General features: G+C 41.9%; 3 protein-coding genes across 7 annotated transcripts in view; 1 reads left to right on the top strand and 2 right to left on the bottom strand.

Annotated features, from left to right (window-relative positions):
• slc1a9 (solute carrier family 1 member 9) overlaps positions 1-16,179 on the bottom strand; it is a 21,908-nt gene extending 5,729 nt beyond the window's left edge. Inside the window, exons 1-8 of one of the 2 annotated variants that reach the window (XM_085272066.1) lie at positions 16,056-16,179; positions 9,199-9,354; positions 8,210-8,362; positions 6,129-6,385; positions 4,247-4,352; positions 4,010-4,136; positions 1,876-2,109; positions 922-1,116 (exon numbers count right to left, since the gene is read on the bottom strand). In XM_085272066.1, coding sequence (XP_085128192.1) covers positions 922-1,116; positions 1,876-2,109; positions 4,010-4,136; positions 4,247-4,352; positions 6,129-6,385; positions 8,210-8,362; positions 9,199-9,349 — 1,223 coding nt within the window. In that variant the 5' untranslated portion in view covers positions 9,350-9,354; positions 16,056-16,179. Of the gene's footprint in view, positions 1-921; positions 1,117-1,875; positions 2,110-4,009; positions 4,137-4,246; positions 4,353-6,128; positions 6,386-8,209; positions 8,363-9,198; positions 9,355-11,147; positions 11,518-16,055 lie in introns of those variants that run through there. The other variant, XM_085272067.1, reaches the window with a different exon arrangement.
• Positions 16,180-24,422: 8,243 nt separating this feature from the next.
• Positions 24,423-32,648, top strand: ntf4 (neurotrophin 4). 2 transcript variants are annotated; one of them, XM_085272065.1, is made up of 3 exons: positions 24,423-24,642; positions 24,803-24,877; positions 30,378-32,648. In XM_085272065.1, exon 3 carries the CDS (start codon positions 30,397-30,399, stop codon positions 31,852-31,854), a length of 1,458 nt encoding a protein of 485 aa, XP_085128191.1. In that variant the 5' UTR covers positions 24,423-24,642; positions 24,803-24,877; positions 30,378-30,396; the 3' UTR covers positions 31,855-32,648. The 2 variants fall into 2 exon arrangements, with proteins under 2 accessions (XP_085128191.1, XP_085128190.1); XM_085272064.1 differs by having other exon boundaries at positions 24,423-24,877.
• A 4,317-nt stretch (positions 32,649-36,965) lies between these two features.
• On the bottom strand, positions 36,966-70,758 carry ppfia3 (PTPRF interacting protein alpha 3). 3 transcript variants are annotated; one of them, XM_085272061.1, is made up of 31 exons: positions 70,628-70,758; positions 68,844-69,622; positions 61,254-61,355; positions 60,850-61,089; positions 60,688-60,747; positions 58,801-58,929; positions 58,579-58,671; positions 58,060-58,112; positions 57,361-57,454; positions 57,014-57,148; positions 56,124-56,207; positions 55,718-55,849; positions 54,393-54,455; positions 54,225-54,304; positions 53,804-53,969; positions 53,239-53,429; positions 51,051-51,288; positions 49,400-49,533; positions 49,160-49,314; positions 48,903-49,002; positions 48,731-48,812; positions 48,458-48,658; positions 46,516-46,581; positions 46,030-46,056; positions 45,697-45,872; positions 45,298-45,395; positions 42,919-43,094; positions 41,482-41,550; positions 41,236-41,398; positions 40,047-40,108; positions 36,966-39,796 (listed from the first exon to the last, which is right to left on the bottom strand). In XM_085272061.1, exons 2-30 carry the CDS (start codon positions 69,189-69,191, stop codon positions 40,056-40,058), a joined length of 3,708 nt encoding a protein of 1,235 aa, XP_085128187.1. In that variant the 5' UTR covers positions 69,192-69,622; positions 70,628-70,758; the 3' UTR covers positions 36,966-39,796; positions 40,047-40,055. The 3 variants fall into 3 exon arrangements, with proteins under 3 accessions (XP_085128187.1, XP_085128188.1, XP_085128189.1); XM_085272062.1 differs by having other exon boundaries at positions 68,844-69,199; XM_085272063.1 differs by lacking the exons at positions 36,966-39,796; positions 40,047-40,108; positions 41,236-41,398; ... (1 more) ...; positions 42,919-43,094; positions 45,298-45,395 and having other exon boundaries at positions 45,752-45,872; positions 46,030-46,325.
• Positions 70,759-71,661: the final 903 nt, after the last annotated feature.

Below are 71,661 nucleotides of genomic sequence, written 5' to 3'. Positions count from 1 at the left end.
AGCTTGTCACAAGGGCCTCAAAGGTGCTCCAACATCCATGCTTAAGCATTATGAAGCGTTTCACGTCAATATCAGCACAAATTTAAATGTATATGTAGAATCAGAATATATGCATAAAGTTTTATTATTTATTGCCATCTCATGTTGCGTCACTTCTGATTTTGTTGGTAACTAAAACATTCTGTGTGTTGAAATAATCAATGCAAATGTTTGTATACTGGACACTTTCTACAAAAGTCAGTCCATCCTCTTTATAAACTGCACGCCTAGCTAGCGTTGCAGGGTAGCTCAAGCTTCTCCCAGATGACACTGAGCGAGGGATGTTGGTTCCTGCAAAGGTCATCGGTTCATCACAGCGCTGCAAACCAGATAGACAAGACAACCATTCTTGCTCATATCCACACCCTGAGCCCATTCTGAGAGACCAATCAACCTAAAATGCAAGCCTTTGCACAGTGGAAGGAAGTTGGAGCACTCGGAGAAAACCCACGCAGGCACAGGGAAAACATGCAAACTCCACACGGGAAGGCCCCAGCTGACCTCGAGGTGCAGATCCAGAACTTTCTTGTGTGCAACTACATTGCTAACCACTGTACCGCTGTGTGGACTGGTTAAGGTCCAGTGTATAGATATTAAAACCACTTTGGTTTGTTCTGTTTCTTTTATGAAAAATGTAAATAGAAGAAAAAGCAGTGCTTGGAATCTGAGTAGGTTAAGTAGAAGATAAATGTTTTTTGCTCTTGGTTTTGGAAACGAATAGCTGGCTGGCAAAGATGCTGTAAGGCATCTTCAGAAGCAGCCAAGTAAGGAAACTATTAAAGGCTTATAGTTGATGTGGGAGAAAGAGCAGCGGCGCCTCAGCGGTGCTGCTTTCTGATAATGAAACCTGAGTCATGAGAGTCAAGTCACCATGTGGTTTACCTGACAGTAACGATCTGCCCAGAGTCCAGGGTGATGTCATTCATTTGGGCAATAAAGATGGCGGCCACGGCTTCGTACAAGGCAGTGCCGTCCATGTTAATGGTGGCACCTATGGGAAGTACGAAGCGAGTCACACGCTTATCAATCTTCAGATTTTCCTCAAGGCAGCGAAAGGTGACCGGCAATGTCCCCGCGCTGAAAGAAGAAGGCCACACAAGAAGGCGAGTTAGAGGGAAAAAAGGTGCAGATGTACTCGGAGCAGGCGCAAAGTGTCTGCTGAGGGATATAAAATAGGCAGACAGGTGGTGAAAGGCATAAGTGCAGAGGTGAGGGCGAAGGGAAGAGACAACAATTAAAAAAGGCAGGAGAAATTTGAGTCGGCCGACAGCCTCGTCCTAACAGCTGGGGTAGGCCACTGTTTCAATCCTCCAACATGTGAATTAAAGGAATTTGATTCCCGGCCCCGCTGAGGTCGGGTCATAATATAATTAGAGAAAACGTTGATAGGATTACCCATATTCACTAAAGCCTCAGTAATGTGCCAAAATAACAGTTGGTTTCAGCAGCAATGCTGAATCCCAGGCAGGCTGGGCCAAGCCAAGCCGGGCAGGATACAGCGGGGCCAGTTTGGCTGGTGGCAACTAATCCGAAGGCTTAGATACTTACAACACAGAATCTGTCCGACATGGACTCGTCTATGATAGCCTGCGCTTTGGCTCTGCTGTCCTGATTTGTCAGTGTAGCTGCATAAATACAGATTTTTGCCTTCAGGCCTTTCAGATTTAACCCAAATAGCTGAAAGCGAGTAGCAGGCTACGCCGATCAATCACGGTAACTACAACAGCTGTCCAAGCAATACGTGTTGTAAAAGAAATATGTGACACACATGTGTGAACACATGCCCAAACAGACGACTTCCAAACATACATATGCACTTCCTGCAAGCTGTCATACCTGCTAGCAGTGCCCAAGGCTGTGATCCATGCCTGGAAGATCCCAGAGTAGAAAGCAAAGGGGCTTTTTCTGGTGATTGCAAAGAATATAGCGGGTAGGATCAAGCCCCCATGGATCATCAGACCCACAATGACAGTCACCATGTACATGCCCAGCTGCCTGGCTACCATCTCCAGGTCCCCGATAGCTGCGATCTTTCCCGCAATCAGAGAGGCAATGCCGACAGGAGAGTACCTGGACAAAGACATCACAGCAGAAATTATTTGATTGGGACTGATTGTGGTTCATGTTCCATTAAACTCCATTTAGTATACACTATATATGTGTATGTACATGAATATTTCTTTCTGCTTTTTTAAACTGTCCAATAAGCAACAAAGCCATTTGAAGGCAGAAATTGTTTGATTTGATTGACTGAATTTAATCTAATAATTATGGATGAATTACAACAAAGGACAAGGTGTCCACAGGTCTTTTGAAGGCTACCTACTCTTTCTACTTTACTATTCTTTAAAATAATATTTAAGATCAAACCTGTAATGAAAAATACAAACTTTATATATATAGTCAAGCACAAAAGTTCACACAAAAATAAAAAGACAAAAAATGGCTTTGTTTAGGAACACAAGTGTGTGTTAATGTGAAAACAACATAATCATTGTCACCGTCCCAAACATTAAAAAAAATGTTTCACATGCAGTGTTATTGTCCTATTAAATATTTCTATGAACTGGCTTCAACCACTAAGAGTTATTGGTGGTTACCACCATAGCTGTTTGTCAGTGAACTCACCATGTCTGCATGTTACTGCCAGGATCACATTTCAGTATTTTAAGATGTTTTCTGACACAACAACCATTAAATAAGTCAATAATTAGCCTATAAGCGTCCTGTTGCCATTAACTATATTTACACATATAAAACACATTTAAAAGGGATAGCAGAACAATAAACAATGCCGCAGAAATGGTGGCACTGTGTTCTAGTAATCCATGTGGTGACATGACTATAAATTTTACAAAGCCTTTTATAAATTGATATGAATTTAAGATATTTTAAGAATATTTAAGGAGCTGTAGCCACCCTGTTACTTTTTTTTAATGTCAGGCCAACGTTTTCGCCACCTCATAAATCTTTAGTCACTGTCAAAGAAGCACGTTTCTCTGCAAGGGGACAGGACACATGCTTGGATCTCTGGTTTCCAGCTCTGGAGAGCAGTTGTCCCTGTTCATGAATACAGACTGCAGTTATTGGGACACTTGAATTAAAGCGACTCCTTGTCCCATCATGAGACGGTGCATTCTCCCAGGTCAGCTGGCATCCAGTGACAGTTGTTTGGTGCGGTATGCCATGTATATGATTTGATAGATATGCCCCTTGTATGATGCGTGCTTTTTGTATACACTGGATTCTGTGTTTGGCTCGCACCATAAGCCCGTGAGTAATCTGTTTACACTGAGTGAGTGATACAGACAATGATACAGTTCCTTTGGTGTCCAGCTGCACATGTAGAGGAGGCTTAGAGGAGCTGCGAGACAAGCATCCTGCTGTTTCTCGTCCAACCGCCTACTCTACTCCTCCTTTCCTTTCCCATCCCCGCTCCGAGTACCGCTACACTTTCTCTGCGCCACTTGCCTGGGCTCTGTGAAGCCTCAAGACGTGCACGGCTCTCACACACATCTTTTTACGTCCCTCCTGCCCGCATCTACTTTCTGCTCTGCCATCAAGTAGCTCCTCTGTCATCGATGGATCCATTACATTCTGGAGATCTTCCACCACGGCTCCCCTGGGAGCCCACAACGCCGTTCCGGGCCCCGGCTCCTGCTACTCCCCAGCATACCACAGACTCCAGCATGTCCCAGGGAAACCCTCTCCCTCTTTCCATCTGTCTGTGTCCTTCACTGACACACTTTCTCCCTCTTCCTCTTTGTTTTTTGTTTTTTCTATCTGACCTTGCTGCTTGTTCCCACAATTTGCCTCAAGCTCACAGTCTTCGCCTTATCCATCACTGTCTCCGACCGTTGTATGTGGTATCGCCAAAATGTCAAACGTTGGCCACCAAGAGGAAAAACAGAGGCACGCACTTTTTAAACACAGACACACAAATACGAATGAAGGAATACAAGACACCGACCACATGATCATGGACACCATCGTCATGATAATTTCATTGAGGATGTTGAAGAAGTCACACATGACCTTCCCACGCTCGCCCATCCGGCCCATGCAGATCCCAAAGGTGATGAAGAAGCCAATTAAACCTTGACGAAAACACAAAGCAAGCGAGTAAGTGGAAAAATGAGAACAAATAACCAAAAAGAGACCTGGAAAACGCAAGCGTCTCGCAATACGAACTCTGTTATCAACTCACCGAGGACGTTCATGCCCCATTTGTATTCCAGTTTTTTTCTGTTCACTAATATGGGCTCAGTTTGGTTTGCTGCTGCGACCGGCACCTTTTTCAGCACCGTCTGAACCTGAAGGAAACACGGGGCGACATTCAGATTATTCTGTGGTTTGTGCTGGGGTGCTTAGATTTTGTAACTCCCATTGTGTGTGAACAAACAAAGTTTTGGCAGCGGCACGACGTGCTCTGATTTCTGTTTAAAGAAAAGGCAAAAGAGAAACATAAATACAACAAAGGGAAAGAAAAAGGAGACGAAAAGGCTGAAAGGGGGAGGACAATTCCCTGCTGCTAAAGCGGTGACTTACATGAATTTACTGAATTCCTGATGAATATGAACAAAGACGCAGTTTAAAATAAAGATGCAGACAGAAATAAAGCTCTCGGTTCACCAGCAGATGCCTTACTGCACTAAATAAGTATGTGGCTTTGCAGCTGTAAAGAGATTAGCGGTAGCTGCAGGACGGCTGACCATCGCCCAGTCAAACACAGACAACTACTTCTAATCATTCAGACGAACACGCATGACAGAAAAAACAGGATTGGACAGAAGAAGGCAACTGCAGCATCACAAAAACACAAGCCGCTTCCTGAATTGTCCCTCTTCGACGGCACCATTAGCACTAACTCACAATACATTACAAAGAATGGAAAAAAGCAACCCTAGATCTATTTTATAAATGACTTGATGAATTGCAATGGCACTGATTTATCGTCTTTTAGTATGTAAGACATGTTTTCAGTGGTTCAGTTGATAAGCTCTATATTAGTATTTGTTTTAAACTAGATTATCACACTCTGGGCCCTGGGTGGGCAACAAACTGTCCCAGAACTGTTGTGGAGATCTGCACCAATGATCTGAACTCATTTCTGTTTAATATTAATTTAATTTTATAAGTGTATTACTGCAGCAATCCACACCAGTCCCAGTTTTTCATGTTGCCCCTTTAGAAAATGAGTTGCCCACCCCTGTTGGGGATGGGTTTGGCTTTGACTCCTGTGATCTTTCTGTGTGGAGTTTGCATACTCTCCCCACACCTGCGTGAGGTCTCCCGTGAGTACCCTGGCTTCCTCCAACAGTCCAAAGAGTTGCGTGGCCTCTTAGCCTCTTTCTAGCCAAATGAAGCCTTTGAATCAGTCCAGACAGCATATGTAAAAATTGTTACGTATGAAGTTTGGAGAACAGCTAACCTCTCTGGAGAACCATAAGTTTTTAAGAACTCTGTCCGAGTCCTTCATTCTCTCAAACTGCTCAGTAATCCCTTATCCAGAAAAGTTCATCTCCTCAAATGTGGCCTGGGGCACAAGCAAGACTTTCCAATATGATACACTTTGGATAATAATTATTAGCAATAATAATTGTTGACAATCGCTGACAAAACAATCACAATTCAGGATCCAAGTGGTAGCTGTTTTGGAAACTTAAATCTGTAGTTTGCAATGGTTTTTCTAGTAAACTATTAACATGAAGCACATGAAGCGATGTCTGTGAACATTCATTCAAATTAAAGAGGAAATTTATCTTGAAAAACAAAAATACAATTTTAATAAACTTCAGATATTATTTATTTACCAATTTCTTTCTCTATTCAGTGTAGTTTGATTATCATCACCTTAAAGCTGAATGATGCAAATTTCATATAAGGAATGTAGAGCCTTACCAAAAGCTTTGATGCTGAAAGTCCCAGCAAAGCAATACTGGGAAACACTCGCGTTTTATTAAAAGGAAACGTATTAGTCAAGAATCTTTCTTTGCTATGTTTATATTAACATTTTCAGTTTGCGTGAAAGCTTATGGTTCAAGATGAGCCAAGATAATGAAGCAGTAGATGGTTAATGTAGAGGGTACCTGCTGGAAGCAGGCTTGCACCAGGTTTTCTGGGAAGAGGTTTCGAATCAGGTCAAGGAAAGCGTCCAGGCTGCTGACTTCCTGGTTTTTCGTGGATGTGGATGATGAGTTGCCTCCCCTCAGTTTAGGGTTCCCTGGGTGGATCCCCAACACCAGGATGACCCCGAGGACGGCAGCGATTACAGTGGTGGACATGTAGTACACCATGGCTCGGCTACCCATCCTTCCACTGGAGCGCGCGTCTAGACCAGCAAGCCCTACAAGAGACAGACAACAGATGTAAAACAACGTGTGTCCAAGTCCACAGAGTCAATAACAGCGTCTTTACCTCGAAGCTCGAGTTTCCCAGTACTTTAAAGTGCAAATACTTCCTGTAGAGTGTTTAAAGTTTGATACATGTTTTTTGGATAAACCGCTGGCTTTTTAGTTTTTAGCTTTTCACATGCTAATTCATGAATCAACTCAGGTGGCTCTAGCTGGCTAGCTACCTGCTAGGTTTTCTAATTTCAGTCACTAAACTGGTTGTGAGTTTGATGATTTCTGGAGTATTTTTATCCAATTACAAGAGAAATATTAGAGCATACATAACTGATATTATACGTCTGTTTTCCTCCTTAATTCGAGCATTTAAAATGCATGTTACTTACTTAAATCCTTAACACGTGCAGGAGCTGTTCAGCCATGGAAACCCATACCGTGAAGCTCCCAGCATACATATTTTGTGCTGATGTTAATGCTGGACGAGGTTTGGAACGCTGCAGATATTAAGACTTTTGCACTTGTTGACCCTGTTTCTGTTACTTTATAGGTCTGCGGCGTCATGACTGAGCTGCTGTGATTACTGAATGTTTTCACTTTGCAATAATACCACTTATAGATGCTTGTGGAATATCTACGATGCAAGAAATTTCACAAACCAACTTGTTGCAAAGGTGGAATCTTGTTTAAGGAGAACAAGCAGATTCAGGGAGCTTTTTAGAAAAACCGATTTTTTCACAAGTGTTTGCAAAGGCAGACTGCATGGGTAGGTCCTTGATTTTATACACCTGTGACGATGGGACTGAAAACACTTGAATTCAAAAATTAATGCAGCATTGCTTTTGCCTTGGAGGCTGGATGCTGGAGCTATCAGTCCTGAATTCACTGTGTTCCAGTGGCAAAGTCAGAAAAGCTATGAAATACTGGATTTCTTTTTGCTTCTTAGCAAGGTAGAGTCATTCATATATCACTAGCAATGCAGTGGAATGGTTCTTTATTTTTTTGTGCTTATAAACATGCAGCATATTCACAAATAGAGTCTAGCTGAAGAGATTGCAATTAATTTCCAAAGGGTCCACCTTCAAAACTGGGACTCTTTTAAGGAGAGATTTTACGGCGGATTTTAAGCAGAACTGGGCACTTCTTATTGTAGATTGCAGATTTTTATTAACTGTGTATTTGTGACCTATTTATCAACACAACAGTGGCAGTGCAGTGGCAGAGTACGAGTTTTACAGTTTCATTAATATTTACATGGGCTGCCACCAAGTCAAGGTTGGTGGGGTTGTTTTCTGATTTGGAAGTCCGACTTGAGGGGAATGTTCCAGTTGAAAAATCCAACTACGAAATTCCAATTTCCAGCTTCAGATGGAACACACCATAAGAGGAGTGGCTCAATACTTTTACCTACATTGTGTATGTTTGTGTGACGCTCCCATACAGTCTTAGATGCACCTTCCTAACCAAACTTGGTAGAATTAATTTGCTTGAGTTAGCTTATAACAGAAATCCACCCTTTTGTCCAAATATGGTAACTTCTGACTAATAAGTACACGTAGTCCTGTAGACTACATGTACATGCAATAGTCCATTAGTTCTACTAATGTCAGAATTAAAATTTTTCTACAGTTAACATGTTTAGTTTAGTTTATTATGGTTAAAGTTCAGGAGTATGAGGTTGTAGTTGGTTAGTAATCACTGGGGACAATGAGTGTGCCCTAAATTATGCACACACTGGACAATCACCCGTTACAGTGTTAACACAGTATTGGTTACTTTTTAACTTATTAAAACCAGCATGATGCTGTCTATAATGGCCACACCTGTGATAAGGCTGGAGATGATAAGAGGCAGGATGAGCATCTTCAGCATCCTCATAAGGATTTCTCCAGGAAAGGAAACCATTGTGAGGGCGGCGCTGTCTGTCACCTGCATGTACCGCAGCATCATCCCAAAAACGGCTCCCATGACGACGCCTGAGGAGCGGAAAAAAATAAGCTAATTACAGAGTTTTGTTTTTGTGCAGCAGTTGTTTAGCCAATCATGTCTGCATTCATTTCCCAAACCATTAAAAAGGCATACTATGTTTCCATGCCTCAAAAAGTCCCATAATAGCACAGGCTATTGTTTTAGTTTCCAGACAATTCGAAACGCATGCCTAAACACTACCTTATGTGCACATTTAAAAATCTAATGAATATTGGTTTAAAAAATGAGTTCCAAATGTCACAAATATGTAAAACTCAGTAGTAATATTAACCGTGTCAGAAATCACCCTCAGTTTATAACCTTTCGGCGGACTCATTAGCCTTTTTTGTGAGGGCCCCTAACACTGTGTTTAACGTTGGAGATGCAAGAGATCGCTGACTAATGAGAGCCATCTACTGAAATGTAAACAAGTTCATATCAAGGTTTAAATCTATGTGACAAATTGCAGACAAAAATAACACACTCCTTGACTCTGCAGGCTTTTTTTGACAAAACACACAGCTGTGGAGAAACATACCAAAGTGTTTACAGTGGCAGAGCAAAGACAACAACAAGCCTAAGACATCTCATGGGAAAATGATCTCGGAGTATTTACATCAAGGTTTGCGTGTGGTAATTTTTGCTGCAGCATAAATTGGTCCTTTTCTTTTTTTTAACAATAAAACTAACCTCAGTTGTAATTCTAGTCATTCAGTAAAACATGTGGGAATTTGGAGTGTTAAACTATGTGCATAAAAGCAAAACAAAGGCTTGTTTTGCTCCAGTATTTCTTCAACTTGTGCCCTCATCATGGCATCGCCTGAGTGCTTCTTTTCATATGTACCCATAACCGTGAGTCCCAGCAGCAGGTTGTGTGTGTTGCGGCTACAATGGCCAGCATCTTTATACGCAATCTCTGTGTTGTCATCTCGCTGGTTTTCTTTCTCCTTCTCCTTGTTTGCGTTGGACTGGTTGGCTGTCGGCTGGTTTGTCATCCTGTCTGTGAGGACAGTGGAAAAGGTGGGTTTTAGTGCTGAATGACGACGTGCTTTGGAAAGCAAACTGCAGCATCTCATAGCAATGCTGATTAGCTTAGACTATAAATGTTTAACATAGCAAGGGTAGACTAGCAAGGCTTCACACTTTACCGCTGGGGGTGGTCGAGCCTATTTTTCAAAGGGGATTAGTGAAAACCAGAAGCACCTAAGGCTCACACAACAGGAATGTCCTGTGAGGATTTGGTTTAGGTTCTAAATGGAGGTAAATGTGCATAACTGAAGGCAATCCAAACACAGCAGGCAAGGCCTAAACAGGACATGATGTAATCTGTTCATCATCCTTTAAATGGAAAATGATGAAACTGCCAGACTCCAAATACAGCACAATATGGAGGTGATAGAAGATAGAGGAACAAATTTAGCTGATTAGTGAGGTAAAGTGAGGTAAAAAATGACCCCCTAGAAGCAATAGGATGTGAACCCTGGATGTGTTACACGCTCTGAATGAAGTCCTGTGTACAGTGAAAGCATTTGTTCAGGTGTTTTTGATGTTTATCACCTACATTTCTCTTAAAACAGAAAGATAAGACAAATTCATCTATAACTTTGCTTAATGTGCACCATCTTTTCTGATGGATTTATTAAACTGAAAAGATTCTGTACAAACTAATCAAAGGAGCTTGCAAAGAAAAGCGTCTGGACTTCTTTAAGTTACTTGAAGACGTTTCACCTCTCATCCGAGAAGCTTCTTCAGTTCTAAGGTCAAATGGTGGAGAGTCCCAGATATAAACCTAGTGGGAGTAACCCCCCACAGAGGGACAAAAGGACCCCCTGATGATCCTCTAATCGCCTGAGCCAAGGTGTGAAATTGGGTGTGGGTCCCAATCAGCCAGAGTTAGGGGTTGTCAAAGATGATGACTCACAACTCAGAGGGTCAATATTAATGCTCTGGGCACCATTTGATATCTGAGTGAAAATTAATGGCAATACATCAAATACTTGTTGAGTTACTTCATAGAAAGCTGTCACGGTCAGGAGCCTGCTAAATGAAACGTCTAGGGATTAACAGAGTCCTTCAAAAACTGTGAATGTCTGCATCCATCCAATAGATATTTAACCTGGACCGAAGTGCAGGAATGATGTCAGCATTACCACATGGACAGCATTACTGAAAAGAGTAATTTGATAATAATGAAATCCAAGTGTGCTGTCTCTATAAATCCAAATCACACCTACAATAATTCAAATCTATCTATCTATCTATCTATCTATCTATCTATCTATCTATCTATCTATCTATCTATCTATCTATATAGATAGATAGATAGATAGATAGATAGATAGATAGATAGATAGATAGATAGATAGATAGATAGATATAGATATAGATATAGATATAGATATAGATAGATATAGATAGATATAGATAGATAGATATAGATATAAAGCAGAGTTATTTCCATCAAAACAATGAGTCATGGAGGAAGAATGTGTTTGCTGTCCAATAACACGACACGTTTCCAGTCTACCAAGAAAATTTCAGAGACCCCACCGCTACCATCTCTCAACATTAATTGTACATAAACACATCTGGAGAGCAGCGCGGTCGTGCCAAATCCCTGTCACAAGTATGAGCGTCACATTTACAAACTGTCTGACTCAATGAGAGTCTGACTCAATGAGATAGCTGCAATCAGACATCATTATAATCCATCAATTTGAGCAGATGGCATACAGTCGTATACATTAACCAAAAGAACAATACACAAGGGAGGATGTGTAAAAAGATACCTACTGCTTTATGTGCTCACTTCCACGCTCTCACCTCCTGCTCCCTCTGGCCATATCTCTGCCCCTTTCTAGTATGTGACTGTGTCCAGTCCAAGCACCAATTTGGATTTCCAGAGTTATCCCAAACTGGTGCGTATCAGGGCCGGAGAACGCCCAGCCAAGTTTCAATTGCAGAGATATAATCCTCGGTGAATGGAGTACCAAGGAGAGGAGGGGGAGGGTGTTCCTCTTAATAGTCTTCACAAATCCTCTTTTCAATCCTTATGCCATTCTTAGCATGAACATTGTTTGGTAATGTCAGCTGACCACATGCAATTTGCTTGCGTATGCGAATGAGAATAAGAGAAAGACGTCTCTCACCTTTTCATCAGTGTTTACGACAACTGTCCGCTCCTTGTGTGGATTTAAATGACCACAGTAGGCGGAAAAAATTGAGCCCAAAAAAGTAAAAGTTTCAAACTGAGATGTGACCAGCCTACAAAAGGGGCTACTGCGAAGATAATGAAAGAGTAAAGTTTACTTTTTAAACAGACAAGAAAAACCAAAAATCCTGCTGAATGTGAAAAAGACTAATACTATGAGAATAACAATATCTCTCATCCTCTCCTTTCCTGATAAGAGACCTTGAAAAAACTAATCAACAGCATGTATCCTGAGATGAGAGCAGCAGTGATGAGTGTAAGCTGCAAAGACATCCTCAAGGACCTGATGCGGTGCTGCAAATCTGTCTTCCTTCCCCAACAGAGAGATTTCCTGCTCCAGGAAATGTCAGCGCTGCCTCAAGACAAAATGTATCTGGCCTCTAGGAAGCAACTCTTGTTGGGCTGACCTGCTGCTTTTCAACAGAGGAAAACTGAGACCATTTACAGTTTGGGAAGATTAAATTTGACTCCTTAACTTTCTAAAGTCTTGCCTGAAAAGCCCTAAACAGAATACAGAGCAAAGGCCATGCACCACATGGAATTTCTGTTACATCACGAATAAAATGCAAGAATTCAAGTCAGTGAATTCAGTTTGGTCAGCCAGCTTACAGTAATCCAGGATTTCAGAGCAACATGACACAGGTATTACCAGTCTGCCAGGTAGGCTGCAGACACAGGCGCATATTCCTTTGAAGAGAGAACAACTTTAAATCTTTGCAAGAGCTCTGGAAACACATGTTAGTGATAAGTGCTGAAACAGCGGTAAAGGAAGAGTGAAGCCAGAGCAGAAATAAAAAAATAAAAGAAGCACTAAACCCTGCTGGTACAGTAGTGATAGCATTGCTGTTTACATGCCCTCTTTGCGAAATACAGACACCAGACAGAAAACCTCCCACAGTGACTTTCAGAGTAATGGCGACTGGATAAACATGAGTTCCCTCAGCGTAAACACTGCGGTCATCCATCTGATGTGTGATGATGACCTGTGCAGCGCGTGACAACCATCACAATCGGTCTTCACATGCGGTCATGCACTTACGACACATCTTCTTAATCGTCATGGCTTCCAGGGCGACGGGTCACCACGCCAGAATGAGTTAATCTCCCCAAAGAGCGAGCTCTGATTACTGTAAATGAGCCCAAGCAGCTGTAGATAAAAAGGTGCGCGTACAGCTCGAGAGAAATACCTCAGTTTCTGTCGCAGGCTCGTCAACCCCCCTCCTCATTTCCACCCATAGTCTTCCACATAAATAATCCGACCGTTCGATCACAGACGTTGATCCAAGAGATCAAACAAATGCAGCTCTAACTCTCCGAGCTTAACGTTCACCGCGTACAAGCTTTTTGATTTCTTCTAAAAATCAGCATACAAACATGGCTGCCACTAGATATACACAACAAAAATGTACATTTTAAAATCTGAAGCGAGCAACAAAGGACCGTGAATAATCAATTTGGCCATTTGACATGATAAAGTTGTTGTAGTCACGCAAACTATTGTTGTAAAGTGAACTTCTCTTGGTTTTTAAGTGAGTAAATGTGAGAATGTCACCTTCGCTTCTACGCAACTTTGATATATAAACTGTAGGAGAGGCTCATCTTTTTAATGCAACGAACATGAACTATAAGAGAACTTCTGCATCCAGATGGGATCACTGTGTGACGGCATGTAAACCGATCAAAGGTACGCGTCTCCCGCTAAATCACCTGATTCACTGGTGCTTTCTACACAGACTAAATTCCCATCAATAATTATTTTGTTCTTTCAATCAAGGTTCGCATTCAAATTTACAAACATTCGCATTCAAATAGTGTATCCATGTAAAGATTTTCTGTGTGTGGATGTTACAAATATACGCTGTATTTTATTTTAAGGAACCATCTGTGCGTGCATGTGTGTGTATGTGTGTGTAACTCCGGGTGTGTACGGGTGTGTCAGAGGATTATGTCCAATGGTTGATTGTTTGGTGTGAGCCTTGCAAACGGATCGAGATATAATCCCCATCCCGCCCCTCCACCACCCTTGTTCAGCAGAGGGAGATGAGGATGGCCACTGCAGCAAACACAATAAACTACACAACACACAACTGCCATCGCATATCTAATAAATGAAAAGATCTGGGTGTGTTATCCTGTTAGCACCATTATGCAATATCACAAAAATGAATGTGTTGTACTGTTGTAGCTGGCGAATGTTTTTGGGTTTTTTGCATTAATCAATGATCGTCTGACAGAAAATCAACCAAATAACATGAAGTCTTCCTGCTACATAAATGGAAAAAAACAGCAAAGTCACAGATTTGAGAAGATGACATCATCTTACAATCTGTCTCTCACTTAAAATGACTATAAAGGTTCAAATTTGTTTTAAGCTCATAAATAATTAACTCATCATTTCACCTCTGGGTCATCAGGATAAATGGAAACTGCTGATTACTTTTCAACATTCCTAAACATACATTTTAGCTCAAAGTTTCAAAGACCTTTTCAAATCTTCTTTCTCCTTTGAGTTTGTGACCATGATGGCGTTCCACGACAGAAAATCACCAGAACTGTATTAAAAATACACTCAGCATTTTTCTTTTAAGTTGGGTTACATTTATTTGAGCATAAAATACATTTTTGTTCATTAAACAGACAGAAAAAATAGGAAAATGCACAGATATATCTAAGTATTGTCTTAACTATATAAACTTTGAGACTGTTTCAATTGACTACAATTTAATTTGTTATAACAGCAGTTTATAACAACTGTAGTCTTTTATGTTGAAAGGTTCAAAGATGAGACACACTCCCTTGAACAACACTTGGCAATGCTGTCGAGGAAGGCTGCCCTTTTAATAGTAAGAAACTTGAGGCAGAACCAGATTCGGCCATCTGCCAAAGGCCAATTTTGAGCCTTAAAAACCTTGAAAGTCATTTAACAAAACATCAGGTGGTCATTTGTATTGCAAAGATCTAATTTTACCTTGCAAAACATGAACTGAGCTGTAATTCACATTTGATTGCTGCTTTCAAACATTAACCGTGGTGGGATAAGATTGCCTGCTTCTGCTGCTAACACATAATTGTAAAGCTGCACAATAACAGTTACACTCAAAGACAAGAGATAACGCGCACATGCTGCACCGCAAAAACGCCGTAACGGCCTTCTCTCCCTACAGACACCCATATTCTAGATATCAGCGATGACAGATACACAGCACGAGTGTCCGTGCACTTCAAAGCAGAGCGCTGCCAAACTCCTTCAACATATGCACAACTGCCTTCAAACACATGCCTGGTGTATGAGTTTACCAGATCGCAAAAGCAGCGGGGTTACAGTCAGTGAAGGTCAGTGTCGACCACATCAGGTCTGTACACACACACACACGTGAGCGCACATGGGTCTAGATGCTGCCTCTTGACTGTTTGACAGTGAATAACAGGAAACTTTTGATACTAGATAATCAGATTCAGCACCGAATTTGGATTTGATAAATGCTGTCTAATCCAATGGCTTCTAGTGCACAAAGATATCTCACTTGCATTTCCTGTCAGTTCACACAAGTTGAAGATCACCAGTAGAATGAAATTAGGCATGTCAAGAGCAGGCTCTGGATAATATTTCAGAAGTGTCCTGAGGTTAATTCAAAGGAAGTCAAGGATGTGACAAGCTGACATCAACAACTAACACTTTATGTCTCAGGCCTATCTGTTGGACAGCGTTACATATACAATAACAAGAAGAAAATCCCAACGTCTCAAAAGATACAAACAATAAATGTGGCAGCTTTATTTTGCTAAGATGTGAGAATAGGTAGAGTGAAAATGAGAGAAAAGACTTGAGTTCTTGTGTGTGTGGTGTTGTCTGCATGTGCGTGTGCGAACACATGTCAACACACAGACACGCACCCCCTCCCCTCCTCTCTCACGGACGATAATCTGAGTGCATTAATCTGTTGTTTGAACTCCTTAAGCACAGGCTGTCTATCACATCTGCTCTCTTCACCCCAGTAAAGCTCTGCAGTTTATAAACTCCCTTTTTCTCCTCTCGCTCTCCTTCCTTCTCCTGTCTTTTCCTTTTTTGATCTGTTGCCGCAATTTCTCTATCGCCTCCAGCAGGACTACATTTAACACAGCTCATTCCCTTCATACAGTAAATCCATCTTCTCATTTGGCCACCAGACCTTTTTGGAAACTTCTTATTCCAGCTTTGATCCCTCTCTGATCCCTCTCTGATCTTTCTTCCTCTTACTCACATCTGATAAAACATGACAGGGCCCACATGTTGAAAAACTGAAAAATCACCCAAGCCAATGTCTTTAATGAAATAAAAGCCCAAAACATTCACAATCTTTGCACAAAAAAAGATGAAACAAACCATTAATGTGTCTGGAATTAAACACTGAATAGTCACAAATGATACAAATTTAGCGCATGTGCGCGAGGCGTGAATGATTGGAGAGGAGAATATAAAAAAATGACAACAAGGAGACGGACGAGCTTACCTGCTGTCTGTCGCTGTCTCGCTTCCGACAAGAGCGAGGCATCGGGAGAGACACGCAGAGCAGGGACGTGGAGATGATGAAGACGAAGAGGGGATGGGAGGCGAAGTCACAGTCTTTGCGTCATCTGAGGAAATTTGCAGATTAATACAACAGCTTGATGCTCTGAGCCCCTCTCCTCCCCCACCTCACCCCACTGCATCTCACCCTCACTCCCATCTCCTCCCCTCCCTCCTTTCTCTCAGCCTTCATGACTGTGTCTATCACAAGCCTCTTTTATATCACTTTGGTTACACTTTTGGGGAATGCACGGGACAGGCGAGAATTACCAGTGACAACGATCACACGGAAGGTGGAAGATAGATGCAAGAAACAACTTTAAAATGATTATGGAAATTCTGCAAGTTAGGAGTTTGGGGAGTTTGGGGGGGGCATCATTATCCTCCCTTCCACAGGAGGGTGCTATGACTCTTCACTGAATGGAAGAAACCTGCTCAGCAGCTTCCCCCTGAGGCATACATTGACAGATATCAGTGTCAGTCGGTGAGGCCTCAAAGTGCATGGGGGCTCAAGGGTGGAGCTGCTACATACTGCACATACAAGGGTCAGGCTTTTTCCATGAACCGTGACACTTTATCAATACACGGAGTTAGAAATAAAGTGATAAAGACGATGAGAAGTTTCAGGTTTGTCATTCCAGAGCGCTGCGTCGTAAAGACTGGAGGCCCGAGGCTTTATGGGGAGGGGTGGAAGGGGGGTGGGGGGGTGGGGGGTGATTTATGAGTGTAGCATCTCAACTGTCATACATGATGTTGTATAACAACGTGACTTTGCAGACTTTAATAAGGAAGCATTCTTCGGTATAGTACGAAACCCGCACAGCCGTTTCCTTGCTGGCTTGGCAGACAGACGAAAACTAGAGTAAAATAAAATTACCTCAAAACTATAGCACTAATATAAAGGTGATTTTATAAATTGATGCACATTCAGTTACCTTCTGTGGTATCTCTAAAAGGATCGCTCATTACAAACAAACAAACAAACAAACAAAAAACTACCAAAATAAAAAAAAAACAGAAATTCTGATCTGGAATCTGGACTGCCGAGCAGATGTCACTTGTTGCTGAGTCCATTCTAATTTTAGCTTAAGGATACACAAAAACACATTCAGCAAATATTTAGGTCAGTAAGATATTTTTTAGAGTTGAACTTTAAGTGTCAATTTAAGCAAATACGAGAAGAATATTAATATAATAACAAGACTGTACAGATGCTTTATATTACAATGTCACTTTATCCAAAAGCTAAACAAACATAACATTTGTTTTTATTCCACAAATTGCACGAAAACGATGGATGCAACCACCGTGACGTCATGGTTTCCCGACTATGTATTTGAAACCTCAGCATTAGCGTTTTAGTGAGAAGCAACCCAGAGAGCAGAACAGAGGGTAGAGTGCAAAGTTATCAGTTAACACTAAAAAGCTTTGGCTAGCAAGCAGCATGCATGAGCTGCACAGGTGCAATCTGCTAATTAGTGACAGACTAATAACATATTAGAATTTCACTCACCACAATTGGAGCACAAGATTCTCAGACAGGCTGCACTGCACAGCATTTGTAGTATAATTCTGTTAACAAATATCTAAAAGCCAAAGAGAGACATTTGACTGGTTGGATTTAGGGAACTGAATTAGTGCAGGTAAGGTTAATCAATGTTAATCAAAGCAGCCACATCCATAAATCTACACCTTACGAGAGAAACTATAACCAGAGATCAAACAGTGTTTGCAACACACTGTTGCAAACAGTTTTAATGCTTCAAAGCTGAACATCTTAATGTGGACGTCTGTGAGAACTGGCTCGCTAATGGAGTCAACCTCAATTGCTTTTTAGACAAATTGCATTGGCTTCATTTTTCTGCCTCACAGGTTTCCACTTTTCATGTAGAGTATTTGTTATCTTTCCTTTATAAGGGCATATCTTTGATTATTACACAAATTATACATTAACAAACACTAGTTTCTACTCATAACAACACCACAGTTATAAGTCAGATCTTAGTGCATTGTATACTGTATTCTTAAAGTCTTGGCATCTACTGAGTTTGATTTTTTTTTATCCGGTGCCAGCAACAACAAATTTACACTCGCACACATGAAACTGTGCAACCGACAAGAATTTCAAACATACCCTTCCATGCACACCCACCACTCACACACAGTCCCACAGGAGGACAGATGGAGAGGGGCAGAATGGGAACAGGGGCTTGTACAACTGGGCCGGTGTTTCCATTGTGCAGTAGGTGAGCCGTAAGTCTATCCTCTACTAATTGCCAGACCAGTTCAAACACAAAGTCTGCCACTGAAATCCAATCCTACGGGTGTTGTACAGTGAGTAAAGTTTACAATGTGTAACATTTTTCCCCTGTTGGCAAAAAATAGGGCACATGGAAGAGGAGGTGAGGGGATGGAGAGGAACGGCGAGGGCAAAGAAGGGGGGAACCAAGGAAGTTGTGGACTGTGCCGTCGTCGGCGACACGGAGGATGTAACTGTAAATAGATCACTCACTATTTAGGCTGCATGTCTAATCTAGGGGATCCAGACTGAATGAAAGTGTAGCCGCTGTAGGTGGACTGGGTCCTGTAACGGGACACTGAGGAGGCACTGATAAGGAGACGAGGAGGAGTGACTGAGAGGTGATCCGCGGGAGAGAGAGGGGTGCTGTAAGGGGAGAGGTGACAGCGATGCAGATGATGTAAACAAGACGCGCAGAGTGTGTGCATGCGTTGCGTGAAGCCGTTTCGTAAACTGACAACGACCCAGCTACATCGCACATCACACAAAATCCAAACTGAGAGAGACGTGGAACGAGGCAGACTGCTAGGCAATGCAACACAGCGCCAGTCTGCATTTTGCACCCATTTGAACCTGTTTCTAATTAGGCATTAAACTGAATTACCAAACCCCGTTCTCCTAATGAGGGCTTTGGAGCTTTGATGCTCATATTCCCTCTCCCTCCCAAACTGTTTTCCCGAAGGTGAACATTCCATACGCTAATTTCAGTTTCATGCAGGAAAGACTTGTAGCCGCATGTGCTGTTTGTTTGTCAGAGCGGCAGTGTATCGGTATGGGCGTGTGTGCGTGTGTGTGCGTGCATTCTTTGCTTCGGTGTACATGTGCGCTGTTTGCATGTTTATGTGTGGTCTGGCTCCAGACCCTGTCACTCATCCTCTTTGACCTTTAGTAAGCTGTGAAATTCAATTTCAGGCTTGGCTTGCTTTTTGCGCTCAAACCTCCACCTGTGCTAAATATGTTCATGGGGAAACTGGACAGCAGCTGAAGTGGCGCACACAGGGATGTCAAAGACAGACAGGCAGGCAGAAGTGATGCATTCATCAATTCGAACTCCCCCATGAATGACCTCACCTTTGACCTTTACCTCTTTGCCACCGTGTCTGGCGACTGGGGCATTTCCAGCAGGCTCTGGCTAATTGGGTCAGATTGCGGAGAACGGAGCATTACGCCTGAAATTAGAAACACATGCAGCTATACCTCAGTGTGTACGTGTGTGGTAGCAATAGCAGTGCAGTTTTCATTAGAGAAGGTTTTTTTAGGGGTGGAATGCGGCGGGTGTGAGGCGAGTGATGGAAGAAACACGGAAAAGGATTGAAAATGTCAGGAAATCAGGTGAAGACACTAAAATAACGTTCAAAGTGAGTGAAGATGGAAGAGGAGATGATGGAGGACTGACACCAGGTACCTTGGGGAGGCTGAGGATGTGTAATTGAGGCCTGACTTGGTGGCTCTGTTATGGACAGACAGACTGAGAGCCTCGCCCTGACAGCTCGGCTCAGCTATTTGCAATAATTGCTATAATAGCTACCTTCCAATTTCGTTCGGATCTGAGTTTCAAATGCAGGAGGATGTCCAGTGCAGAGGCAACAAGCTGATGCCTGATGGCGCTGCCTGTGGGAAAGATTCATCACAGGGGCCGATGGGAGTAAGAGCGACATCTGGAAACTTCAAAATTAGAACCAGTTGAAGATGTTGGGATCCAAAAGGTGGATCACGTGTGGAGTCGAATTCAATCGCTCCTCTGAAGGGAGAGACTCTGTACAAGGCAGCGCTGTGCTATAAAAGAAATCTGTTTGTTTTTTGTTTTTTACAGGGCTTTAATAAAAGACCGGAAACCTGTTTCAGTCATGATAATGTTGTTTGCTGAAAATAGAAAACCACTGTACAGCATTGAATTTGCCTGCTAAATAGTGCAGCTTAACTTTAAAGAGTTTTGATGACTTAAGGATTAAGGAAAGCTTTTAATGTGACGTGTTAGAGCGGTAGTATGAAGCAAAACTTGTTCTGTGAATGAATGCCTGAGATAAACCTCTGGGTCTCCTCGGCTGTGAAACGGTCACAGTTACATATGCACGCGAAAGCCCGAGAAAAACGCATCCCTGCCTTTTCAGTCATCGCCTTTGTCTGAAGGTGATTCCCATCCACACCGAGCTAACAACTTTCTCTTGCTCTGTTTCTCTCAACCACTCAAACTCTCATTGATGCACCCCGAGGTGGAAATATCTAAGTGCACGCAGGGCAAGTTCAGACAGGGAAGGAGATAGAGAGAATGGTGGGAGGGTTGAACGGATTTCGAGCGACTGACAGTAAATGCCAAGGGGTAGGAATGCCGCAAAGGAGACATTAGGGAGTGTGTATGTATGTGCGCGCAAGTGTTTGTGTTTGATTGGCAAAGACGATCCCGAAAATTCTCAGAAGGTTCTCTGCTTCTACTGTACGCTGGATGTGGATAAGACAAACAAAGCGTGTGCACGTGAAGTCATGTGCGCTTGTGCAATCACTCAGTGAGTACAAGTATATCAACGCCGCCTTCCATCTGATGGTCCTGTGTTAAATGTCTCCGACTCAGAGTGAAGACTGCACTTTAGTCTGCCTCTCTATACAAGAGTGACCCGTTTTAGCGGCCTGAAAACCCTCTTTTCACGATCCCCCCTTCTCTTTCTGTGTCTCCTCTCCAGGTCCCTATCTCTCCCATCCCCGAACTCTTTCATGAGCAGTCTCTCAGGGGCAGGGTTGTAACACAAGCCTGCGCTCTTTTGTCTCCATTCTTTTCCTTATCCTTTCATCTTTTTAAACATTCAGGGGAAAAGGGGTTTGGTGAGATGGAAACCACTACTTGGTAAAGGAAAGAAAGAGATAGCATGTGAGAGAGCAAGAGAGAGTGGGAGGTGGGATGAAGAGGGGAGGCAGAGTAGACCCCCCCCCCCCCATTCCTCTCACTGCTCATCCGCCAATTTATGGCTCTCCTTTTCAACAAGGCCATTCAAGGTGGGGAGGCTCAGTGGACGCGCTGTTCTCGCAGGTCAATAGCAATGAACCCTCGTCTGGTCTGTATAGGGGTGACTTATCTGCGCCGAGGACCCACTGAACTGTCTGTCAGCCTGTGCGTCCTCTATAGACCTCCATTGTGACTCCTACAGGCCTTGGCTGACTTTCCCCCCGAAGACCTGTGAGCGGACAGAGTGGCCAGTCAACAACTCTTATTTTCATCTTTCCAGCTTTAACAGTACATCCAAACTACCTGCATTGCAGCATTAGCGAAGATCAAAGCAGCAAATATCTGCACGACTGAATGGAAGTCAAAACCATGTGAAAACATGAACTAGATCTGGATCAAATAACACATAATAACACACTTAATGAGAAATATGCAAATTAATACAGAGTATGCCAAAACTACGTCACATTGAAATATAAATTACATCCTTTGGATGCGCTCCAAAAAACAGACACCTGCTACTTTGCCTGTAGCGTCAATAAATATTTTCACTATTTCTAAGCAAGTATCTTTCAAATGCACTTTACGGTTAGTAATAAAGGTATCACTGTTGAAAACCTGCAACCATACAGAAGAACATCCTGCAAAAAACTTGTTTTCAGCCAGTGTAACATTTCTTATCAAATAAATGGAGATTAGCTGCATGTTCTTTTTCATTTGTGCAAACAAGTGGGGATAAATTGAGGGAAAAGAATTTGAAAGATTTTGGGGGGTTTTGATGCAACCTTCACAAAGATAAGGCTGGTGAAGATAAGCTGATGAAATTTAAATGAGAATTATTTCTCCTTTCGTGCATGGTAATAAGAGGAGGGAAAACAAACAAGAAATATAGACAAGGTGCAAGCAGTTACACAAAACTGATCAATTTATTTGATGTCCTGAAGAAGTGAAGCACATGCAGGAAATGCAGCAATGTTTTTAATGGGTTGTGGCACATGGACTTGTCCACTATGTGTGCATTAATGGTTTTAGTCTCTATGTTGTGCAGCTGGAAGGCAGCTCCATAAATCACTTCAACCTAAGAAAAAAAGTGTAAAAAAGTGCGATGCCTTGATTGTGATGTCATGCAATCGTCACTGAATTCTTGTTATGAAGGCTCAAACTGAGTGATTTAGCAGTCCCCATGCTGGTGTTTTGAAACAAGACTTGAAAAGCAAGTGATGGACTGACTGTAAAAGTAGTAGTAGTACACTGCATGCTCATTGGCTGATCATTTGTGATTGACAGGTCATTAGCTAATGACAATATGATGGATTATCACCCCTTCTAATAATGACTATAATTCACAAAAACAGCTTTAGTATTACCTGGAACTAATGATGGAGCCCTGAAGACTATCAGGAATTTGGAACATATGACATCATGCACACATTGCTTGGATGTGATACAACCACTATTGGTAAGCGAAAAATATATAGGGCTTCTGAACATCACTAGGTGAAGTGGATTACACCAGAAACCTCAATGTAAGTGCTTTGGTCACTAGCAGATTGTCTCAATCGCCCGAAGTTTGCACTTCAAAATGAGAACCAGTTGAAGATGTTGGGATCCAAAAGGTGGATCACATGTGGAGTCAAATTCAATTGCTCCTCTGAAGGGAGGAAGTTTGCATGGAACGCACCATCTTCTCTGCAAACACTCGCTAACTATTAGCTGAATGGCAGTAAAACTTGAAAAAAAAATGGAAATGGATGATGTACTGCTTCAAAGCTGCATCAATTTGCTAGCAACAACAAGGAGGTTTTCGGTGCAGCACCCTGCAACCCTCAGTTGGTGAAAACCTTATTGCAAATGCAACTGCGCAAACTGGTTGGGGAGTACACATTTTTGCCTAGTGGGTTCCACGTCCACGGAGACCTTCCCCATACAACGTCACACCTCCAAAATCTGGTTAGAGGTCACGTGACTGCAAAAAAATAGATAACCTTTTTGCACCTCATAAGTTTCCCATGAAAAATTGAAGCCAAGTTTAAGTCACTTCGGTGCCTTAAACCTTTCAGACAGAAGCCATGGCCTTCCTAGACACAAGGCTAGTTTGCCAGAGTAATTCAAGGGTCCCCATACTAATCACCACCTAAAGTCCTCAGATAAGGAGGCCCAACAATCTAAACATGAACATGATGAATTATAGCCTCAGTGCACAGTATTTTCTTAATCATCTTGTCAGAGTATACAGTATCTTCCTGTTGTAATTTAGGCCTATTTACTCTTTCCTAGGATTTGATGTGCATGCCAACATCGAAATTAACCTGTAAGCACTCACATCTCTACGTGTCTTGCAAACATGCCTAAAAATCTGGCACAAGCATAGAGGAAGCAATCTGAGAGCAGACTTGGATTTGGCATTAAAACACAGAGTTACATCTTCAGGTTTGATTGTGCCAAACGGGGTTATGTTGCAGCCTCACACACTTGCAAACGACAACCGTGCAGCTACGGCTGGTTGTAATAATTTACAGTTGATGCCCCATAATGAACTCACCGAACTTGGATCTGTGCCCGTATTACTGGCATTACTTGGCATTACTGGCTGTTTTCCTGTGAAGTGTGAGGCGGGGATCAAAAACAGGAGGGGTGACGGTTAAGATCATCTCATGGCCATGTTAATTCCAAGCTAGCAAAGATATGTGACTTTGTTTTGGGGCTAATTATTGTTTTCTCTTTTAGGTGTCTGTTTAGGAGCGGTTGTTTCATACATCTGCTTTGACAGATGTTAGTCGCTGAATGCCCCAGAACTCTTATCCATATTCTACTAAAGGATCCTGAGGGGGGGGGGGAGTTCGCCCAGTCTTTGCGCTTCCACCAAGAAACTAATCTCAACTGAGTCGAGCTAGCAGTAAGCCAATAACAGGGCCATTCTGAAGAGACTGCGTGCTTCTTTAAAATAAAAGCCCTGCCTTTCCGTCACGTTCGATGGAAATTCAAATTCCTCAATTCATGTTTTATTTTGAAAATGTTAACCGGAAGTTTTGATTGTAGTTAATGCTAGCTTTGTTGAACGCGTTTCAGGCGGAGTTCGGAGTTCTTAAAACGTTTGGGTAGCTTCTTCAGCGCTCCACTTCGTCGCTCACTTATTTGAACTGACATAATTTTTCTCTGGGGCTCCTTGGAGCAGTAACAAGTTATGGAATATCCACATTTTCAGGCGGGTCAACATTTGTAATAGTTTTGTGGGTTTATTGCATACAGTATTTCTCTTGAGTGGAAGCGCTCCCGGGACAGGAGAGTTTTCTGGTGTGTAACTACTTTCCTTTCCTTTTTTTTCTCTCCCCTCATTGGATTTTTGGTGCACTCGTGCGATGTCACGGACTATTAAAAAAGGAGAAAGACATGTTTGTGAATAGCGTTTGTGGTTAGCGTGTAAAAGTGATTTGGGGTTTCTTTTTTAAACCAGTTGAGCAACAGCGACAGGACTATAATCAATGTGGTGTCAGCTGGAAGGACGCGGGGTCCGGATCTCACCTAAACGGTATGCCACACACGTACACTCAAAATAATGTTTAAATATTCTGCAGCGCAGCTCAATCGAAATACAGACACGTTTCTTCATTTATTTATGCAATCAGTCAGTTACAGATACAGGGGCGGTTCCATGATTTTGTAAATTGAGTGGCATAGTGGGGACCAAGGCAGTGGGGCCCCGCTGGAAAACATATTATATTATAATGTTTAATGAGAAATAAATACAAAGTAGAAAACTGGTGCAGAAAACACGGATTTCCAAGCTCAAGTGCCCTCATACAGATGTAGTAGACAAGTGTGAATGTGAATAACATTTTTGCAAAGTGAAGAAACAAGTTAAAAAGTCATAACCCTGCTTAAATATTAGTAAAAAAAACTTGTAGGTTCAACATATGCTGAAAGTACTTACAGTAAAAGAACGTGCAGAATTATGCAGAATCAAAATATATGCATTATACAATACATTATACTAGATCATGCATCATAACTGAATCTATATAGCTATAATAATTAATATTTATTAATATGGTTATATTTTGCAATATATAACAAAAAAATGTAAGCTTTAAAATTATTATAAAGCACATTATTTTGCATACAAATTATAGTGGAGTAAAATCAGAAAGTTTCTATTAATACTTATTTAGTAACGTACTTGAGTAAGTAGACTTGCTAAGTTAGATTAGAAGATGGAAGCTTATCAGTGCCCTGGTTCAAAGGCACTGGTGAGGTCCTATCACTTTGAGGATAACAACCAGAAAGTTATATAAGTCAGGCTACTATAAGTTTAATAATTTTATATTTATTTATTTTCCCGAGCTCTCTTTTTAATTACATTCATGTATAAACAGGCACGAATTGATCATTATAATTTAATTTTTTTATTTGATTCATACTTTCTTTTTTAAAGCTCAGCATTTCTCACTTGATTGAGAAGATCAAGACGCTCTACGTGTTTTCCTTGGCAGCCCGACACTTGTAGGGTTTTTCACATGTTGTTTTCCTTGGCAGTCACTCAGGTGAGGTGAATGCTACCCAGTCACAACACAAACCTGCTGGTAGATCACACAAGTTGCCATTTTAACATACCTGCAGCTGATCTCTTAACTCCGCGCTGTCAACAGATAAGGGGCTGAATAGGCTTCGTGGGTGGTTTTTGCAGGTGAAAGTGCAAGTTTGAGTGTAATATAAATTATTTCATTACAGTTTTTAAGGTTTTTTTTACGCTTTTAAACAGAAGAAGACGCATGGCTTGCTTGCACCTCATTAGAAGTGTTTCCCAGTGTGAACCAGAGAGATCTACAAGTCATTTGAGAGAGGTGTCACTGACAGAGCCAAGGTTAGAGAGGAGGGGGCTCAATCCTGCAGGGTGAGCATGGTACGAAACAATCACAGAGCTGGAATTAATGGGCTGTTTGCACAGCGGGACCGCAAGGCACTGTAAATGGATGTAAAGGCTTTTATTTTTAACCTCGAAAGAGGGGACGAAGCAGAGGGAGGACAAACATTTACCTGCATGTTTTTTCCATCTCACATAGTGTCACAGCCACTCCTGCTGTCAGTGTTTCTAATAGATGCTTTTGAGACCGTTTAGTCAGACCCAACCTGTGATTAAAATGTGGTGAAAGATGCAATCTGACGTGTAAACTGTTTTCAGGGGGAAGCTTCCCTCTGAGATCTTCCACCCCCATCGAGGGGGAGTTACAGAACTTCAGGCAGGATTAGTTTAGGAGAGAATGCAGTCCTAACACTGAATGCATTTTCCCGCTGTCAGATGGATGTGCCTGACATTAGCCACACATGTGGAACTTGTAAACAGACTAAATAGCACAGTAGCCATTGCCAGGTGTGGATCTGCTTTATGGCATGTGTTTCCTGGGGTGGGTCTCAAGAGAGAGCCAGAGGCACACTGTACCATAATTCCCCCTGATTCCTTCTTCCCTTTAACACTGGCAGGAGTCTGAACAATTTTCCAGGTGTCAGATCTACTCAGAAAAACACTTATGTTTATATTCTGTGTTTAAAGTTTTTCTATTGTTAATGTTGAGCAAGAGTTTTGAGTGACGGCACGTGAAGAATGTGGATTGATGCATGTGTTTCACGCTAACTTAAAGTGGCTTGATAATACAGAAAAATGTATGACAAGTTATCATCCATTAACAGGAAGTTAGTGTCTACTGTATTGTAATTTTTCAAGTGAATTATAAAAACTTTATCAGCTTCTTAAATGTCTTTACAAAATAATAAATGTCAATTATGTGTATTTAAAAGTGTCCATAAAAAAGACCGAATCTGTGTTCAGCTAAAAGCGCTGTTTAATGTAAGAACCAGAAAAAGCAGCACATTAATCTGATAAAAATGAGTTAAAAAAATAAATACATAGAAAGAGATATAAAGTAAAATGCTGAACTGTCAGAGCGAGGGGAAACATTGCATTTTAAGAGTGGTTAAAAACAAAGTGAAATAGGACAGTTTCAACCTGTCACGTAAAAATGCTCCCTGACGTATGCTCATATCTGCTGGGAATGTTGTATTGCAGAGGTTGGGAACAAGTTGTATCTTCCGCCTTGTTTTGACTGCTTTTCTGAAGCTTAAATGAATGCACAGCCAATGTGATTGCAGAGAAAAGAAAGCCAGCATGTGAGCTATCAAGGACTTATATTAATCAGTGCTAAGAAATGGAGTTCTTGGAGGTCTCTCCGTTAGTGTCCTCAAAGTTTAGTCTGTTTATTCATGGATTTTTGCTCGATGAGGTGGTTCCATCTGTTTGTTTAGGCTGTATATCCTGTGGTATTCTTCCTGTGCTGCTCATTTTGAAGGCTCTCAGGCTACGGTGATTAGGATTAACATAAGAGTGCAGCCTCGAGTAGGGTTTTACTTACTAGGTGAGGTTTTTGAATTAGACGGCCTGGGGTATTTGTGCATACTCATTTGTGGAGAGGGGGTGTAGGTTGCGAGGGCTTGAGTTTGGTCCAGACGGTGGAAGAACTTTGTGTCTAGCCTTGCAGGGAGAGCAAATGATGCATGTCATTGTGGCAAATGGAGCATGGTGATGAAGTGCAGCTCCTGCTGCTGCTGTTTTACAAAGAAACCACTTAGACGGTCAGCCTGCCTGCCCTCGGTGTGATGTCTGAGTGCTCCACAAAGGCCTTTAGGAAACCTGTAACTCCAACTGATCACATATTCCACAGCTGTCCGGGATATTTGATCCTGTACTTCCCCTTCGTGTTAACGGTCAGATTTATCACTTTAATTGGTTTCCATCACACAAAACATTTGGCAGGCCTGGTACACTGATCAGTAAACTAAGCAAACATGTAGCTCTACACGCTGAGGTGTGATTTGGCGTCAGCAGGCACTTTGAGCGGCAGCACCTTGGGTGACAGCATGAATGATGTCTCAACCAAACCTTGCTGCGTCTCGCTGGCAGCATTGTGTCCCGGGTGTGGTTCTATTGAGTTACAGGTCCTGTCACAGGAAGGATTTAGTTTTGTCACCACTCATTCACACACTCACTGATAGCCACCGATGATCCCCCCGCCCAGTCGCTCTTACACACCTGTTAAAACAAACAATTATAATATCAGCAAACAAACGAAGTCATAACATTCCGTTTTTGACACGTATTTTATGTTGCTGTGGTTTTTTAGAAGTCTGCATCCTTTGCCACGAAGGAGCCTCGCCAGCAACGTTACATCACTGACATTCCCATCATTCCATTTTTTACTCTTTCCAATTGACCTTTTCCCTGCTTTTAAACAAATAACTAAATCCTCACTTACCTCCCCCGTGTAGGCTCGTGAGTACTGCTTGAATACCGTCTCGCTGGACCTGCGGTATAGATTGGTGGCTGGAATATTTTTACTGTTAGTCAGAGGGCAACCTCACATTGAGTCACATGTGAGTCATCTCACTTTTTATTTCATTCACATAATGTCAGAGTTGACAAAGCAATTCACCCTAAACGTCCTTTGCGTGTCAGGAATTGTTTACATTTGGCTTACACGAGGGAGTGTGCGGTCTGGTTGACTATATTTATACTAACAGTTAGTTTTGATTTTCAGGAAATTTGCTCATAATTTTTTAGATGAAAAAAAAAGCTGTAAACTGTGCACATCTGATAGGTTGGCAATAAAGTTTTTTGCCTTCAAATTAGTGGTCAGACAAACTATTGAAACCAGGAGTTTAACTGGTGTTTAACTGTATCTCAGGTCCCACAGCATAATTGTGAAAACTGTAATGTCTAAATATGATTCAGGTCATAAGTGAATTGGAAATTTATCAGCGTAATGAAGGGATCAGGCCTGTCATAACAGGATATTTACGCGTCTGTAATGTGTGTGTGTGTGTGTGTGTGTGTGTGTTACAGACAAGGGGAGAAGGAAATGACAGAGCTAACAAATTGGATAGTGTTGATACAATGCTACTCCCACTGACACCACAGTTCAGTTACACCAACATGGTACCCTAGCCTAAATAATAGTCATGTAATGCAGCAAGTATTGTATTATGATTCGTTTTATTGGTCTACATATATCAAACCTATTAACCTTATAAGTGCCACTTATTCTCCAAAAATCTCTCTGTGCATAGAAATCCCTGAATTGTTATTGTGGGTGTCATATTGTAATAATATTGAGCTCTTCTAAGATTCTGTGACCAGGTAAAATGGGCAAAAACAATAATAGTGAACTAACTAGTCAACAGTTAACTATGCGTTTTATGAAATGCTTAGTATGTACTTTTTATAACATAATATTGTGTATATGACCTAAAGGAGTTATACAGAAGAATTTCAGCTTCTTATTTTTGCCACACAAAAAGCAGCACTAAAGCCTTTTGTAACTACAAGCTGCACAAAGTTTAGATAATACAGGTTATGGCAGGCAGGACGTTTACAATAGCGATCACTCTATAATTGAAACTCTTCCAGGCTAGTGCAGCTGAATGCAGTACTGTATCCGTCATTAAATTTCCATCACCAGTTCACTCACAGCCCAGGTGTAAACAGGTAGAATACTTGCGGTTTATCTCAGCTGTATTGGTATGCTTTCTTATTATGTGTGTGTGTTTTGACAAGAAGGTATATTGTAAGTTACAACATGTAGAAGAAAGTCCCAGATTCTTGAATTCTGAAGAAAAGTAGCAACAGCAGAAGAGAAACAAATCATGCCTTTAAAAGCTTTGGCTGTAAAGTTTCTGACACACATACGTGCCAGTCTGTCGGAGGTGAGCTCTTCAAAGTGTGCACCATTCATAGCTGAACTCCTCTTGCAGAAACAAAGATCGACCTCGCTGTACCTATTTTTCCACGAGTTCTGCCAAGATTTTAGAGCCATACCTCAGCAGTTAAAGCACCAGTCTCATAAAGCTGTAGGCCACCAGTAAAACCTCTCAATTTACACTTTAATTGTGGTGCTTGGTTTAACTGTATAAGCCACAATTTGCATTGTATAAAGTAACGTTGGCTCTCTCTCCTCTTGTGTCTGCTCTATTTTAACCACCAGCTGATACGTCTTGGGAGTGATGCACTGGCTTCCCCTGGTTGCCATGGTGATTGCCTCGGCCCTGCCCTTCCCTCACAACCCCGTGTCCAAGATTGCTACTGCGACCGCCGAGCCTGGCTTCGACAAACGCAGAGAGCACCGGCATGACCCAGCCGCTCGCCTCGCAGCTGCCCCCGCGGACTACAGCTTCAATGGAAGTGCCTCGCAGACGGACTACAACATGACTGCTGCGCTCAGTCAACACAGCAACAGACAAAACCTCCAGAGCCGTAAGGATTATGTAAAACCTATACACGAAGAGACATTCAAGGTGGAGAGTCGAGGAACCCACCAATCAAACAGCAACTCAGGCAGCAATGACAGAAGCAGCTTAGATGTTCCCACAGAACGAGCTACACTCAGGGCCGAGGATGTTTCCCAGGATAGTTCTGTTCCCAAGGATTACAAACCTGGCAGCACCAGCAGGTATGAATACGCAGGCTTTGTGGACTTTTCCAAGAAAGACAATCTTCAGGACGCTACTGATAGGCCATTGCAGGTTTCTGCATTGGAAAACCATGTGAGTCCTGCTACAACACATAAGGGTCAAACAGGACCAAAACTGACTACAACTTCAGATCAGTTCAGAGATACACAAAAAATCGGGACAGCGAGCCAGAGGACCGTGGGAACTGGAAGAGGTTTTCCTAAAGAAAGTCTGACAATGGAGGATGGTCTGGGTCTGGGAGGGCTGGATAACATCTTAAAGGGAGACGAGTTGTTTCTCGATGCTCATCCTCGGGTCCTGTTCTCATCCTCTCCATCACCTCCGGAGGACCCACCTCTTTTGCTCATGTTAGAGACTGGCATGCTGGAGGAGGACAGGGATTGGGAGGAGCAGGAGGCCATGGACGAGCGCATCGAGGGTCACGGCGACCGCGCACTCGACAGGAGTACGACTTTGTCTTGGGCAGACTCTGCTAGATTAACCCGCGAGGGTGTCCATCCTGTTAAAAGGGATAAACGCTCACATTTGACTGACAGATCAAAGGAGGGTATTAGGTCAAGGGAACAGTCGGTGTGCGAGGCAATAAGTGTGTGGGTTAACAAGACAGAAGCCACTGACTTCAAAGGAGAGAATGTCAGTGTCTTACAGGAAATCCAGACTCAGAGAGGACCTCTACAACAGTACTTCTATGAAACTAACTGCCACCATCCCAACAACCGGATCCAGTCAAAGGGTGCTGTTGCATCAGCGAAATCTCTCAAACCTCGAGGGATAGGTGTGGCTGGGGGCAGCTGCTTGGGAGTGGATAAAAAACAGTGGAACAGTGAGTGTAGAGTCAAGCAGTCGTACGTGCGAGCACTCACCAAAGATAATAGAAACAGAATCGCATGGAGGTGGATTCGAATCAACTCGTCCTGCGTCTGTGTGCTGCTGTCCAGAGCAAATCCGGCAACGGGGAGGGAAGTTTTGACAAGAAGGGGGAGGGCTTAAGAGACAGCACAAAGTGAAGTGACACAGAGCAGAGCAGCTCTGACATCCTTCTGTGTGCACTTTCTCTTCCTCGTGGTCTTTCCTAGAACATGAGGGAAGCTATCTCTTCTTAAATCCAGACCTTTTCAGATATCTCTTTTCCTTCCACTACAACTTTATGTGACTTTTGCATTTAAAAAAACAAGAAGACCTCAACACTAGATCTTAGGGAAAATTGTCCTATAGAAATTTTACTTTAAGAAGTACTGTTTTTGTATGATTTATCTTTCATAATCTAAGTTATTTTTGATTAGTATGTAAGCATGTGTATGTCTTTGATATTAATATATTCCTATATATATATATATAAGTGTACAATATGACACCAGTATACCTTTATGTATGAAGCTATGTATATTTGTGTGTATTTATAGAAGAAGCCTTCACGGGCTTGTAGGTCTCTCCAGTGTCTGATGATAATTCCAGCCTCTGGTCCGCTCGGGTTGTAAGAGGAAGGAGCGCCCCCTACTGAGGTTCCATTTTACTGCTCCAAACTCTCACCGTATATTTTACCATGAAACGTTACAGTTATGGTTTAACTAAGACTGCAGCGTGGGCACATGCTAGCGTGATTTCAGCCAGGCAGAGGATTTTTTGTGGCAGGATGTATCTGTGCATGTGGGCCTCACATGTGGCTCATGATTGTAAAAGCATGTGGTTTGTAAATTATGTGACACTTAAACAAGCTGATTTACCATCTTTGCGTTTGTTCAGTTGTCCTGCCAAACATGGTAATAAAGGAACTTTGTACTCAGTATGCTCTGAACTTAACTAATGTACATACAAAGTACAGCTTTCTCTACTAGCTTTTTATTGTATTTTTTGCTGCTGAAATCTGCTGGTAAGAGGAAACGTGCCAAACATGCTTAAAAGTTGTAAAGTCCTCATTTTAAAAATCATCCATTACAAGCAAAAATTGTGGCTATTCTGTGTTCAGTTGTCTATAAATCCAGATACATGTAGTTGATTAAAAATAATTGCTTCAGGAAAAAGAGCAAGCCAAGACTACATACCTCCAAGGTTGAGGTGCACAACATGCACAAATCCCTACACACACTAGGATATCTACACCTGGATAACGTTTATGTTTCCTGAGAACATCTAAACTGTGTCTCCCATTTTTTCTGATTTTATTTGCATATGTATTTGTGAAGATATGACAAGAAAATGTCCATTTTTATGCCCCATGAAGGTGACGAATGTGTCGAAAAACATTAGTGGATTTACTTTTTGGGTCCGCACTAACAACAAAACACAAACCAATCAAATAAACTTACTGACACTATTTAAAGACAATAAACATGTATTTTCTATCCACAAATTGTATAATCCATGCTTTCATGGAAGTCCAAATACTGGATAAAGTTTAATTTTCTTGTCACATTGCAGTTAAAGGTCTTTAGAGAGGGTTTAAAAAAAATCTATTTATCACTACATCATTCAGATAATGCAGTAAACAGCCAGGAAAATGTCAGCCTCACCACGTTTTTGTTTTTGTTTTATAACAAATGACGTTCTATAAATCAAGCTCTGAGTGACACATTAATGAACTGCTCTATTAAAAAGCCCTTTAAGATATAAACAGATATAAAGCTGTGATGTTGGGTGGATGTAAGTGCTACTCAGGTAGATTCCTGGCTCAGAGTGAGAGCACGCCTTTTAGAGATATGTGTTGTAAAATGTTTCTTTTGGAAACAGCAGCGATTGTTAAAATTGAAAGAAAGTGATATCACCAAAAAGTTACGTACATTGAGGTGGAGCCTTTTTTTGTTGCTATTTTATGGTTATAATGCAGGTGAGGTATTTTCTATAGAAATATGCCTGAATTTGCATTTTTTTTCTAGAATAAATTTGAACATCAGATAACGCCAGTTGTACACTCATCACTCACTTTATTAGGTAGTACTGGGTTGGATCCCGGCTTGACTTCAGGATTACCTGAACTCCATGTGGCATAGATTCAACAAGATGCTGGAAACATTCATCAAAGATTTCGATCTGTGTTGATTGCCTCACACACTTGCTCTTCTTCTATCACATGTCAAATGGGCTCTATTGGAAGAGATGTGGAGGCTGTGGAAGCCATCTGAGTACAGTGAGCTTATCATGTTTAAGTGGCCAGTTTGAGATGATGATTTGAGTTTTGTGACGTGGTGCTTTTTCCTGCTGGAAACAGCCATCAGAACATGAGCACGCTGTGGTCAAAAGGGATGGACATGGTCAGTAATAATACTCAGACTGTGCTGTTTAAATGGCATTCAGTTGGTACTTAGTGGACTAAAGCTTGCCAAGAAAATATCCCCCATAACATTAGAGCCCAACCTCCAGCCTGAACCAGTGATGCAAGGTAGGATATATCCATTCTTTCACAGTGTTGCCTCCAAATTCTGATCCTGCAAATGTTTTTCTGGTCCTCTGATGTCCAGTTTTGGTGAGCCTGTTTACTATTCTGCGCTGACAGAGTGGCACCCTGTGTGGTCTTCTGCTGCTCTAGGTCATCTGTTTGACGTGTTGGGCGTTCAGAAATGCCTCTCTGCATACCTTCATTGTAATGAGTGGTTATTTGATTTACTGTTGTCTTCCTATCAGCTCAAAGCAGTCTTGCAATTGTTCTCTGACCTCTGACTCCAACAAGGTGTTTTCACACAGAGAACTCCCACTCCCTTAAAAATCTTCTCTCTTGGAAAATCCAAGTAGATCAGCAGTTTCTGAAATACTCAAACTAGTAGAGTCACCCTTCTTCCCCATTCTGATACTCCCCATTTCAATTCCATTCACTTTTATTCATATAGCACCAAACCACAACAACAGTTGCCTAAAAGCTGTAAGATAAAGACCCTGCAATGTGACAGAAAAACCTCAACAATCAGACGACACCTAAGAGGAAGTACTTTGGCGACAATGGGAAGGAAAAACTTCCATTTAACAGGAAAAATCCTCCAGGAGAACCAAGCTCAGGGAGGGGAGGGAGACAAAAGACATGCTGTGGAAGAAAACCAGAGATGAATAATAACCCATAATTAAATGCATGGTGTATGAATATATATTGAGTGAATAGGGGTGAGAGAACACTTTTAATTCAGCTAGTTGTCTTGACCATGTCCACATAACTGAATGCATGGAGTTGCTAGCAGATATATGTGTTATTGAGCAGTATACCTAACAAAGTATCCACTGGGTGTACACCAGAAAATGCTGTTGACAGTCAGAAAAAGTTCATTTGATCACATTTTAAGGACTAAAAGTTTTCAATCAGACTTTGAAGAATATTTGAAAAAAAAAAAAAACTTAAAAAACTTTATCGACCAGCAAACCGGTGAAAAGTTTGGTGGATGTACGTGCAATTAAAGTGGAGAGTACAAGCAAAAAATGAGAGAACATACTTTAAATTAGAGATGGACCGATCCGATATTACGTATCGGTATCGGTCCGATACTGACCTAAATTACTGGATCGGATATCGGAGAAAAATAAAAAATGTAATCCGATCCATTAAATATCACGAAAGCACCTCACAAAACTTGCAACACACCGTAACTCACCTCAGGTTAGCACGTCGGAGCAGTATGCATCACGTGATAGAGCGGCTGTGGCATGCGGGACCTGTCGGTGGTCTGGATAGCATTTGGAGCTTCGCTAGCAACCCGGCATTTCATCTCCGACAAAGTTATCCCGAGAGAAGTAAAGCAAGTGTGTAAGTCCATCTCTGAATGTTTGTAAAGCATTCCTGCGTTAAGCTTAACAAGCGACTGCCTCTTCTTGCTGCTACTTCAATCATGAAACTGCTTAATGATCAGCTGATCGGCTTTTCTGTCGCGAGTCCGTGTCTCTTGTTTGCTTTTGGCCCACTTTGCACCAGAAAGAGGAAACCAGGGGCTGAACAACAGCAGCACGTTTAAGCTTGATCAGCTATTGTTAGAATGTATTTAATATTACTTTCTACTGGAGGATCTTTTTCTACGTAGCTGACGCTGGTAACTGTGCAGGGGCGGATCTAGCAAAGTTTAGCCAGGGGGGCCGATAGGGCATTAACGGGGAAAAGGGGGCACAAATACATACTTTTCTTTCTTATTCTCATTTAAAATGTCGAGCTTTTAATAAATAATTATCTGACAGCCAAAGTTTTAATTTGATGCAAAATGAATAGAAGTCCATTACTGTATATAGTAACTATTAAGTCTAATATACCCTAGTAAGCTATACTACTTTTTCCTTTGGGAAGGTACCATCTGTGCAGTCTGCAATTTTGTTGAAGAAAGATGTTGAATCTATTTAATATTTCTTGAAAAATAATTGATTTCTGTGCATTTTTTTTTCACACTGCATCAAATTAAGGTTGATTACGGCGATTAAGCATCATGAGGTGGAGCGTGAGGGGTGGTTCCCTATTTTTTATTTATTTATTTTTGTTGTTGCTGGGAGTTGGAACCCTATTAGTTAGGTTGCTTAATATTTATGCTAAGTACTCTTTAAAATACCAGAATAGGGAGGATGGTGTAGGTTTAAGTTTATTAGATTGATCAGTATTGCTGTACTATGAAATTTTTTTTTTTGCATACAGGTATAACAGAATAGCTTTAGTGTAGTTGTTGTTTTAAACTTGAGTATGAACTTATACAAAATGCAGCAAGATATTTAAAAAACAGTTTTGTTGATTAAAAAACACCATATCGGATTCATATCGGTATCGGCAGATATCCAAATTTATGATATCGGTATCGGTATCGGACATAAAAATGTGGTATCGTGCCATCTCTACTTTAAATGTAGCCCAGCTTTAAATTCTTCAGGTTTTACTGCATTTGTTGGTAAAAAAAAAAAAAATCATTTTGAAACCTCCCAGTTAAGTCCAGCTAGTTTAAATTATTTTGCTAGTTTGTTTGGCAAATTTTCTACTACTACTACTTATTAGTACTTGGGTGTTTGCAAAGTATGCAAAAGATATTTACAAAGTGAAGTGAAATAAACTAAATATGTCTCTTCCTTGTACTCTGAAAGAAGAAGCAAAACAACTTCTTAAATCTTAAATTTTTATCTATAGAAGTCACTGAATAAAAGAAAATCAGGAAAACTTTGCGATGATCAGCAGATCCACCTGGATCGCTTTATTTATTTTTTTCTTTTACATCACCATTTTCATCATCATCATCATCATTATTTTTCTTTATTTTCCAGATGATTTTTTTTTCAATTTGTATTACTATCACTTTAATCATGGAAATCTGTTAAATCATTGCACAATTTGTTCTCAAAATGTACACATACAGTAGCGTATTTGAATGACCATTTTCAATGTTTCATATTTACTTTTAAAACTAGTTCAAATGAAGTCAAGAAGGAACAGAACATGTACATACATTTATCCAATACATACCTAAAGAAAATAAATAGTTATTGTAAAAAATAAAAAATACAACTGAAAAAAATACACACATTTTACAAATTGATCCCCAGGCTCCCACCCCTGTTGGTTTATCATACAGATATATATTTTTTAACGACACCTCATATCATCTTCACTACCAAAAAAATGTTTTTAGGTCATTGTCATTTGTTTGACATGCATCGTAAACACAGAGGCTAAAGGTTTTGTTTCCTGGGCTTCCACGGGCTCGCCCCGACCTCATCCGGCCTCTCTCTGATCTCACCCCCACGCCCCCAGAAAGCGCTCTAAATTTCGGTTATGGCTTCTGTGTGCAATAAAATGACCGGCTTCTGTCCATCCTTCTTTTTCTTCTTCTTCTTTTCTCCCTTTGAGTTGCTGTTTTGTCTCTCTGTTGCCTCTGCCATCATCAGGATTACCCAAGACCCTGAGCTGATGATTACAAGTCACAAACCTCGTAAAGACACCGTGGACGCTGACTGAGGATTTCGCGTTGGAGTCTGGCTTTATACTCTAAACTTAGGTACCACTTTCTAGATAGACATAGTTTCGAAATGGCTTAGAGGTTTTAATAAATGGCATTATTTCCATGTAAAACATTAATATTTATAACAATGTACAGGACACTAATGAGATACTGAATTATTAAGTGAAAGGTGAACTTTTTGGTGCAAGTTCCTGAAAAATAGATTTTTCCGGTGCATATTCGCCTCTAGAATAACCCTCCTTTCCTTTTTAATTCAGTCTTACAGTCACTAGAAAGATTATATTTGGTTAGAGGAACCGTTCACCTAAAAATCAAGCTTTCCACCGTCCAGAATGTTTGGGTGTGAGTTGCTCAGTTTTGGAGATATTGCCTGTCGATATGTGTGGCTTCTCTTGAATATAGCTGAAATTGATAAAACTCAACAAAGATCGAGTGCTACGTAGAAACTATTTTATTTGCCCAGTCTACATCCACCAATCAGAGGTACGTGTAGCTATCGAACATTACAGCTCTGTTGAGACGAGGCCCTAATGTTTGTTATATATTCTGACACGCTGTCACTAGCAGAGGCTCTACTGTAGGTCGAGGTATAAAATGATTCTACACCAGTCTCTATAAGTGGATGTCTGTATGTAAGTGAGTAGAGACCAGATTTTTGCTACAAGAAGCTTTCTGGTTTCCATTTGCATTCAGAGTTACATTGTTAATCACATTTGAGCAGGTTTGCCTGCATGCAGATAAACAGTCTTGGCCCAGATATCTGTAGGCTACATAAAAACTTGCTGTTGCCCCAAAATGCTAAATTAGCAGACCGACCGATAAGTGCCCAGATTGCATTTGCTCCTTTCTTTTGTTCCACACTTATAGATTATATTAAAAATAAGTAAATCTCATACTGAAGCAGAGATTGTATCACTTCTTTTCCAAACTTTAAAAAGGTTCCTACCAAAACCACAATGCTGTTGCGGAACTGTTTCCACAGTCTGAGTGGAACCCCACTGAAAGTAAAAAACAAATATCACTGGAGTGTCCTTTTAACATCAATAAAGCCAAAACTTATAAAAACCTATTAACATCTTTTTTAGAAAGTGGTACCAGCGGTAACTTAATTGACTTCCTGCCATTGACATCATGAGATCATGAACACAATGCTTCTATGGCCTTGCTACACACTGTCCCATGCAACTCTGTGCCTTTGATCTCTATAATGGACTCCCTTCAAAAGAGATTACTCAGCTTATCGGCTTTCAAGGCCCCAATAGACAAGCCGTGAGGAGGGTCCCTCTGATGTGGTCGGAGCTAAATGGTGGTCTGAATTCAGACGGATTTTACTACACCACCGCAACCAACCCCTGACAGGACCATAGAAGCCAACAAAGAGCCACAATGGCTGACACTAGACACCAGCCAGCCCTTTAGTACAAAGGAGAACACCGGTGTAGTTTATGACACGTTTATGTCCACCTAGCCATTTCCCCTCCAAGTCGTCACTCAGTTTTAACACCCTCTCGGTCCTCTCCAGACTTTACGGTGAGGTTACTTTCTGTACCGGCCCTCGTTATAAAACACCTGTTGTTGAGCAGAAGTTGTAAGGCGACACATTTACTTGTTTTCAAACTGTAAGACAATAAATGGCAGCAAGTGTTATTTTTTTCTGTAGGTAGGAAAATGAGCCCTGATATTGCCAACTCTGCTAACTTTACGTGGACAGGAATGAAGAAAGGAGAGACCTACACAGCGCAACGGCACCGACTCTAACCGACACCGGTGTTGTCCTTTTCGCACCCTTGGCACTGAGAGAGGAAGAGTTGAGAAGGTAGTGAGAGACAGAGGGAGAAAACAGCGTATCCGTTTCAACCTTCGCAGTCTTCGCAAATACATTCATACATTCTTGATTTCCCCCTTATTTCTTTTCTTCTGTTATTGCAGAATGGTCAGACTGAAAGATTTATTTAAAGTTAAATGGTTATATTCATTGCTTCTTTCTCCGTGGATGAGCGAGAGGGTCCTCTAGTCACAATCCTGTCAGCGCCCTGGGGGGAGAGAAACAACATTACTGCCACGTCACTGCTTCTGTGGCCTCAATTCAACTCAGCTCAAAGCCCCACCAACCAACCAAACCAAGCACTTTAAAATTCCCAAACTGCAACAAACAAATACATAAAACAAAGACTTCAAAAAAAAAAAGGGAGAGTTTGGACACATGTGCAAGCTATCTCTGAAGCTTAGAGGAAATGTTTGTGTCATGAAACGAATGAAACCAGACTGTCGGAGGGTTCTCACCTCAGCCACTCAACAGGAGTACGTCCTCACTGAGGCAGATTCACCCCGGGCACCAGAGCTGGCTGTGTTGGAAACCGAGACACAGAGGGGGGTTATTATTATAACTGCAAAGTCTTTTAAACAGCACTGACCTTCCAGAGGCATTCCTATTAAGAGGAGGAATGAGGCAAAATAGTCTTCCTCTGTACTTTGAAGCGTCTGCTCCTTGTTATTGCCAGTTCCTCCACTGAAGGCAACACAAAATTCCACTGGCAAATTAATAGCAGAGTAGCATGAAAACAACCAACTGCCGCCTGTGCATTAGCAGCATCTTATATAACATCCGGTGTATTCTGGCTGCAGAAAAATCTTTCAGCTCAAGGCTCATTTCCAAGAATTACAAATGTAAACACACGGCTCATTTATTAAGAGGTCTACGGTACCGTTTCACCTGGGCCGACCTTGCACTGTTACCCCACTACAACCAAAGTTTTGCCCCAGTTTTTCAAATGCTCTTCATAAGGTCCTCACTCTGCTCTTCCCTCACACTGACCTTTTAAGGCAGACACCCTCCCTTCATGTTTCTTCCTGTTAAAAGGAAGTTTTAAGAAGGGTCTCCAGACCTCAAGGAGGACTTGTTAGGTTTAAATGTAAGGATATGACCTTGCTATGTGTGGTTCCCTGAGATTACAAATGCAAGAATCTGGTGCTTTATAATAACCATCATTAATAAAAGTAAATTGAGCTTTGGTTTAACATCGTTAACAATGATGGATAATTAATAATGCTTACTAATTGGGTTTGTAAACAACTGCCTGGAAGTGGTTACGGTAAACCTTTAACTGATGTTTATAATACTTATTTTAAACTGTGGTTTGTTTCACTCACTGCTTTGTTTTGACTTTTATCTTCATATTTACCAGCTGTTTGGTGAGGTTTTTGAAAAGAAAATTGCATTTTGAGTAAAACATTTGAGTCTGGAGTGAGATTGGTCTCCCTGTCGTCTTCCTATAAACCTCCAAATAGAAATCACCTTGTGTGAATCGCTGAGATTCCAGGAGCTTTGACTAAACTGCAGTAATTGGCTGCCAGGAAATGAGAACATTAAGTGTTTCGTCCTCTAAATGGTGACGCGACTCGAGGGCTGAAAAGAGCTGAACGAATCCGGAGGTGAGAGCAAATGTTTCAGAGGTCACGGGGTCATACTCACCTTCACTCTGAACCTTCCTCAGGGTAACGGAGGGTGTAGAGATGGCTGAGGCACGGAAGTTAGCAGGCAGGGTCTCGGCAGAGTCAGAGGTCACGCCCCGCAGGTCTTTCTCCCTAAACATCTTCCTCCAGGAGGGAGAGCGGGTGAATGTCTTAGTCCCATCCTGTCAGCGAGACACATGTCGTGAGCCTTAAGATGGATCCTCAAGCAAACAACCTTTTTTTAAAGACATATTAGCATGCTCACCTCATCGGGCCGTCTCTCAGTTCCCATGGAGATGAGGGAGTTGTACTCTTGCTCCAGGAGCTGTCTGGCCTGCAGGATAGAGGTGATGGAGAGCTTGGAGATTGATGCATTTTCAGATCAGGGCTGCTCTGCTATGCTGGCATACATTAATTCTTTGAACATGATACCTATTTTATAACAATACTGTGGATTCTCATTCGATTTTCAGTGCAACAGGAACAACCTCTGCACTTAACTCCTGACGTGTCATTTTAGACATTTTTAGACATAACAGACGTAATTCTATTTGAGACGGAGAGGCTGAGAAGATCTTTTTAAAGACAGTTATTATATTACTAATTTTCTTATATATGTTTAACTAAGTGTGCAATGGTGCACCTAATTACATACGCCCTTTTTGCATACATTTCTGCAATAGCAAGAGGAATTTTGGATACAGCTACACCCAAAACCTTTGCTACAGGTACGATAGCATAACTGGGATTGCTTTGAATGTGTGTCATCATGGCAAAATGTGGCCCTACAGACTCGTACAATCGCAGTTTAGAGTACTTTGGCTTGTGTTTTGCGATGACACAACTCACACACATATATAAACATGCTGGCATTCAGGCTCATCTTCAGCAGTCAACACTACTTTTTCAATGAACACTCGGTCCACATGGGTCGTACCGCACCCAAACTTGAGCTTTTTTTTTCATTTTGATCTCAACTCCAAACTTGTAAATGTTTTGGGACTGTATCTTGGAGATGTGTGACATCATTGTGTTGACTACGTCTGTCCACTGACTTCCAGATAGAAAGATAAACACCAGTCAAAGTACTCAAAACTGCCTTTGCAGTAGTTCCCACTATTACAGCTGGGGAAAGGCATTTTTGCTTGGTTTTTAGGCATTTGTTGCCATATAAATAGAAATTCATCCATTATCACAAACACTTCAGGGTCACAGCAGGCCTGGAGCCTACACTGGGTGTCATAGGGTGAGAGGTGGGGTACGCACTGGACAGGTCGCCTGCCCATCATAGAGATACGGTGAACCATTTCTAACAGTGGCCAACTTTTTGGCTAATTAGCCTAAATTACATGCCTTTAGACTGGAGGAAGAGCCTGAAACACCTGAAAGGAAAGCACACAGGCACAGAGCGAATATACAAATTCCACACAGTCCCAGCTGGACCCAGAATCTTCCTTCTGTGATGCAACAGTGTTAACAATTCTGCCACTGTGCTGCCTGTTGTATAACTCAGATTAGGGTTAGGGTAAATACCACAGAACTGGCTAAACTTGTTCTGTCTAAAAATGGCAAATTATCAAAATCTAAAAAAGTTTATAGGGATCTTAAAGTGCAAAATATCTGATAAATTGTCTTGGACGTAGGAACAGACTTTGATGCAAAGACATTTCTCTTGATTATGCATCGACAATGAATTCACTACCTGTGTGTTCTGATTGGGGATCTGCAGCAGCAGGGCCAGGTCAGTGTAGTCAAATGTGTCGTCTAAAGCCAGCAGAGCCCCGTGGACGCCGCTCTCCCGGAGGTTGTCGGCGTACTCCTTCAGACCGATGCTCTGCACCCAGCACATCACACGCTCATTGGACCATACCATCACATCTAGGAAGAGAAAGGGAGGAGGTGAAAGGAAGGGAGGAGAGGCATTCATCTGCAAACAGAAAGCTGTCTGCACACTATTTTTAAATCTTTATTAAAACTGAAGTCACCTCCTTTAGTTTAATTTGGATACATAAACACATGCAGGGCTGCTCAGATTTATTAACCGTCTTCTGTAAGGGTCAGCGATCAGAGGAAATAATGAAACATTTGACTAACTGATTTATTTTCTGCACATGGACAACACAGGTCAGGCCTATCATCAGACAAACCCAGATTCGCTAATTTCCTCATCTGCATGATTCCTCTGGGGAGAAGCCAAGATGAACTGACTGTAAATGCACAACATGTGTTTTTCAAGGCGCAGCAGTGGGAGTGCGAGAGATTTGGGTTTGTTTAATGACCGAACGTGTTGACATTTATGTAATCATTATCCAGCCAAGCTAGAAGGTTGTGGCTTATAATCTCTTCTAGGTATGACGAGGAGGGGGGAAAAACAATGGGTGGTCTAAACACAGGAATTCCCAGGAACGTGAGAAATCAAAGAAAATAACCATTATTAAGGGTTTTTTTGTTTCACTTTTTTTTTTTACATGCCAGCGCTGATGCAAGAAAGTATTTTTATAGTTTACTTGTAAAGACTTTCCTTTTTTACATCTGCTTTCCCTGCTAAAATTCTAAAACCCCCAAACTTGTGAAGAATGGAAAGGTTTAGTCATTAAAAACTGTTTTCTAAATGTTTTAGCTTCTCAAATAGTGCATCATTTTACGGAGATTACATAATCTTATTACTCCTTTATGCAGATGATAAATTCTTATTAGTCTGGAAACCGTCCGCAGAGATGTTAGGCAGTTTGGTAAAAGGGTGCTGGCAGTGTAGACTGATGGCAGGTCAGAAACAAACATAATGTCACACTGAAACAGGGTGAAGCAGCCAAATCTGAGAAAATAATTCAGACAGAAGAAAGCTATAACTTGAACTGATCAGCCACCTATACAACATGGTGATATGACACTTAAAACAGATAAAATATCCAGGGTACCAGTGCTTGTTGCTATTTCTCTGTTTCAGACAGTAAATTGTGTGGGGTTTTGCTCTTTGCTGGGTTAACAAATACTAGAATTAAAAAAACAACAACAATTAAAAATATATACTGATCAGTATCAATATAAATATAAGGTATGAATCTTTACCTCTGCCACTGCATTTTATGTTGTTGGTTTGTTCTTTATCAGAACAACTCAAAAGATTTTGCACAGATATGCATAACAGTTTTTAGCAGAGGTGTGGTTTGACCCTGCTTCGAAGTTATCAAGATGGGAACCAAAGAATGCTTGAAAAGCTTCTTTACCCATGCAAGACATGGCACAATTGCATTTTGCATCATAACTTTACAAATACATCAAATTGAGCTTCATGTATGGTCTCGTTAGTCTCAATAAAATATCACAAACTTATCTGAATCCAGAGATTCGATTAGCGGATGCAGGTGATTTTCAGCCTTTGTAGAGCCATGCGGCTCGTGTTTATTTAAAACTGTATAAGGAGCTAAGATTCAAGTTCACACATAAACTCCGAATTACACTTTGATAATCCAGGTGGGAAGCGGCCTTTTCTGACACGTAAGCCAAACAGGAGATGGTACCAGTCAGACTTGTTCTCTGCTCAGGGACAGCATGTAGGAGGCTGTGAAAAGATGTATTCATGGTATTCACATCAGCTTGTTACGGCTGTGATAAGATTGATGTTCTATTGATGTTTGGTAGAAGTTTAAATGTTTACGACACCACCAGATTAGTGCGAGTTTCTATTCGAAGCTGTATTTAACCAAGACTGCTAGTTATTAGTTTGTGCTTGGTCCAGTTTGGTTACGATGAGCTCCAGAAACACACAGGATTTCTGCCTTTCCACAAGAAAAAATGCTTTGCTTCTTAAACTTGAGCTGTGCACGGCACATGAAATAGCACAGGCAATAAAAACCGCGGTCTAACAGATCAACAAGGTGATGGTAAAAATGCAATAAAATTAATAGTCAAATAAAACAAATAACCTGCAGTTAGTAGTCACTAAGGTATGCTTTACACAGCACAAAAGCACCACATGAATAAACGAATTAGCTGCTTCTACTGGCTCGGAGAACTGTACAATACCATCCCTCCACTGGGGCGTGAAAGGTGAGATAATGGCAGAGAAACAAGGGGTCACCTTTGTTATGGTGGGCGCTCTCCTCTCTCCTCCTCTCCAGCTCCTTGCGATCGTAATTTAGACGCTTCAGGCACATGATGCCGTAATGCAAGCTGACCCTGGGAGAGGGCAAAGAGCCAGAGGGTCAGGGGTTCAAGCAGGTTAACCGAGGAGGGCGTGTTTCCACTCTCACATGTGCTCAGAAAGCATTAACAACCCAGCACCTCTGACCCTTTCACTCCTTTAAAAGAGAACTCAGAGAAGGCCTGGAGACACACAACTGAGCTGTCAGAGTGCCATAACCATTGTCTTTTAACACCTTCAAAATTCCCTTGTCACATGCACACAAAGGTAGGAGAGTAAGAGTTTTGTAAACACGAGACGTGACAAAAGAGCATGAGTTATGAAGCCGAGCTCTACCTGTGGAAGCTGTCCACCATCTTGAGCTGTCCTCGCAGCTCTTTCTTGGTCAGGTGGTCCAGCATGCGAGCATCCACCAGGGACTCCATGAAATAGCTCCGATACTGCGGCAAGCCCAGGCTGGGCAGCCACTCGTTGCCCACCCACTCATGATTCATATCGCCATAGGCCAGTATCTGGGGGGGACAACCACAGATGAGCAACACTGATTCACGCTCGGCCTCGTATCTGATGGCGCTGCAAATGACTCACTGCTGTTAGAGATGAAATGAGTGACAAATACGCAGCATGTTGCGCGAACTTTTTTTCAAAAAGGCGCAGCTGATCCCTTACCTGATCCCAGCTGAACTCTTTCAGCTCCTGCAGAGAGAAGAGAAGAGGAAGACGAAGAGAGACAGAGCCAGAGAGAGTGATGTGGAGGTGGTGAGGGAGAGGGGTGCGGAGGTGAAGAGCAAGGTGGACGAATGGATAGATAGTGAAGGAGCAGCAGAGGAGGAAGCAGCAACAGCAGCAGCGGGAAAAGAGGACAAAAGGGAGGAACAGTGTGTTAGTGAACGGGTAATTAGTTGGAAGCAGTTCACACTGAAACGGCAACAACAGGGAGAGAAGAAGATGCTCAACACTATGGCCTGGGCCCACAGAGAGACAGAAGTACAAAAAAGAAGTACAAGGAGAGAGAGGAGAAGGGAGGGGAGAGACTCATCAACGTGATTCAGACCGGACGAGACGCTCAACATTATTCAAAATAAATAAAATAAAATAACCATGACCATAAAAGGGCAGTTTGTCAGACAGAGACAGGACGGCTGGGGCACTAACCGGGGGCTTGGTGGCGGCGTTCAGAGACTCCATCTCTGCGTGGGTCATCCACACGTTACTGGTAGACTGCAGTTATGTGAACAAAAGAAGCGAAGCAGTGAGATAAAAGATTACAAAAAATGCACACACACCACACTTCACTGCCTGTCTACAGCAATGAGTCAACACTCGAACATTTTCGCGATGCCAAAACAGCCACATCAAAAGATGTCAGCCAACCACAACAGAAGACTCATTGCCATGGTGATTTCCACGAACAAGAGGTTCGATGGGCTTATGTGAACCGATAACTAATGAATCTGCTCAGCCTGTTGGGCAAAATTGCACGATTGATCATCTTCCGCATTTCACCGTATCATTAATACGATTTCTACTGTAAATAGAGAGGAAGCCAAATGGAGAAAAGGGAAAGCCAAGAAAAACCAAAATCTGCCATTTGTTAAAAGCTCCAAAGCAGATGCCTTAAAGAAGATGGCTTTCAGCTATTTTTCACTTTATCTTGCTTGAGGAAGCGGAGGAAAAAACAGTGCCACAAATGCATGTGCGTGCAGCACTTTTACTACATTTTTCAACATCTGGTTTGTCTTTGTTGCCGAGGGAGAGGGCAAAGTTTTTGTTGCCAATGTTTTCCAGATGACAAAGGTGAACCCCGTCACTCCCAGCAGAGCCTATTTCCATTCATATCTTTATCATTTTGGACATTTATCACGTGTAGAATAGGCTTCATGTTTGTTAGCATTCATTTTTATCTGCATCTGTTTTCTTTCTTTCTCTTTCTAATCCTACATCCTACATGTCATGTGCCCCAACAGGCTTTTTCTATTACATCATTCCTTATTAATATCATATATTCCAGGTCACATTTTAATTTTATGACTAGCAACTGTGACATTTGGCGCTAATTATGTGGCCTTCACAGAGACTATAATCTGATAATTTGTGCCAGTCTCTAAACAACAAACATCTGGCTCAACATTTACCTCAGACTTTAAATATGGATGCGGCAAGGCGCTACTCTGAGCAAAAAGTCTATACTCAGCAGAAAGATAGATATCCGTCCCAAATGAATACATAAATCGACATATGAAGGCGTTTAAGGTCTTAGTGTGCTCCGATTAAAGGCTTCTTTACCTTTAATTCTAGGGGGAAGCTGTCTAGACTGGGATCTTTTTATCATGAGAAAATATTCATTCTTTAAGGTAAATGAGAGTTTTAAAATAGGGCTTATAATTTTGGAGGTCCCCCCCTTTAGCCTCTAGGAGCAGGGACCCCCTACAAGATCGAACATTTTCCAATGACCCACTCATAATCCTAGATATTAGGCACATACATCTGCAGTTTCATAAGCCATTGGACCTAACTGGATTCGAAAACCCACAGCCTAAACGACTCCCATCTGTAGATATTACCAAGTTTTATGGAAGTTCTGCAAAAATGAACAAAATCCAATCTATTTATCCGTCATGCTGGGCGAAAAAGTCTAATTCTCGGGAGAAGCAGGAGGCATAAGTAATTTCACCTCTCACACTACCGTTCATGTTCCTGCTGTATATTTCTTTTGCTTTTCATTTACACGTTCATTCATTGTTTGGTTACATTTAGGTGACCAACATCACTCGAATATGTTTGATCACCGTTTGGGTTAAAGCGCAAAGTTGCGGCTTCGTGAAGCTCTGTTTTCTTGGTTACCATGGTGATGTACTTACTCTGTAAACATATGTGGTGCAGACATGAAACATATTTTGAAATGAAATACGTCAGTTTCAAAGCTGTGCTGACGGCATGGAAAAAAGGGCTTGGGTTTTTGTGACTATTTCATATAATGCCATGAGGTAGATATGCATTTTTTATGTACCAGAGCATTTTATAATTTATAGCTAATAATTTTGTGCTCCCCTTGGCTATGGACTTGTTAAATGTATGTGCAGTTTCAGAGTCTCACAGAGCGAGTGCTGGCTGGGGCAGACGGGCTGGTGAGGGACACCATCTCCTGGATGGCCAGCCGCAGTTTGAGGCGGTGCAGCGGGTTGCTGATGCCGATCTCCCTCTGGATCTCCGTGTCGGACAGGTTGGCCATGATCGCGCCGCTCTTCACGTTGGCACGGCATGCGGCGACGTACCAAGCTGGCATTCCCACCCACAGCTAGAAGGAGGCAAGGAGTGGATTAAATCAAGATGAAAGTTTCATTTAGATCTCAGTTCTATGATCACCTACCTCTAACCACGACACAACAGTAGGTCCATCCCAAGATGCAAAAGGAAGTCCTTGGCGACATGCTTCTTCCAGCAGCTCATGCCTGATAAGAGATTTAACAGAGAGATTTCTTATTTGGTGCTGTCCGATTAAAAGATCAAAATATGAAACGCACAGCATATAATTCACTGACTTCTTCTTGCTGCGGCGGTCTTTATCTGCTGGACCAAGAGTTCCCGTCTTATTCATTCCCATTGGGTCTCCAGATGCCAGGTCTTCAGAGGGTGTAGATGCTGGGAAACATACAGTGATGTCAAAGATTGCAAGAACTAGATAAGAACACTTTTCTGGCTCCGAATTCACCGAGCCAATAAAGTGTTTAGATGTAAATGCTGACAGCATGGATTACTCATGCTCAGTCAGTCCCTCCCTTATCTTTTATCAGTTTACCAAGAGAAACAGATCCATCCCGTCCAGGTTGGCCCATCCTTCCTTTTTCCTTCTTCCCAAAAAGCCGGCCGATGGAAGACTTGATGCTTTTCTTCTTGCTGGCCTTGTGGAGTGAATCTTGGCTGCTGTTGGTGCTGCTGCCATCTGCCGAGAGACTGAAGGAGAGACAAAGAAAGTAACTAAAGTTGGAAAAACAAATACACATTGAAAGCATCACGCTTGAATGCGCAGCCGTCTTACCTGCGAAACTCTCTGGGGTCATCGAGCATCGCTCCCGGATGGGTGAGGGCCATCCTGTCCAATCGCAGCGCACGAGGAGTGGGAGGAGGTGTAGAGTCAAGAAGAGCGAGGGATCGGTCATCATCTTTGCTGTTCTGGAATATAAAATGTAAACTGTATAATTTGCAGTAGATGCAAACACAAAAATTATAATTTTATGGATGTTGTGAGCTCTGCTCTGCTTAAATGTTTTGTCTGTAAATTAAAAAAATATTAGCTACTATATTCTAAGTATGTTTTTTACCTGTTGTAGCATCATTATTAATATTGCCAAGCCACAACTGTGACTGAGACTGGCCGAAACAGATTTCTTACATTTTTGCTGGATTCTAAAGTCAAATGTGACTCCATTTGTTTGACAGCTAAAGCTTGGCCCAAATTAAGTCACACGACAGAACAACGACGCCAAGCACAGCAGCAAATCCACAAAAAGAATCTACACCAAAACAGAAAAGACCGAGCCGGAGCTCAGAATGAAATGCTGTGGTGGTATCCTAAGAGCGCTGTGCTTAAATGAACGCAAACCAATATTGAGAATAAGCAACATTAATGCACAACAATGTGAGAGACTAATAAAGGCACACAGAAACTGATCACTTCATGAATACTTCAGGTTATTGCTGCTAGAAGTGGTTCTACAAGCTGCTGAATCATGGAATGTATTTTTTCACAGGACTGCACGCAGCACAGTGAAAACCTTGTTATTTACGTGACTGTAGGTCCCAACAATAAGATTCATCTTAGCCACAAATTGCTCGATTTAGACTGAATAAAACGTTTGAAGTTTTGCCTTCGAATGATTTCTGACTGCGACGTAACGGCACAAAATATATCCATTTCTAACAACTTGTCTGAAGCTGTCAGTGTCTTTCTGTGCGTTATACTCGAGAAAGTCAACTTCAGACGCTGTCCAGACCTGATTCTCTCAACTCTGTCCAACAATGATGCATGTAAACAACTAAAAAATGGAAAAAGGGGACAACAGCAAGCCCTGCTTTGAAAAACATGAGCAAAATCTACTAATCAACAACTGTTATATTAATATATCCTATTTGTTTAGAAATGTAATCCTTTTCCTGTTTTTTTTTTTTTTTACCAAATAGTTAAAAATTGAGATTAATGCAAGAGGAGTTCTTTGATTTTACAAGTTTAGTTGCACAGCTCACCTTTATGACGTGAAGAGGAGCCGGAGCCGACTAGGTTTCCTGCTACAGCCTTAAAAGAGTTATTTTCCTTGGCTTACATCCAGCTTCCTAACTGTAACCAATCTTGCCATTCTCACTGAACGCCTACATAAACATGATCAATTTTCAAAATCACCACTGACAGCTTGCTTTTTGTTTATTGCACCATTACTTGTAATCTATCTGCCCGTTGCTGGAACCTTCATACCGCACCACGAGTCACTTAAATCAAACTTTCCCAATCTGACATTGTTGCCGCTGAAGAATAACTAAACTTCTTGACCCCATCTGCGTGATTACTTATGCTTTATTTAAATGACTCACTGTCTGGAGGAGCTGTCTGCATAAACAGGGAGGCTGACACCAAGGTGAGGTAAAAAGGTTAACACGAACTGAAATAGGAGTTCTTCTCTACATTCCAGTCGTACCTGTCTATCGGTCTCACGGGCAGGGGAGTGAGGCAGATGAGGGGTGGAGTGCCCGGAGCTGGGGGGAGAGGGGGAGGCCAGGGTGGAGGATGTGATGGAAGTGGGGATGAAGCCCCGTCCTGTGCTGTCTCTCCCCAGGGAAGAGGGAGGGATGGGCGGACTGTCCAAAGCCACGCTGACCCGGCTCTCAATCTCCTCGGCACGCAGCTCTGTGTTCTCCTTCTCCTCCTGGATCAATCTGGGTTTTCAGGGCAACAAACATGTGGATAATATTAGAACTCAGAAAAGGGCTCCAGAAGTGTCCTGGAGCTCTAAACAAATCAGGACAGTCTTAAAGAAGTAGTTTGACGGTTTGGAGAAAAAAAAAGCTTGGTAGCGTTCTTGCTGTGAAAATTGATACCATAGTCATGAATGTAGCTACAGCCAGCAGAGCAGAATTACTGGAGACAAGAAGAATCAACTCTCCTGGCTCTATCTAATAATATATCTACTGCACATATAAGCTGCGTCACTTAAGTTGGCAAATTTACTTTTCTACTTTGTGTGTTTGTGTGTGTGTAAAAAATGGCTTTGTCTAGTATTCGCCATGCTAGCTTAGCAGTTGATGGCTCTAGCTAATTATTTAATCTAGACAAATAGGCAAATTCTCCTCACTCAGACCTCTACAGGAAAGCTAATCAGTGCGTTTTCCCAAAATGTTAATTGCTGATAAGTCAAATTCAGCTGTGAACCAAACAGAACACCTTTGGGATGTGGTGAAACTGGAGATTTGCATCATGGATGTGCAACCGACAAGCGACTGTGTGATGCTATCGTGTCAACTGGACCAGAATCTCTGATGAATGTTTCCAGCGCCTTGTTGAATCTGTGCCATGAACAGAGATGGGCAATAAAGCGTTACTGTAATCCGATTACCTTTTTCGAGTAACGAGTAAAGTAAGAGATTACTATTGCTAAAACGGTAATTAGATTACTGTTACTTTCCCGTAAGCACTCTGCGTTACTGCGTTACTAAAACCGTGATTTTCTTGCGAGAGTGTCTCATGACAATGACGTAAGCAAGTGCGACGTTTGTGGCAACAGCTGTGTGCAGATCAACAATGGATAATATATTGAGTGCGGGAGAGAGTATGAGCGTGCAGCGTTTAAAGCGTGGAAGTACTGACCTTACTTTGAGTTTGATTCCATAAAAAGTGACAAAAACATTAGCGTCCGCTGTTCACTGCGTGGGAAGAAAACCCCTTAACTTCCGAGCAAGCACCGAGTGGCTACCAGGTAATGTGAAATTCACAGAGAAACTCGCGGATTCTTCAACTGACCGCTGCGGCACACCTGCACCAGGGCAAACCTCCGCCTAACCCACTCCTGCTTTACAGGTGAAAATAGAGCAACAGGACCGCTAGTCTTTAATTTTATTTATTTTCTGCTATGTTTCACTAGCATTTATTTGAAAGACTGAGTGTAAACACACAAAAATATTTTATTTTATGTGCTGGAATGTGCAGAAAATAGGTTTAAATGTTAAACAAATTTCTTCCAGTCAGTGAATGTTGCATATAATTTAATTTTTGCTTGATGCATAAAGTTAAAAGATTAAAACTGATAAAACAAGTTTTAAAAAGAGACTTTTCCATTTGATTACATTTTGTATGATGATTATGCAGAAAAAGTAGAATTGGGCTGAAAGATCTATCGCTTTATCACCTATTCAGGTTGTAAATCGTGTTTTTAAAAAGTAACTAAGTAACTAAGTAATTAATTACTTTTGAAATAAATAATCAGTAAAGTAACAGGATTACTTTTTTGGGGAAGTAATCAGTAATTAGTTACTGATTACTTTTTTCAAGTAACTTGACCAACACTGGCCATGAAGAATTCAAGCAGTTCTGAATGAAAAAGGGGGTCCACAGTTGTTAAGACTAGTTCCACCTTGAGTATAGCAGCAACTGCTGCTTATGCGTCAGTGCATCCATAAACAATCTAATAATGTATTAATTCATCACTATAGCAGGATCTGATTAATTCTTCCACAACTGCATTTTCTCTTCAGGACATGTCTGAGAGGTGCTGTTATGTTTATTTTTGAGGTTGTAGCAGGTGTTGGTGTGAGTCAGTCTGCAGCATGTTAGGGAGGTATTTCTCACATTCTTACTTCTCTGAATCTCTAAGCGCTCTTGGCGTTCCTTACTTGATCTCCTTATTGATGGCCTCCAGCTGTTCCTGCAGCATGATGGCCAGGGTCTGCACATCCGTCTGTCCGCTGGGTGACAGAAGCTCGGAGCCAAACCGAGCCTCCCCGTCGTCCTCATCGTCTGAGCATCCCACATCCATGCCTGGCTGGAACCCAGTCCCAATCAGAGTGTGATCCCAATCTGAGTACTGCACACACAAAGCAAGACAGGATGATTCACTACACAATGGACATCTGATCCCATTTGCAAATACCAATCATTCAACATCAAATTGAGTTTGTAGGTATATGAAATAACCCATGTGCAGAGTGCAGCATCCAAAAAAAAGGTTCATCTTTTGTATACAGTCTATGCTAGGAACATCTAATTTTGTGTATCTCAAATCCCATTTAGCTCATTTCTTGAGCTCCAGTGAGTCAGTGCTGTTGAAAATTACTACACTGTATCACTGAGCTACACCTTTTTTTTGTAAAAAAAAAAAAAAAAAAAAAAAAAGGATCCCAACTTTCACTTTTAAACATTTGAAGAGTGATTTCTGAAGCACCTTTTAAAATATCTCACCTTGGTAGTGTCCTCATGAGCAGAGCTCCAGCGGGGCCAGTGACGATTGCCTGCGCCTCCGGCAGAGGCATTACCGAAGGGATCCAGGTGAGTGGTGGAACCTGTTGGGAGGGACCCGCCTCCGTGGGAATACCTCAACTCCAGAGCGCTGCCTGGCAGAGAGCGACTGGAAAAATAAAAGAAGAAATGAGACACGATAAGATGAAACGATTAACCCTACACACAGCAAACAAAGTGGGGTACTAAAGCATAACATGTGCCAACTCCAAAGCTGAGATACTGCAAAACGAACATATCAATGTGAAAAATTAAAATTGTCTAATAATAGAGGATTAAATCAAAAGAGCACGGAAAATGAAGATACAGCCCAACAGTAGCCAGTCGACGTACAGCTACAAGCTGTCCAAATGATGGTACCAACCTGGAATAAGAGCCCCCAGGCCTCGCTCTCAGCTGATCCAACTCCAGCTGAAGCCTTTCCAGCTCAGCGATCAGCTGATCCTGCAAATGAAAAAAAAAAATGGTAGAGAAAAGAGGAAAATCATGTCTGCTAGCATAACCTGAGAATAAAACCTGGATGTATGGTCACCTTGTTTGCCAGCAGATCATCCTGGAGTTTCTTCATGTTGGACAGTTCCTCTGATAGTGCATTCTGGAGAAAAATGATAAGAAGTAATAAGAGTATGAGGGGAATTTCAGGAAAACCTTATTTGTTCTATCTGAGAAAATTAGTCTACTGTCTGCCACCAGTGTGTTTTTTTTTACAGGGACTCAATTTCTTGCCAGTGTTTCATTAGAATTACAGATGATCTACATATGCAGATTGCATCTACAATAACAGCAGTGCATATATAGAAATGTATGCATTAAAGCACAGATGCATGCAACTTCTTCATAACCATCTACCCATTCGGTTTCTTCTGCTTAGCCAATTCAGGGCTGCAGCTGCACTGCAGCCTATCTGAGCACTTATGAGGTGAGGCATGGGGTACACCCTAGACAGGCCGCTAATTTTAAAGGGCTAACAAAAAGGAAAAAAACGACCACTCATACCTACAGTCGATTTAGAATCACCAGTTAACCTAATGTGCATTTTTTTTAATTGTGGGAGGAAGCCAGAGTGCTTGGAGAGAAGTCTCCAGCTGGCTGTCGAATTTGAACCCCAGACATTTTACTGATTTGCTTTTTTAGCAAGAACTCAATGACCTGCATCACATGTGGGGAAAAGACATGCAGTTTTCGGTTAAACTGTGTCACTGGCTAACTTTGTCCGTGTTACCTGTTCACAATAAAGTAATATTTGTCACCTATAAATGTTACGTATCTCAAAATCCAGGAGTATAATTTAAAGTCTACATTTACAGCAAACTATCAATGCTACAAGTAACAGCTCAGTAAGCATCTTACCAAGTCACTGTGCTACCCTGCAAACGAAAAGCTCCACTTTTAAGCACATTCCTTTAAACCTAATCCCACCCGGAATTTATCATCAACAGGACTTTATACCTGCTGTAAAATCACAGCAGTTTACATTTAGAAAAGAAACCTTTTTGTTTGCTGATAGTGCAAATAAAGCACAGATTGTAGATAAGAGATTAACAAAAAAATCAACCACCAGGCATTTCTAATCTGGATGTTTATGTCTATTACATGTAGTAAATCTCTGTATTTATAAATTAATGAGTTCCAGGAATAATGAAAGTAAGACACAAAAAGAGCTAATGGATGTTTGAGGCACGGCTTGGGAATGTACTCAAGTTTAAACTGGTCACTTCCTGGAGGGCAGAGAATTGAGTGAAGGTACCCGAGGCCAGGAGTTAATTTGTGGGTTAAGATAATATTTACTGCAGTTAATGCATTTCTGATTTAAAAAATCTTTGGCTGGAAACTCTTTCTGTGGTCGGAGGCGGTCACCTTTTCTTCCAGGGCAGCCATCCTCTCCTTCAGATGGAGCTGCAGCCTCTCGTTGGACTCGGACAGCAGCTTGTCCACCGTGTCAGAGAGGCGCTTGTTGTGTTCGTCATTCATCCTCTCCCTCTGCCTCGCCTGAGGGGCAGGGTAAGCGAGATGAGCGAGAGGGAAAGATTTTTAAAAATCAGTGCAGAGGCTGAGAGAAGGGAGGGGGGGGGAGGAGAGTTAATAACAGGGAATCTGCTTGACAGAGGGAGAGAGAGAAAGAGAGACAACGACTTCAATCTGAATGTGCACGGTCAAATACAGGGTTTAGAAAATTAGTGCGCCTTTGTGCAGAGTAAATCCTGACAAAAGGAAAAGAGGGGGAGGATGAAAACAGAAAGATGGAAAAGCAAGCGTGACTCACTCGCTGTAGCTCCTGGTTCTTCTCCTCCAGTTGCGCCTCCATCTGTCGCAGTCGCTCCTCAAAGTTACCATGACGCTCCTCCGCCTGAGCGATTGGAGAGCAAGGTTACAGCCTGAATCATGTTGCAACACTAATACAAATTAACACAAAAGGAACAGCTTGTTGACTTATTCCTTCAATTAGTTACATGCCTGTACAGATCACAGTGTAACAGGAAAGTTTGTTTTCTTGTTTCTTACAGGACATTAATCTTATCCTTCCACGCCAGCCTTCCTGCCCGAACATGTAGAAGCAGTAGTCGTTGAAGAGGTTTGACTAATAAGAGCAGAGCGACTTCTATGCAAATTTTTTGGTGTGAGGAAACCATTTTTTTACGGGAATGCAAGAGGTTAACATGCATGCAATTAAATCAGTCAGTCAGGAAGAATTTTTGCGGTGTACAGTCCTTGGCGTGCTGAGCACCCAAGGATGTAATAGCTGTGCTCACTCTGTGCCCTGAGCGGGCTTTCATCTCAGCTTGTCTGATTATGTATTGCTGCCACGGCTTGATAAAATATTTGCTATTCTTCTATCTTTTGACATCTTGTGGTTTTTTTCCCCCTACACTTTATGTGGGCGTGAATGCACACAAACATGCACTTACAAATGCTCCTGCTTGCACCTGCCTGCATGTACTCACGCATGCAACTGAGTCTCTGCATTGCTGCACATTCCAGCTCGCACCAAATTTGTGCACACACATCCACGTACTAAATTTTGTCTCTAGAAAATTTTGCTGTTTAAAAAAACACGATTGGGGATAAAAAGGCTCGCAAGACTTTGGCAAACCTGTCGGATCACTCCAAAATACACCAACAAGGGTTTACTGAGGCCGATTAGGACGTACACACCTTGTTGAGTGCAGCCACTCTCTGGGCGAGCTGGGCTTCGATCTCAGGCAGCGTCTCAGCTCTCTGCAGGGTTTGCTGCAGCTTCTGTTTGGCATCATCAAGACGCTCCTGAAGCTGCCGGTTCTTCTCTTCACTCTGCAGGAAAGCGGGATGTCAGGGAGTGCAGGTGGAACTCGGACCGCAATAGAAGATTGCCGAGGGCAAAAAGACATGTTTAAAGCCGTCGGGGGGGAAGTAGAAAAGGCACTAATGATGCTCTTTCTGTGCCAATGCGAAACACAGCCAAGCTGTCAATCAGCAGCAGAGACATGAACACGCATGGAGATGAAAGGGACTGTTAACCTAACCTGTCTGTGGAGTGACTCCTTGCTGGCCAGCTCATTTTCCAGCTTATCTTTTATGTCATGGAGAGAAGTCGCCTCCCTCTGGGCACTCAGGTACCTGCAAACCAGACCCCAACAGAGACGTGAGTGGACGGGATTTTGGAAGAAAGGTCATCTTCATGTCAACTATAAAGAAATAAATCTACCAAAAATAATAAATATCCAGGGTAAATGCACACAATCCATTTATAAAATATGAGACTAAATGTTTAAATTTGCTCTGTATTCCTTAAAAAAATAGAGCTCATTTTATTAATAAAATTATTTATTTCATCTGTGTTTTTATTCATGTATTTTGTTTCTGGGAGGGAAAGTTTATATGACATACTTCATATGAGATTTGCATGATTTTTATAAAAATGCCAATTTTAAATGGGAAAAAGATGAATTAGGGACAAAATGCAAGGAAATTTTATGAAACAAATAGATGAATTCAAAAATTAACAAAACAAAAAATAAATGGGAACAAATAGGGGGAATGAATATGCAGATAATTAAATTCATGAATGAATCCCTACATTTATACCTAATATAGTTTAGCACATTCAATAGCTCTGAATGTTCTTTTTCGATTCTACTGTTTCTGTCTTTATAGATTTTCTTCATTGCGCTTTCCATCCTGCACTTTCTCCGTGTTGATGGACGTGGAGAGAAAACACAAACCTGCGCTCTAATGTGGTGATCCTCTCTTCCATGTCTTCCCTTTGACAGAGCGCCTGTGAAAATATGTAACCACTGTGAGAAACAAATAGAAAGGCGTAAGAGAGCAAATGGTAAATTTACAAGGAGGCGTTCTCAAAAAGATAATTCACTCAGTGTGAACTGTTATTAGTTAAGGAATGATAATGACCGGTTGATAGTTATCGCTGACAGATGTCAGAAGCACCCTGTTATGTCCAACAGAAATGAGAGTGGGGGTTGGGTGGGAGGATACAGGCCGTGGCAAGAAATAAAAGTTTGCTGATTAAACTCGCTCGACTACCTCTAATTCCAAAACGCTCCACACGCCTTTCACTCAGCTGCCAGCGCACTGACTGATTAACCGGCCCACATCCATGCTCTACCAGTGACATCACGGCTACACGGTGATTTGCATACAGCAACAGTTGCTGCAGCCACGTAAACAAACAGCATAGTAACCACAACAAAAAAGTATGAACAACATAGCTCGGAGTGTCACACCTCCTTTAGATCCCTCTGTAGTTTCTGGTTGGTCTCCTCTGATCGGGCCAGCTCCCTCCTGGCAGACGTCAGCTGCTCCTCGATCTCGCCAACCTGACAGGAAATGAAGGATACAAGGCTAAACGGGCACACATCGTTTTCTGTCTGTTAGCATTGCAGATTTGCGATATTTTGCTTGTTTTGCTAAGAGCATTTGACCTTAGGAACTCCTGAACCGAATACCTGTCTGCACATGAGGGCCAGTCGCTCTTTCAGTTGTCCAAGCTCTGACCTCTGTCTCTCTATCTCGCCCTCTCTCTGCCTGTCAATTTCGCCGTCGTCCAGGATGGAGGACGGTCCGTTGGGAAGCCTCTGAAAGAAAAGATTTACTGTATTTAATATAAAAAGGATAAATTATGATTATTAAGAATAAAACTTCCAGAGTTTATGGGTTTTCCGGGGATTTTGCTGTCGTGTTTTTTCCACTCCAGGAAGCAAAATTTAAGAACTTAAATTTGAACTCTGCAACATTTAATTGTAGTGGAGCAAAAAGTTGTATCTGCAGAAATGTAAGATAAAAATTATAATACAATATGTTTCATTTCTATATGTTAAAGTAACATTATTGTAACATCTGAAACCTAATCTTCCACTCAGAGGACTATCTTGTGACACAGTGGTTTAAAAATGTGTGAAATGCTCTATTTTTTTAAATTCTATTAAATCGCCCATGTTTAAAAAAATGTATATATATTGTCGGTCTGCTCTGGTTATTGAATGAGAGGTGCATGTAAATGTGCAGGTTTTACAATGTGTTCATCTTTCAAAGTGGGAGCAGGGATTTTACACAGTTTTTCTCTTTCGTTAAGCTTTTGTACATAAAAAAAGAAACAACAGTTAGTATTTTGAGTAAGTTTTCCTCGTTAACACTGTGAAATGCACAGTTTTTAAGCAATTAAGAAATCCTGTTGCAGATAGAGGGTGGGTTATATGAGAACTCATCCAATTGTGACCGTTTCACAATATTTGATAATCAGTACACTTCAACACAATACACACATCATATTGTGATATCTATGTAACCAAGGAACATAACATGTTAATAAAAACATCTCAAGCCACCATCAATTTAATGAATTAGCTCACTGATTTGACATGCAGAGATGGATGGGATTCAAACTCAGGACCTTCTTGCCTTGAGGCATCGGTGCTAACCACCAGTGCATAACTTCCTCCTTGAAGAATGACTGAAATGCTGCTTAACGGGAATAAACTGACACTGATGGCTGTAAGCTATATGACAGTTCTACTGATCTAAGAATAAACTGTATACAGTTACTGCAATAACTGCAGCAGCTTCTGGCAATCAGTGGCACCTGATCAACGCTCCAGCTGCAGAGTGAGGAAAGATTTATGCAGCCTTAAACAGCAGCCGCTTTTATTTCTTGTACCCCCACTTTAAGATCTACGTATGCAGTCTGAGGAAAAATAGCAAAAGATAGCAAAACATGATTAAACGCTTTATTGTTAATGTTAAAAAGTTACTTGTATAACAATGAGTGTTTCTCTGATATTAAACTACAAGTGTTGAAGTCAGAGCTTTGCTTTGCAGACCCACGTGCACACTATAGACCACTCCTGCTCGTGTTTGTGCTGCGCCTCGGAAAGTAAGGAAGCCACAACAGTCAAACAGCCTCGTTGCTGTGAACGGAATGTTAGAGACAATGAAAATTCTCAGCTGTCTTTGTTTCTGCTCTTTTGTGCTTCTTTCTCTTTGTGGTGAACTCCACTGTCACTCCCTTTCTTGTGTTAGTTAACATTCCTATAATCCTTCACACTGTGTACTCAAAGACCATGCGAACAGACACAATGCGGGTCTATGAGCCTAGCTACAGATGGTCAGCACGGGAAACCTTCTATACGCTAACAACACAGCGGTTTGTAATGTCAGCCATGTTTTTTCAGCTTTGCTCTGCTGCATGCAGAGAGTATATATGTGTTGCTGTGACAATATCACAGGTCAGTATGAACACAACTCTAAAACCAACCTGTTTTCTGTCCTCTACAATAAACTAACTGTGCTTTATGATCTGTATGTACAGTTATTGCCTATGAAATGCGCTCGATTACCTCTTTGCCGTTGTCTAGTCCTTGCTGGCGTCGTTTGATTTGCTCCCTTAAAGAGAGAACCTAAAAACAAGGCAAAGAGAATCATCAAAGAGGCCCCATCTGTAATTATCTTCTATTTCTAATCTAAAAAGAAAACTAAGTGGGAGGGAAACAGGGACTCACCTCTTGGGAGGAAGACTGTAGCTCCTCCTCCAGGACCGACACGCGCTCCAGAGCTACCCGTAGCCTTTCGCGCACTTTCTCATCCAGAGCTTTGTGATGCTCGAACAAGGACTTGAGGGCCTTTAGGACCTCCACCTCACTAGAGACCCCGGCCGGAGACTGGGCCTGCCTCTTCACCACGGTCATCCTCAGGCTGCGCTCATGGCGGGACACCAGGCACTCCAGATGTTCGAGCAGCAGCTGGAAACACATGTGGTTCACATGCAGTAAAAGCTCACCACAGTGCGCCTCTGATATGTCTCAGAGGATTACGTTTTCTCGTGTGAAGTCTTTCAGAAAAGGCGAGGTTGCATGCCAGGATCAGAGGAGAGCATAACGTAAAACAGACATGGAAGTGTACTGACTCGTGTGTTGTTCCTCTCTGCCTTCAGCTCCGCGATCTCCTCCTCTCTCTCCAGCAGCTGTTCCCGGCAGAGGTTCAGCTCTTTGGTCAGCACTGCAAACTCCTGCAAGGTCACAAGAGGGTGCTATTATTGACTGAACAGTGCTGCTGCTGCATGAGGTCATGAGTGCAGGTTAGACATACTGATCACACACACACACACACACACTGCTTTACCTCTCATTCATCCAAGAATGATTACAGAAAGGTCAAGCAGGTGGGACGTATGGGTGGAAGTTCAAATTCAGTCAGGAAATGTGTGACAGCTGATTTACATTGAAGCTGCAAGGTTTTCTTTTATTCTAAAGATGCTTTGCAAATAAGACATGAATCTGCTTCTGCTTCTCCATCAGACACCAAAAAATGTAGTGAGGAGAAAATGTAACTCCACGTTAATGAGGCTGGATAAGTCTTCTAGCTTTAGCCAATTATATATATCTATATATATATCTATATCTCTCTCTCTCTCTCTCTCTCTCTCTCTATATATATATATATATATATATATATATATATATATATATATATATGTACAAATTTTAAACTATACTTATAGTTTAAATTTACAGAATTTACTGAACAAACTCATTTTGTTACATTTTGGAGTCCCTTTATTTGCTTTAATTTTGACCCCAATCTATATGCAATCAAAACTGCCTTCATCAAAAACATATACAGGAATAAATAAATGATTTAATTAATAAATAAATCATGAAATGCAGCAAAACAATATGAAAATTGATGATAGTCACAAATTCATTTAGAAAGTGTGATGTAAATGGATCATTTTTGTTTTCATTAGTTTGTTTTTATTGCCATCAAGCTACCTGTACATTTTAGGATAGTTTTTAAAGTCCTTTTATTTGTTTTGAAATCTCTTAAAACTTGTTCTAAAAGATATATATTTTAGACTCAATTTGTTTTAACATGTTTTATTTTATCTTATTTATTTAGTAATAATTTTATTTTACTTTTCTTATGCTATTTGTATATGCACAGCACTTTGTGAACCCTGGTTTTATGTTAAAGTGCTTTATATATGAAGCTGGTATGGTATGGTACATTTGTTTTATTTCAGTTATTTTCACATTAATTTCTGTATTCCTGATTGTATATTTGGTGTATATATTTGACAGCATACCTCATATTAATGGAAAAATGTTTTTCTAGTTACTTTCAGAAAACCACTCATCAGTGAGGCTTATTTTAAAAATGCTTCAGTTTGCTCAGGTGCATAAATATCAGACAGAGTCCAGATTTTCCTGATTGATGCATCATATGAAGTAATGCACCAATCCCACTTAGTGCCTACTGTACACGCCTGTGGGGGGCTCTGTTATAATCTAGGGTTGCTTAGTCAGGTCTCTATGCAAGGCAGGGATAGCTCAGTAGGTAGCGTGGTCACCCCATGATTGGAAGGTTGAGGGTTCAAATCCACTGAATGGCTACCCTGCAATATCCCTGAGCAAGGGGCTGTCCCTACACACTGCTCCCTGGGCACCTGATTTGCAGCTGCCCACTGCTTCACTGAGTGAAAGGGTGAAATGCAGAGAGAGTAATTTCCCCTCGGCGCTCAATAAAGTATGCATTATTATTTAGCAAAGTTATCTGGCCAAAAAAATGAGGTCAGCTGACTACGTGAATATAGCAATCGAGCAGGTTATTCCATCAATTCTCTTCCCTGATGGCACAGAGATATTCCAAGATAACAATGGCAGGATTTATCAGACTCAGACTGTGAAAGAGAGGTTCTGGAAGCGTCAGGCATCATGTTCGCACATGGATTGGCCTTAAACCCACTGAGAATCTTTGGGATACGCTGGAGAAGATTTTCCACAGCAGTCCGACTCATCCAGCATCAATACAAGACCTTGGTGAAAAATTAATGCAACTCTGGGCAGAAATAAATGCTCCGATGTTTAAAAGCATATTGAAAGAACGCTATGGTCAATGCATGCTATCATCAAAGCTTTTTTCATGACTTCTTGGCACAGAAGGTGTAGACCAAAAATTCTCCTTTGATTGATTTTTTTTATTGTCTGCTGACTCAGTATTGGCTGAGAGCATGTGAAACCACCAAATAACTTGCCAGACTTTGGATTAACTAGATTGGAACGATCTCAGCATGGGGTTACCTCCTCTAACTTTGGCCAGTTTTCCAAATTAATAATAATTAAAAAAACAAACATGAAAGCTAAAAAAAAGACTCCATGCTGTGAAGTTTAGTGCCATTTTTTTCCAAGGAAAAATTGAAGCTAACCAGTCTTCAAAGTGGCATCTGTGGCTCATAACCAAGCAGTCACAATATTCTGAATCATCAAAGTGTATGTTTAGGACAAAAGGCACCTTTTACATCAGCAAACCAGCATATATGTGTCCATTACTCCCTCCCATGTTATCTTTGGGCCAGTAGAAAAACTGATATGATCGTGACATGTCATGTCAATCTGTGAGGAAAACGCTCGCTTGTCTTGGGCTTATCTGCCACGTGTGGAGAGGCCACGTCATCAGCCAACACTCAGGTCAAACCCACTAAACAGATTTACTCATTATAAGTCGATACCAGGTAAGCTCACAGACATGATGCCAAGTACGTTCATATTTTAACTAAATGTGCTTCAGACGTTCACACTTAAACCTCAGAAGAGGAGGGAAGGTTGTAAGTTGGTATGTTTATGCTGCATTTAATTTCTAATGGTGCCTTTCAGTGGATTTTACCCTCTTATGATAAGTATAAATGTCAACAAAGTGGAGGCAAAACAAGCAAATAATTTCAATGACCGCAAATTTTTTCCGACCAAACTCCTTTATTTCATCGTTACAGGAGTATGTTACCTTCTCCAGCTTTGGCCGTCTATCCCAGAGAAAACGAAACGCGCAGCAGTAAAAGCCAACAGGAGGCTTTTACGGCCAATCTTTTCCGTTAACCTACAGTGCAATTAAACACAGCAAACCGTTTGACAGATCTTGATTTCATTAACAAGCTCAAAGCTCATTGGCCTCAAAGAATTCCAGCACATTAAATCAACGCATACTTGCACAGAAAAGCGGCTACACTGCGGCCGAAAAAGGAAACGACTCACTTACAGTACGGTCTTTGCCATGTCTACCGCAGCGCTCATGGAGTCCAGACCTTGATATAAAATCTAACCACTGGGTTTATTGCAGGCGTTGCACCTGAAATTGGTTTAATTGCACAATAAGCATGGACCGCTATCTCCCATCATTAAAACCTGGAGGTTAAACAAGCATGAGAGTAAATTAGGCCAGCCCAGTCTTTCTTTTTCCAACTGACAGCGGTCCAACTGAAATGTTGTGATTTTGTGTAATTTACTCCAATTATGTATATTTTGTGAGGTCAGCCACATAATAGTTACAATCAAAATCTATGGCAACAAATCAACAGAGAGGGTGACATTCTCAGCTCGCTCAAGCCGACTTCAGCTCTCAGCAGCTGAGGTTGTGTTTTTGCTTCTGCAATCTCACACCCGCGACCATGCACACAATGTGTACCATAAGCGCCCGCCCATGCTCTGATTGTCCTCTCGTGTGTGACCGTGGCGTGATGCACACATGATGCAGAGCACATGACCATCCCTGAGCACGTGTGCACCAAAGCATGTGTGTTTTGGAAAGAAAATGCTTATGCAAACGGGCCAGTAAAGCGTACTGATGCATGCGCGCTGGCTGCTGTTATCTTTGCTCCGTGCTAAGAGTGATCAGTTTACCCACACGGCAGCAAATAGGAGCCTTACCTCACACTCTCTATCAGCCAAAAACGCATTTATAAAGTACAGCGTGTACAGTCTGTAACAAGCCTCTGAGCTGATGTGCTCACTGGGCTGAAATAGAGGAGGATCAGAGGAACAAGTAAAAGAAAGAGGCTTATTTGAAAAGATGGAAGAGGAAGGACGAGGGAGGAAATTACTGTGTACAGATGGCACGTTCTGGGCCCAAAGGATTTTATAATTTTGGGATTAATTGGTGTAAAGGATGGTGTGAAACAGACCCCATAACAAGACACTTTGCATCACTTCGGTCAGGTAGATGATGGAAATCTCTTAGCGTCATGACTGACCTGATGTTTTTACCACTAAATCCCACCTTCATCCATGTCAATCTTCCCCCGTCATGATACACACCATCTAAAACACACTCCAGACCTCATTAGCATGCAGCAATATGCAAATGGACTTGATTTGTTAGTCTCTGTGAGTTTCATATCACCAGGTTTTTTTTCTCTTCCTCTCTCTTTCCAAGCCGTGCTGTCGCTCACTCCATCCCTCTCTCCTGTTTTTCCTCTCCTGGCAACGTCTACACACACACACAGATAAACTCGGTGAACTCATCTACAGTAGAATGTGCCACAGTCGTCCATGTGTTCCTCTATCTGTGTGCTTCTGCAGATGTGTGCACCATATTGATCTCCTCTCACTGAGGGAACACGGCCCTTTAATGTCCACTCATTCTCTGGTAGAACGTGCAGCACCGCTACGTCTGTTATTCCATTTTTGATATTTCAGACATGGCAAGAGAGAGAGAAATAGGTACTAACAATGAGGGAGACAACACTGCAGCCCGAGGCATCCAACAATGACTCCTGCCTGAAAATAGAGACGGAGCTCTTCTATGTTGAGTGGAATTACAACATGATTAGCTCTCGGGCATGGGATGTGGGATAATAATGGCTTCTGAGCTACAGGGGCAAATGAAACACTGCGCCATCATCCCCGGGCTTCAGGTAGGACCAGTCTGTGCCACAGACATATTAGCATCACATTTGAAAAGCCCAGAAGGTCGTTTAAGACTTTGTGCTGTTTTTGAGGTATTTTTAAGATCCTTAAAGACTTAATTTACTCATATAGCAACCAAAATTTAACCTAATCTAAACAGAAGTGAGATGGAAAAACATCTCTCCATCTAAGATAGATGTAGCCTCAGTGTCTGAAAAGTGGTGCTCAAGCGCCTTAAATGCTTTCTTCCTAATGGCCAGCAGAGGGCAACATCACTGGCTGCAAAAAGAGCCGGAGTGTATGAAAGCCTAAGGGAAAATGACTCCACTTCTCACTTGATTAATGCCCTCAGTAATGACTTTGTGGTGAGTTTAAAGTCACAATTATAAGATTAAAGTCTTAGAGTCCAATGTAATGTCTGTTTTGTTTTTCCTGAAGGTCCATTCAAAGTAAAAAAAGATGATAAAGCTGTGTATGTGTTAGGATGTGGCAGCGAGCCCTTAATTGCTCCGTCAGTTACACCTGTTGTTCCTGACGTCCGGGTGTAAGAAAATATTGTTTAGTATTACAGTAGTATTTATTTATTTACCTGTTTTTATTAAAATTTGAATTGTTGATATTTAAGTTTTAGGTACTTTACTCGACTATTTCTAATTTGGTACTTGATTACTATCCAGAAAATTTTTTTTATAGTCTATAAGATTGTGATGATGCATAGAAAATAGAGTCTCACACTGAAAACATTACAGTCTGATTTCAGCATTAAGTCTGTTATGACTGTTGAATAAACATGTGTCTACTTTAATAATCAACTTATGACTTACTTTGAATGTTATCAGTATATATTATTAAAAATATCCTATTATGTCAAATTAACCATGTCAAATTAACCATCACAAATTCAATACTATTCAGTTTTCTATCATGGGAGATTAAGAAAACATATGTTTGAATTTGTAACTAGACTTTTTTACTCTATCAGCGATTTTTCATAAAAAGAAATCCTCAGATTTTCTGCTGATTCATTTTCAGCCTGAGAAGTGTTTGTTTTTTTCAGCTGATTCACATACACCCAAACCGATCTTTATCCACGTTGCTGTAGTTTAAACGCCCCCAAAGGAGCCCAACTCAGCACCACCTGGACCATCTCCCACATTGAAATCCTGCTTATAGGTTCACGTATCAATAATTCAACAAGGAACCATTTTCACTATGAGAACATCTGATGAAGGAAATGCTCTACTCATAATATTTACTTTTACAGCACTTCAAAAACAGCACTTCTACTTATAATTCCACCTACAGCTTTTCATCATGCCATTGATGTTTTATACATGTAAGTAGCTTTGTGACTTTTTCAGATCTCCTGTACTACGATGTTTACTAAGTATTTAAATGCATATTCACAATACATCAATATCTTGGGTGTATAAGGCATAAATGTCTCGTCTTTGTTTACTTAAGTGCTTATTATACATTTTTTTGTTACAACCTGTGTGCATTTAACTCTGGAGATACCTGTGATGTGTTTTTTAAAGAATATTCATCAATACAGTGTCAGTAATGCGTATATATAATATCATAAATATGTGTGTATTTGTTCTTTTTGTATGCATTCATATAGTTATGGTAGCAGACCCAGCTTTGTGCACTTGCCTTTTGAGCTTAATTACTTAGTAAAATAGGGCCCACAGCTGTTATAATTATAGATATAATTAAAGATGAATTTGACTGATTGGTATTATATCCTATTTAATATTTTCTATATATATTAAGATATTATTGTGAAGACTATAATATTATTATGATCGACTATTATGCGAATCATTATATCACCGTTAATAACTATTTGCCCAAAAAAGCCAAGTATTCCTGTTCTTTTGTAACAAACATCTAAATTAAAGCTGCGGTTTTCGTACTTTTTCTCAATAATAAACATTACAAAAAGAATTCAGGTTGAATTTTAGTGAAATGAAGCTCCGCAGACTCTCGGTTGGTTTAGAGTCCAATTATTTTCAGCTTAGTTTCGCTCCATATTTTCCCTGTTACATGCAATGACTCTGATACCCAACAGTGGACCCTGCCCCACAGCTTGATCCCCACCACATTAAAGGAACACTTCACCTTCAATTCACAGCCATGTGTCAATCAGCACACTTGTAAATTATGTTATAATAATAAAGAACCACATAACGCTTTTTTCCCTGCTCTGATAAATCTACAAAATATGAAGTTCCCGTAAATAGACAACTGCAATTAATCCAGTCATTATCCTGCTAACTGTATCCTTTTCCTCCCCGTTGTACGGTGTATCCCTGTATGTTACTGCAGGATGGCCTTCAGTGTCCACAGCACTGTGAGCAACAAAAATGTGGGAGAGAATGATGTAAATATTGCATTTGTGGTGATGATGCATTGCATTTAGCTACCAAACCCACACTGTGAAACAACCAGGCTGCAGATTCTACTCACATTTTCACATGAACTGCTGTTTGCAGAGTAAAAACTATCATTTGGGACACGTGTACACTTCTGCCTGTGGCTTAGAGTGTGCACAGGGCCACGATTGGGCCTGTTGCACAGAATATTGTTACATTACATGACCCTCCTTCACTCACACCTTCAAGCTGACCTTGAGAAGCAGAAATGTGAACTACTTCACTTTAAGCCCTCTTATGTTCAGGGAGAAGACAGCTAAAGAAGAGAAATGAGACATATGTGTGTGTGTGTTAAGATAGTGATGTGTCTTTTTCAGCTTGGTATGTTTGGCTCCTGCCAATCCTCCTGAACCCCCTGACCCCTCGCCTCGCCCTCTGTACCTGTGGCAGCGCGATGGAAAGCTGCCTCTGGAGGGACTCCTTCTCGTGGCCGAGCTCTCGTAGGCGTAGATGCGCCGTCCCCAGACTGTCCTGCGTCTCCCTCAGGCTCTCCAGCAGCCTCTCCCTCTCCGTCAACATGTTCACCATCAGCGACTCCAGGTTTCCTGTGCTTCCTCCTTCATCGCCTCCGCCTCCACCGCCACCGCGCGGGTCCCGGCTGCCGTAGCCCCCAATGCTTCCCATTCCGCCACCCATCCCTCCTCCTCCGCCCCCTGCCGGGGAAGACGAGCCACCTCCACCTCCACCGCGCCCGTCCTCCGAGATGGTGGGCATCACCTCGCACATCATCTTGAGGCCTGGGTGTGAGAGGTGTTATCTGAGAAGATGACTAGGACACTTAGGCAGAGTGTCTGGTGAGCGGCCGGTCAGCCCTCGTCATGAAATGCACAACAGTTAGTTTGTTTATCTTTTTCTGGGGGGTGCGGGGGGGGGGGGGGGGGGGTCTTTCCTCTCAAGCTGACTGGATGAGGCTTACAGGCAAGAAACAAGTGCTGGGGGAGGATGGACGTGGCAGCTTTGTGAATTTGTGAGTGAGGCTATACGGTGGCAGTCCCAGTTGTTGGAACAGAAGACAGTGTAGGGTGACAGCAGCTAAAGGGGGCTGGTGTATAAGGGGAGGAAAGGGGTGAGATGGGGTGTAGGGGTAAGAGGGAGAAGTGCAGGTTTGGTGGGCGACCTCTGACCCCCTGGCCCAGGCTTCACTGAGGTGCCAGGTGAACCTAGAAGAGGAGAAGGAAGAAGAGGATTAAGAAGAGAAAGTGAGAGGTCATTTTCAGGCACATATGCGATGGATGTGGTGCTGAGAGGAGCTGGAGGAGAATAAAATGATGAAGGCATCCAACGCGAGCCAGGTTGTGATCCGTCCTCAACACTCATATGGATCCATTTCACACACACGCACACACACACACACACACACACACACACACACACACAATAACGGGACACTTTTTTTTGAAACCACAAAAGCAGCAGTGCTGTCTCTTAACACTGACAGCAGCATCGCGATACTCTTGGAGTAATTCATCCATCTGGGTATGTCTCGGCTTTATGTATCCGCGCGTCCACAGCCATAATGGTAATAACGAATGCGCATGATGTACGGAAATGAGTCCACAAAACGCCGTCACGCAAATACGGAGCAAGCATCAGGAGAAAGACGCGGCGCTGTTTCTTACATTTATTTGGAGGGGGGGCAATAGGGTGTCATCATGAATTGTAATTGCGGGCTGTATCCAGGAGGAAATACGGCTCCCGAACCCGAAGGCTTATTAACAACAGAGTGGTCAGACAGGGAATTAATTACTGTTCCGGAAAAATAAATGATCCAAATATGTGGAAACCAGCGTATATTCATGCGCTTAAAGGCTGCACAGGATAGCCTCACACCGCTATCACGTCATGGTGGGAGGTGCCAATCATCCAGTAAATGATGGAGGCCTAATTAACGAGATTGAAGCCGGAGATATTACACATCAGTGGATTATTTCCCTTTTTTGCCACTAAGATGAACCTAAATGTCGCCAAAGCGTCGCGCCGCGCTTGGCTTTATTCCGACTGCAAGGCGTCTATTTCCTATCAACACCCCACTGCCCCCCACCCCGCACACACACGCCACCCTGCTCCCCCCCACCCACCCATAAAAACAGCTGGACCGTCTAACGCACGGCTACATCTGCGTGCCGCACATCACCGTGCCACCCCGATCAATCCGTGTGCCTTACCCTTTCCATGAGCGACAGAGAAAGGAAATAAACGCGCATCGTGGCCCGGTTCACTCCATCGGAGCAGCTGAGAGACGGAGGCTGCAGGTTATCCCCGTTACAGCCCGGTTACCAGCTTGCCCCATCCCCTCCCTCTCTCTGCTGTGGAAGAGACAGCACGGCTCAGCCGCTGCGTCAAAGCGCAGGTAGCGAACACGGGGGGTATCCGGTTAAGACTTTCAGAATAAAAGTGTGAAACTGGCAGTCCAGGGATGTGGTTCTTCTTTAAAATATTTATTTATGACATTGTAAGAGACGTGTACGTCTCTTAAGGGAAGAATGTGAGGGTGGTGCAGGACATACAGTGCATGAGAACAGCGAGACTGGTGCAAGCTAAACTGTGAGTGAGGAGTAACATAGTTTCAATGGAGGGGTGGCATACTGGTTGACAGATGAGGTCAGGCAGAAGTCTGCCTGGACTACTGTGTTTGCAGATTGCATTATGATTTGTAGTAAGAGTAGGGAGCAGATGGATGAGAGGTACACTCTGAAGAGAAGAGGAATCAGTCAGTAGAAGCAAGACAGAGTACAGGTCTGTGCATGGAAGGGAGACAGGTGTAACAGTGAAGCTGCAGGGAGTAGAGGCACTGAAGGTGGATGGTGGAAACCTGGGATCAACTAGGTAGGCGTGGTGGAGCGGATGGAGACGAGTGTCAGGGGTGATATGTGGCAGAAGGATAGCAGCAAGAGTGAAAGAGAAGGTGTACAAGATGTTAGTGAGAGCTGCTCTGATGTATGGTTTGGGGACGGTGGTACTGACAAAAAGACAGGAAGTGCAGCTGAAGATGTTCAGATGTTCAGAATGGACAGAAATAGAAATAACAGTGAGGAACAGCTCAGGTTGAGCGGTTTGGAGACAAAGTTGGAGAGACCAGGCTGAGAGGGTTTGGACCTGTGCAGAGGAGCACATGTGGATATACTGGAGAAAGGATGTTAAAAATGGAGCTACCAGGCAGGAGGAAAAGAGGAAGACCACAGAGAAGTTTCATGGATGT

This window comes from Mchenga conophoros, linkage group LG4 (genome assembly GCF_057382185.1).
Source record: "Mchenga conophoros isolate Kocher_MC1m ecotype Shallow Benthic linkage group LG4, M_conophoros_male_GT1.1, whole genome shotgun sequence".
NCBI lineage: Eukaryota > Metazoa > Chordata > Actinopteri > Cichliformes > Cichlidae > Mchenga > Mchenga conophoros.
Note: the sequence above shows the minus strand (reverse complement) of the source record. Positions and strands in the feature narration are given on the sequence as shown.

Excerpts from the sequence above, each read along its gene's own strand:
- ntf4 (XM_085272065.1), top strand. The coding sequence starts at position 30,397 with ATGCACTGGCTTCCCCTGGTTGCCATGGTGATTGCCTCGGCCCTGCCC.
- ppfia3 (XM_085272061.1), bottom strand. The coding sequence starts at position 69,191 with ATGATGTGCGAGGTGATGCCCACCATCTCGGAGGACGGGCGCGGTGGA. Across the intron at positions 58,930-60,687 it reads GACTAGACAACGGCAAAGAG|AGGCTTCCCAACGGACCGTC; the intron begins GTAATCGAGCGC and ends CTTTTCTTTCAG. Across the intron at positions 57,149-57,360 it reads AGGAGTCACTCCACAGACAG|AGTGAAGAGAAGAACCGGCA; the intron begins GTTAGGTTAACA and ends GCTTTCCTGCAG.